This window comes from Heterocephalus glaber, unplaced genomic scaffold (assembly GCF_053883595.1).
Source record: "Heterocephalus glaber isolate CG9 unplaced genomic scaffold, H.glaber_assembly_v1.0 deba00001773, whole genome shotgun sequence".
Classification (NCBI taxonomy): Eukaryota; Metazoa; Chordata; class Mammalia; order Rodentia; family Bathyergidae; genus Heterocephalus; species Heterocephalus glaber.
Window position 1 is genome coordinate 9,482,383 of NW_028258463.1, and position 60,401 is coordinate 9,542,783.

At 60.4% G+C, this 60,401-nt stretch overlaps 5 protein-coding genes and 1 non-coding gene across 10 annotated transcripts; 4 read left to right on the forward strand and 2 right to left on the reverse strand.

Annotated features, from left to right (window-relative positions):
• The first annotated feature begins 872 nt into the window (after positions 1-872).
• Pnmt (phenylethanolamine N-methyltransferase) lies at positions 873-2,965 on the forward strand. Its single transcript, XM_004859489.4, has 3 exons — positions 873-1,499; positions 2,138-2,345; positions 2,456-2,965. The coding sequence occupies exons 1-3, from the start codon at positions 1,334-1,336 to the stop codon at positions 2,895-2,897; spliced, it is 816 nt and encodes a 271-aa protein (XP_004859546.1). The 5' UTR covers positions 873-1,333; the 3' UTR covers positions 2,898-2,965.
• A 282-nt stretch (positions 2,966-3,247) lies between these two features.
• Pgap3 (post-GPI attachment to proteins phospholipase 3) lies at positions 3,248-11,864 on the reverse strand. 4 transcript variants are annotated; one of them, XM_004859488.3, is made up of 8 exons: positions 11,633-11,861; positions 10,236-10,333; positions 9,774-9,926; positions 5,805-5,867; positions 5,476-5,537; positions 5,181-5,317; positions 4,876-5,080; positions 3,248-4,771 (listed from the first exon to the last, which is right to left on the reverse strand). In XM_004859488.3, exons 1-8 carry the CDS (start codon positions 11,811-11,813, stop codon positions 4,708-4,710), a joined length of 963 nt encoding a protein of 320 aa, XP_004859545.1. In that variant the 5' UTR covers positions 11,814-11,861; the 3' UTR covers positions 3,248-4,707. The 4 variants fall into 4 exon arrangements, with proteins under 4 accessions (XP_004859545.1, XP_087058668.1, XP_087058669.1 ...); XM_087202542.1 differs by lacking the exon at positions 4,876-5,080 and having other exon boundaries at positions 3,248-4,875; positions 11,633-11,864; XM_087202543.1 differs by lacking the exon at positions 4,876-5,080 and having other exon boundaries at positions 11,633-11,862.
• Positions 11,865-19,975: 8,111 nt separating this feature from the next.
• On the forward strand, positions 19,976-38,220 carry Erbb2 (erb-b2 receptor tyrosine kinase 2). The gene is made up of 27 exons (XM_004859487.4): positions 19,976-20,192; positions 25,407-25,558; positions 26,453-26,666; positions 27,249-27,383; positions 27,703-27,771; positions 27,881-27,996; positions 28,081-28,222; positions 29,133-29,252; positions 29,346-29,472; positions 30,280-30,353; positions 30,440-30,530; positions 30,663-30,862; positions 31,098-31,230; positions 31,306-31,396; positions 32,010-32,170; positions 33,477-33,524; positions 34,827-34,965; positions 35,051-35,173; positions 35,269-35,367; positions 35,496-35,681; positions 35,774-35,929; positions 36,041-36,116; positions 36,256-36,402; positions 36,487-36,584; positions 36,690-36,878; positions 37,109-37,361; positions 37,443-38,220. The coding sequence occupies exons 1-27, from the start codon at positions 20,120-20,122 to the stop codon at positions 37,790-37,792; spliced, it is 3,762 nt and encodes a 1,253-aa protein (XP_004859544.2). The 5' UTR covers positions 19,976-20,119; the 3' UTR covers positions 37,793-38,220.
• Positions 38,221-38,707: 487 nt separating this feature from the next.
• On the reverse strand, positions 38,708-40,152 carry Mien1 (migration and invasion enhancer 1). Its single transcript, XM_004859485.3, has 4 exons — positions 39,995-40,152; positions 39,796-39,893; positions 39,217-39,293; positions 38,708-39,119 (listed from the first exon to the last, which is right to left on the reverse strand). The coding sequence occupies exons 1-4, from the start codon at positions 40,090-40,092 to the stop codon at positions 39,036-39,038; spliced, it is 357 nt and encodes a 118-aa protein (XP_004859542.1). The 5' UTR covers positions 40,093-40,152; the 3' UTR covers positions 38,708-39,035.
• A 4,571-nt stretch (positions 40,153-44,723) lies between these two features.
• Positions 44,724-52,403, forward strand: Grb7 (growth factor receptor bound protein 7). 2 transcript variants are annotated; one of them, XM_087202577.1, is made up of 16 exons: positions 44,766-44,904; positions 46,385-46,515; positions 47,915-48,071; positions 48,155-48,302; positions 48,406-48,562; positions 48,648-48,769; positions 48,850-48,927; positions 49,318-49,455; positions 49,683-49,793; positions 49,997-50,095; positions 50,291-50,371; positions 50,458-50,574; positions 50,684-50,744; positions 50,854-50,941; positions 51,693-51,786; positions 51,941-52,403. In XM_087202577.1, exons 3-16 carry the CDS (start codon positions 47,920-47,922, stop codon positions 52,085-52,087), a joined length of 1,593 nt encoding a protein of 530 aa, XP_087058703.1. In that variant the 5' UTR covers positions 44,766-44,904; positions 46,385-46,515; positions 47,915-47,919; the 3' UTR covers positions 52,088-52,403. The 2 variants fall into 2 exon arrangements, with proteins under 2 accessions (XP_004859540.2, XP_087058703.1); XM_004859483.3 differs by lacking the exon at positions 46,385-46,515 and having other exon boundaries at positions 44,724-44,904.
• Positions 52,404-52,538: 135 nt separating this feature from the next.
• Positions 52,539-52,635, forward strand: LOC147821046 (small nucleolar RNA U13). The gene has a single exon (XR_015447843.1). It is a non-coding gene; the product is annotated as a small nucleolar RNA U13 (small nucleolar RNA).
• The last annotated feature ends 7,766 nt before the right edge of the window (positions 52,636-60,401 follow it).

Sequence of the window (60,401 nt, forward strand, 5' to 3'; positions counted from 1 at the left end):
AAACGCGGACCTGGATGGCATCAGGACCTGGCTGGGCCCTGGCCCGCCCTCTGCCTGGTGGGCTGTGTGTGTGTGTGGGGAGTGAGGTCGGGTTCCTGTCTGGGACCTGCAGCTGCTGTGGTGACTCAGGTCCCAGCAGGGACACCTTCTCCTCGGGCCCAGCTAGCGGGCCGGGCCGAGGGCTGATCTCGGAGGCCAGGCGCCTATTCAGCAGGGAGTCACTGCTGGTAAAATCAGCCCCCAGGCCCGTCAAGGATCGCTGTCAGTTCAAGGCAGCCTGGCCTGTCTCAGAAACAGAAAACAAAAACAGAATCGGGCTGGGGATGTAGCTCAGTGGCACTGCACCTGCCTTGCAAGCTCAAGGTCCTGAGTTCGATCCCCAGTACCAAAAAGAAAAAACCAGAATCAACCTCCCATTTGGGGAGTGCAGGGGCTCTAGGAGCTGAAGATGGGGAAACTGGGGCGCAGACAGGACCTGCAGGCCTGGCCTGATCTCGCCTGGTGGGCAGGAGAGGAGTGGGGAGCCAGGCAGAGGCCCCCCAAGCCTGGGCCGACCCACCTCAGCGGGCAGGATGTCCCAGCCTCTGTCCTTGGCCCCAGATAAGCAGCGGCCCAGCCACCCCCTCTCCCCCCCTCTCCCCCGCTCTTCCCCCAGCATCAGCGCTGCTCCCCTCCCTCTGCTATCGCTGCTGCCATCGCCTCGGCCGAGCGCCCAGACCAGGCCTGGACGCTCTGTCCCTGAGGTCGGGCGGGGCGGGGGGGGAGGAAGGCAGCGGGGGGCTGCTGGGGGGGGTCCGGGAGGAGGGAGCAGGATGGGGGTCTGAGCCCCGTGGGAAGGGCTGGGGGTGGGGATCAGGGACAGGGGCTCATTCAGACCTCGAGGGAGGAAGGGATGAGACGCTGGACACAAGGGGCTGATGGGCAGGCCGTGGTGGGACTCGGCTGTCACCCCAGCCCTCTGGAGGCTGAAGCAGAAGGATCGAGCGAGCTGGGGGCTGCAAAGTTCAGCCCAGCCAACGTAGCGAGACCCGGTCTCAAAAATCAAATAACAGGGCCAGGGATTTAGCTCAGCGGCAAGGTCCTGGGTTTGATCCTCGGTACAAAAATAAAAGGGGGAGCGGACAGTGGGCGGGGCAGGACCCGCCAGGGCACACGGGGCGGCTCCTGGACTGTGGGACCCGATGTCCCGGCGCCCCTCCTCCCCGGAGAGGGAGACGGATGGTGGCGAAGCGCGTGGCCCCGGGCGCTCATCGCTCAGCCGCCCCCGCACGGAAGGTCTGGGGGCGGTGGACATAAAGGGGCCGAGGTAGCGCCAGGCTCGGCGGGCGGCAGGATGAGCCAGGAGGACCCGAGCCCCGAGAGCGTGGCCGCCGCCTACCAGCGCTTCGAGCCCGCCGCCTACCTGCGCAACAACTACACGCCCCCGCGCGGCGACCTCAGCCACCCCGGCGGCGTGGGGCCCTGGAAGCTGCGATGCCTGGCGGAGACCTTTGCCACGGGTGAGCAGGGGAAACTGAGGCCCGGAGAGGAGCAGTCGGCAGGCAGCCACAGGGGCGCACGAGGGGGCGCCAGTGCCCGGGGCTGAGGACCAGGCAGGGATAGGACCAGAGCCAGCAGGTGCAAGCGGGAGGAACCATGGGCGCGGCACTACTGGGGAGACTGAGGCAGGATTCCCAGGCGTTAACGGCCAGCCTGGGCCACATAGCCAGACCCTGCCTGCCTGTGTGTCTGTCTCTGTCCCTGGGTCCAGCGCCTGGCTATGTAGTTCAGGCTGGCTTTGAACTTGCTATGCAGCACAGGCTGCTCTCAAGCAGCAACCCTCCTGCCTCAGCCTTCCCAATGCAGGGATCACAGGTGTGCAAAGACCATCTCAGCAGAAGAGCGAGGAGAGCAGAGAGGTGGAGAGAGGGAGGTTGGAGGGGGGATCTCAGGACTGGAGTCAAGTGGGATGCAGGAGACAGACGGGCACAGACCCTCGCGGTGCTGGGACCTCCCCACTAACCCAGGTGAGGAGCAGGGTCGGAGGAGCTAAGGGTAGTGCTTATTTGGACAAGAGGGCTTGGGCAGGGGGCTAGGCGCGGGCTCAGCGAGGCCCAGGTGGCCGGCCAGCTGCACAGAGCCCTGCTGTGCCCGCCAGGGGAGGTGACCGGCCGCACCCTCATTGACATCGGCTCGGGCCCCACCGTGTACCAGCTGCTCAGCGCCTGCGCCCACTTTGAGGACATCACCATGACCGACTTCCTGGAGGCCAACCGCCGCGAGTTGGCGCGTTGGCTGCGCCAGGAGCCGGGTGCCTTCGACTGGAGCGCGTACAGCCGGCACGCGTGCCTGCTGGAGGGCCGCGGGTAAGGAGGGCGGGGCGGGGCGGGGAGCGGCGGGGCGGGGCGGGGAGCGGCGGGGCGGGGGCGGGGGCGGGGGCGGGGGCGGGCAGCTTGAGCCGCCTCGTGGCCTGCAGCGAGTCCTGGCGGGAGAAGGAGCGCCAGCTGCGGGACCGCGTGAAGCGCGTGCTGCCGGTCGACGTGCACCAGCCCCAGCCCCTGGGCGCCGCCAGCCTGGCGCCGCTGCCCGCCGATGCCCTGCTCTCCGCCTTCTGCCTGGAGGCCGTGAGCCCCGACCTCGCCAGCTTCCGCCGGGCCCTGGGCCACATCACCACGCTGCTGAGGCCCGGGGGGCACCTGCTCCTCATCGGGGCCCTGGAGGAGTCGTGGTACCAGGCTGGGGGCGTCAGGCTGGGGGTGGTGCCCGTGAGCGCAGGGGCGGTGCGCGAGGCTCTGGTGCGGGGCGGCTACGAGGTCCGGGACCTCCGCACCTTCGCCATGCCCGCGCCGCTGCAGACCGGCGTGGACGACGCCAAGGGCGTCTTCTTCGCCTGGGCCCAGAAGCGGGCAGGAGTGTGAGGGCCCAGGGACCCCAGACGCCCTGTCCCCCAGGTGGCACCTAATAAAGTAACCGTTCCTGCTCTGAGTGCCAGCCGAGTCTGACACGGGCGAGCGCCGCCCCCCGCCCCCCCGCAGGGAGCGACTCTGCCCATCGCTCCCCCAGCCACGCAGGCCAGCTCCTCCCCACACCCACACCGAGCACCTCAGAGCGGGTGCAGGGCCAAGGCTGTGAAGTCAGAAGGCCAGGCCGAGAGGAACGGGCGGGGTGGGGGGCGTCCTGTGGACCAGGCCCAGGAAGCAAGGGCAAGGCCCAGCCCAGCCCCGGGCCTCCAGTTCCCCTCGGACACAAGCGAGCCTGACGAGGCGAGGCGGGGAGAGGAGCGGGTTTATTAGCGCTTCCCGTGCCGCGCCCCACCCACCGTGCGGTGGGGGGGGGCGGGTGTCTCAGAGCCCTGGGGTCCTACTTGTAGCGCAGCCCCTGCCCCATGGGGGAACCGCGGCTCCGGGCGCCCCAGCTGCCCCGGGATGGAGTGTCCTGGCGGCCAGGGCAGCCGGCAAAGCCCGAGTCACCTGTGCCAGGACGCGGGCAATGTGGCCCTGCCTGCTCTTGAGCTGCTGTGGCACAAAGAGCCCGTCTGGGAGGCAGAGCCAGTCCCAGCCACAGCTTTCTCCTCTCCTTCCCCAAAATGCCTGCTGCCCCCCAAGTCCAGGCTGGCAAAGGGGAGGGGGGCCTTGCCAAGCGACAGGGAGGCCGGAGAGGGTGGCCCCATGTTCTTCCCCTGCCCTGCCCTGAAGGCATTGGTTCTGGGGGGCTCTCCGGTTGTGTGGGGAGCTGGGCACGGTGGGGCTCGCCTGTAGGCCTAGCACTTGGGAGGCTGAGGCAGGAGGATCGCCATGAGTTCAGGACCAGCTTGGGGTCCACAGTGAGTTCAAGGCCAGCCTGACTACGTAGCAAGACCCTGTCTAAAAGAAAAGTTATGTGGGGTCCTGTGAGGTTTGAGGGGGCAGCAAAGGGCACTGCCCAGGAGCACACACGTGCAGACCCGGTGCACACCCGGCCTCTGCCTGGCTGTGGCCAGGGGCACGGCTGGGCTCTGCCGATGACCCTGACCGGGCCGCCCCGCGCCCAAGCCCCGCCCCGTGGCACACGCACTTGCTGTCACACTCAGCCCTCACTCGCACCCAGTCTGCGCAGCCCCCTCCCACCCCTGCACCCGCCCACTCCTGTCTACACTGCCCCCACGCCGAGCGAGCTCTCCATCGCCTCTGCACTCACTGGACCCGGCCCCTCGGGGTCCTTCCCTGAAGGGGGTGAGGTGAGGCCTCAGAATCGGGGTGCAACACCTCCCCAGGCCCCGCCCCAGGCCCAACTGCGCGTTCCCTGCGACCCCATGGGGGAGAAACTGGCCCTCAAAATGGGTGCAGCGCAGGCATCTAGCGCCACCTGGTGGCGCCTTGCGGGAGGGCGGGGCAGCAGAAGGAGGCCCCACCTTCGGGACCTGGGTGCCAGGTCACCAGGAGAGGGCCTGGCTGGGGGAGCAGAGACAGCGCTTCCTGCTCTCCTGTCCTGCACAGCGCAGCTGCCCTGGCCCATGACAGGGAGGCCATCGTCCGTGCGAACAGTGAGAGGTGGGCGGCTGCGTGAGTGGGCCCACACCCCTCAAGTCCGAGTTCAGGAAGCTAAAAGGGCTCAGGAGGCTGAGGCAGGAGGTTTGCTGTAAGTTCAAGGCCAGCCTGGACGACATAGCAAGACCCTGTCTCAAAAAATAAAAAAGCTAAACGGCTAAAATCCATCATCCCGGGGAGTGGGCGGCAGCCACCAGGGTCCTCAGTGCAGCTTGGATTTGGCCTCGGTCTCCCTCAGCAGGTACAGGCTGTCGTCCTCCAGGAAGCTGTAGAGCAGGAGGGTGCGCGCTGAAGCTCAGCTCGCTCTGAAAGCTGCGCGGTGCGGGGTGCCGGGGGTGCAGGCAAGGGGGGGGGCAAGCGTGGCACCCACCTGAAAAAGAGGACGTGCAGGGGGATGGTGCTGATATGCCAGATGGCGTGGGCATCCAGGACCCAGAAGAGGGGCGGGAAGTCGAGCAGCTCGAGCAGCGACAGCCCCTGCAGCAGCAGGACCACGGCCGCGCACTTGCGTGCGTGCGGCAGCCGCCGGCCATTCCGCAGGCACCAGCCCAGCCACCACGCCACGTTCGCCAGGCCTGGGGCGCAGGGGCTGTGTCACCGCCATGCTCGGGACCCTCCCCCGGCCTCACACTGCCCCCTGGCGCCCCACCCTGCGCATGCCCGGCCCAGGCTCACCAAGGGCCACGTTCGCCACCATGTTGTAGCCGTAGTCGAAGCGGACCAGGCTCAGGTAGGACACGTGCGCCGCGAGCAGGAGCAGCAGGAGGCTCCGGAAGGCGCTGGCCACGGCCGGGCGCTGCAGCCCCACGGTCCTGCACCGGAGAGCGGCTCAGGGGCGGCCCGGCCCGCGCCCCCCCCCCCCCTGGAAGACAGGTGGCCGCCCCCCCGAGTCCCATCCAGGAGCGGAGTGTGGGGGACCCGAGAGGACGCTGGGGACCGCCTGAGACCCCGCGGCCACCAGCACGCCCACCTGACACAGCACAGGTAGATGGAGTGCAGGATGACGGCCGAGGCGCAGAAGTAATCCATTTTCTGAGGACGACAGCGCCGTCAGGGAGGTGGGGGGCCGTGGGGGTGGGAGGGGACAGGGCCTGGACTGGCAGCGCCCGCGCCTGCCCCTCTGCTGTTTCGAGGGCCAGGCTACGAAACCCGGGCACTGCCTGGTCCCAGTTGCACCCGAGTCTTAGCTGGGTGTCCCTGAGCAGCACCCGATTCCCTCCTCCGAGGCCCTGAAGGGTCAGGAAGGCTGGGCGCCCCTCCGCCGGCCGGCCTCTGAGTGCGGCAGGCAGTGCCACTCACCTCTGTGAGCTCCGTGTCCCTGGTGTGGAAGACGGTGGACCAGAACCAAGCATTGAGGGACACCTGGGGGACGGGACAGGACAGTGGCTGTGCCACCCCCTCCCTGGGCAGGGCTTCTGTGGGGTGAGAGGCGGACTCTCCTGTGCCCCCTGCACCCCCAGCCACATCTCTCTGGGCCACGCCCACCACCCCAAAGCCCCAAACCCTGGGGGCTGTGGGCGCCACAGGTCCCGCCTGGCCTGGGAACCAGTTCTGGCAGAGCCAGGTCCCCAGTTACCTAACTGCTAAGACAACAGCCCCCAGGGGCTGCGCCTCCACCCCCAACGCCAGCCCCACCTGGCCCAGTGCAGTGCGGTGACCTCAGCCTCCGGGGGCGGGTGGGGAGCTGGGGCAGATGAAGCTGGGGCGCGGCTCATCCCACCCCGGCCCAGGCACTGTGGCCCACCTGGCCGGCCCAACCCGCCAGACCAGAGACTGCTGGGGCCTGGGAGGGGCCAGGCATCGGAGGGGCCCCGGTGGGCCAGGGCTCAGGGCCAGGCTGGAGGCCATCCTCCCGGAAACTAGATGCCTGCCCAGCACAACTCAGCTGGCAGGGGAGCCTGAGGTCTCATGGGAGTTGGCACTGGCAGCGTCCTCAGGGAAGGGTGGGCTGGGCTGGAGACCCCGTGGAAAGCTGGGGACAGTGACAGTGAAAGGCAGGGACAGCAGGGCCAGGCCAGGTGTGCCCGAGGGGGTGAGGGACGCCTAGGAGGGCGGGCCCGCCCAAGCCAGAGAGGCTGGGGCTGCTCACTTAAGCATCAGCTCCAGGAGCCAGGCAGTGGCCGTGGGCAGGAAGCTGCTCCACTGGGAAGAGGAGGAGACAGCAGGGTGGAGGCTTCTTGCCCACCTGCCAGGGCGGGAAGCCCCAGGGCCTCTGCCGCCCCCTCTGCCCAGGCTTCCAGGACGGATGGGGTGGTCCCAGTGGTCCACGTGCCTTCCTGGCCTGCTGACCCCTCTAGACGGGGTCACTGCCCCCTTCCAGGGTGGCCACGCTGTCCCTGCCCCAGACAGGCATGGGGGCACAGGCCTAGGCCAGAAGTGGGACTGACAGGGGCTCCTTACGGCCCGTGCTGTGCAGGGCCAGAGGGAGGGAGGGGGCCATGGGCACGGGACTTAGGGAGCACTGTGGGAGGGGCTGGCAGCCAGCCAGGCCTCCTGGGCACCCACAGACGCTGGGGGAGGTGACAGGACGCTGGAGCAGGGCTGGAGCACAGAAGGCAGGGCAGCAGGTGCCGGGCCAGGCCTCAGCTCCACGGGGACGGCATGCGCACAGGTAGGGGCCTCCAGGTCCCCTGTGCACCGCCCCCGGCGCCTTCCACTAGAGACCTGCCCTTAGCCAGACTCCGACCCCGAGAAGGCCGTGTGCCCCGGGGACTCCCCATCACCGGGTGGCTTCCTCTCAGCCTGGGAGGCAGGGGGATCAACAGTGCAGGCCCTGAGCCCGGCCCTGCGCTTCCTGTGTGAGTTAGCTTTGCTGGCCTCGGTTTTCTGGTCTGTAAAATGGGAATAGTCAGTGCCGATCAGACTGGAGAGCCGACACACACAGGCGGGGGCCATTGCCAGGGACGGGGGAACCTGACGTGTTATTCTCTCCCCCAGGCCAGCACAGTGCCCCCAGCCCTCACAGCCCGGGCGGAGGAGACCATGTCTGTGGGGCATGGTGGCGCGCACCTGCAAACCCCGCACTTGGGAGGCTGAGGCAGGAGGATGGCAGCAGGTTTGAGGCCAAGCTGAACTACACGGCAAGACCCTGCCTCAAAACTAACACACAAGCCAAACAACAGAAACCAAGTCGTCCTGCTAGTCTCCCTCCAGGCCAAGGGGGTCCGGGCTAAGAGGCTCCGCCCCACAGGCTGGGCACAGAAAAGCCCAATCTGCGCAGTGAGACACTCTGCATCTGAGTCCTGCACCGGCAGTGTGTGCATGCGTGTGTGTGCACGCATGAGACCAGGGTCACCCTTGGTCGCTCAAGCTGGCCTTTAGCACCTGGGCTCAAGCGCTCCTCCTGCCTCACCCTCCTGCCTAGCTACAGGCCTGCGCGGCCACGCCTGGCTCAGCTGTGTTCGTGAACACGTAACTGAGCATCTGTGACTCAGTGGCCTCCATCAGGTCAAACCGGGTCGGACACAGCACCCGCATCACGGGAGGCTTCGAGGACGACTTGGATGGTGGCTGTTGCTGCTGCCAGGCGCATGGCAGGTGTCTCGTACGTCCCAGTTTCCTGCCTCCATCCCCGCTTGGGTCACAGAGTTCCGTGTTAGACCATGGTCCCCACCCCAGAGTGCAGACCTCAAGGCTACAGGCAGAGCCCCCAGGCCTCCTGGTGGTGCCTACGCACACTGCTTCTCCCCGAGTTGATCACCGAGGAGAGGGCACGCGGGGACTGGAGAACAGGGGACCGGGCCAGGCGCCCCTTGGGTGGGGACGCAGGGACGGCGAGGCTGGCAAGAAACTCTTTCAGTCTGCCGGCAAATATAAGAAAATTGAGCCCAAAATATCCCAGCCGTGAAACTGGATGTCAAGTGAGCCAGCTCTGTCAGGAATTCGACCCCCGTGCTAAGCCCAGGGCTCGGCTGTCCCTGACACCCCGGCGGTGGGGACAAGTGGGTCTTTAAATAGCTCGGTGTCTCAGAAGTGGGGGAGGCAGAATGTTAAATATGACGCCCGCTGCCACCTGCCCCTCCCGACACCCAGGCTCTGTGCCCGCTGCGGCCTCAGGCAGGGGTCTGCCCTTCCAGATCACGCCCGGGGGAGGGGGCTTCTTTGTCATCAGGTTCTGTGCCCACGGAAGTCCTCCCTGGGCTCCACCCGCCCCCTGCTGCACGTGCCCTGCCTCTCCCAGTGCTCCCAGCTCCACAAATCATGGCCCAGAGCAGTTTGGGCTTCCCTGCCACTTCCTCCTCACACCTTGGCCCAGGACCTTCCCCCTCCCTCTCTCCTGAAGGAGTGCGGACTACTTCAGCCTCCGGGCCTGGCAGAGGGGGAAGTTGAAGGGCGCAGTGTCAGAGCTTTGGGGCACCAGGTCCTGTGGGCTGCTGCCTCCCAAGCCCACCCTCTGCCCCAAGACTGAGGGTCTCTGTGTTTCCAGGAGAAGGAGGAGGACCCGCCCTGCAGAGCCCAGAGCCAGGGCTAGGCACAGAAATCAGGGCGGCCTGCTCCAGAATACCCAGCCAGCCAAGGACAAAGTCCTGGCCACACCCTCTCAGAGCCAGGGCTCCCTCCGGAGAGGACACATGGCTCAGGCTCAGGCTCAGGCGTAAAAGCCAAACAGGGTCATCCAGGGCTGATGGGGGCCTGCAGGCCTCTGAGATGAAGGGTCTAAGAGGCAGGGAGATCTAGGGGAGTCCAGTGTGGACTCGGCAGGCTGAGGCAGGAGGATCGAGAGTTCAAGACTAGCGTGCTGCTGTGACCACTGGCCTTTGCGTGGTCATGCAGCCAAAGGCTGGGCCTCTCCAAGGGCCCCTCAGACCTGTAGTGCGACCATACTGTTCCTGATAAGAGGGGTGGGGAGAGGGACAGTGCAGGGGGCTCTACCAGGAAGGCTCTGATCTAGAAACATCCAACACACCCTGATGTCCCCTCGCCCAGGTCACCACAGTCGCTTCTGCACTGTGTCTTCTCCGATTCCAGGCCCTGGACCCCAATCCACAAGGCTAGGAGCGGATGGTGCTGGGGCCACGCCCTACAGCCTGAGCTGGACCTGAGGTGGCCCCAAGCCCTCCCAGGGGCCCAGGGAAGCCCCGTGCTCCCACGCGCATCCTCCCAGCCACCTCCCATCTGCAGGTGCAAACTGCCCGGTCGCTCTAGCCCCTCTTTCCCAAACAGCTGGGCCCAGGACGCCGCTGCAGTGAGCCCTGCACAGCCCAAGCCCTGCGGTGCCCACGGGAGATCAGAGGTCCCCCTTCCTGGACCAGGTGCCAGGCAACCTACCCAGGCGAAGGCCACGCATGTGTGGTACATGGGTGACGAGGCTGGCACGGAGGTGCGGTAGTGGCAGAGCATCACCAGGCCGGCCAGGCCATTGAGGAAAGAGGCCACAGCAGAGGCTGGCTCTTGGAAGAACAGGAACCGGAAGAAGGGCCACTGGAAGGGAGAGACGGAGCGGCCCTAAGCACAGCGACCCCAGGCGGCCCAGGGGACTGAGCTTCGGCCCCAGCCCCTCTCACTTTTCCACTTGGGGACATTTTGAGGATCGCCATGACTTCAAAGCCAGCCTGGGCTACACAGTGAGTTCAAGGCCAGCCTGAGCTAGACGGCGAGACCCTGTCTCAGAAAAGCAAAGCAAAGCAGCGGACCCTAAGAGCTGGTATGCGCCCCAAACCCCCGGCAGCCCACACCCCAACTGCTTGGGTGGACTGCGGGCTCCTCACTCCCACCGACCCTGCCACTCACCTTGCCGTGGAACTGGGGCACCCTGTGGCCCTCCTGGAGGTAGAGGCCGACGGTGAACCACATGCAGTTGTATGTGCAGTCGTCGCGGCAAGTCCAGCCTGCAGAGACAGATGTGGCCGTGGGCCCCGAGGCACAGGGCGGGCAAGGTGGAGGGGAGGTGGAGGAGCCGGGAGCAAGCTGGCCACTGCGGGAGAGGCGGGCACCGGGGAGCCCCGTGTGTGTCTAGGTGCACTTCCATTTGGGCACAGGGATCAACGGAGGTGTTCCAGAGACGAGCCTGGCATCCAACAGCCTGAGCTACAGACCCGAGGGTGACACTCACCAACCCACCAGAAGGAGCTCCGGCTGTCTTATTCCCCTCCCATGAAAAGGAAGCGGAAATCCTTCATTTTGACTCTTCTTTTTGGTTTTGTTTTTTTTTGGTACCAAGGATCGAACTCGGGTCCTTGCGCTTGCGCAGCAGGCTGCGAAACCACTGAGCTAAATCCCCGGCCCTCTTTTTGGTTTTTTGAGGCAGTGTCTCGCTGTGTAGTTCAGACTGCCCTCACGCTCACGGTTCTCCCGCCTCAGCCTCCTGAGTGTGGGGACTACAGCCATGTGCCACCACCCTGGGCTTCCCCCTGACTTCTGAGGTTCCAAACTGCCTTTCCACCTTTCTGGCCACTGCTCATTTCAGAGCCCGTCTGGAGCGGAAATGGGTAGGAGGAGGACAGCGTGTGGCCGAACAGGACGGAACTGGAAGCTGAGGCCTTAGGGACGGGACCTAACCTGCGAGTCTCCAGCCGGGAAACTGGGTTGGAGAGGCTACTTCAAAGGGCGGTGAAAGTTAACTGAGCCGCGGTGGCACCTGTCACATGGCAGGTGCTCGGTACATCAGCTCCTCGCCCACTATGGTCGTGAGTCCAAATGTAATCCACCCATCTGGGAGCACCACCTTCAAAAAATGCCCCTACCCCCACCCCGCAAAGCCTGAATCCATTTCTTCCTCTTCCCAATCCATCCAGTCCTTAACCTAGGGTGCTTTAGGATTCAAATCATTCTGGACTTGTTTTCTTTTGAGGCAGGGTCTCACTATATACTTCAGGCTGGCCTTGAACTCACTACGTAGCCTAGGCAGGGCTCACACTCCTGGGGATCCTCCTGCCTCAGCCTCCCCAAGCACTGGGATGACAGGCTTGAGCCACCACGCCCAGGTGGCATGAAGTATTTAATAAATACTGGTTTGACTGAATAAAAAGTAAAAATGTCTGGGGTGATGAGACACCATTAACCTGGAGGAGTCACTCACACTCATAACAAACCCAGGTGGGGAAACCAAAGTTCAGAGATTGCAAAGTACGGGGGCGATGGGCGGGGCCACGATCAATGGGCGGGGCTCGCCAAGAGGTGGGGCCTACCTGCTAGACTCATGTAGATTGGCTGGTGGGAGCGGAAGTGCTTCAGTGCGCCCCCCGAGCAGTTCCGCTCCTCGCACCGCAGCACGCAGTCGCGGTACACCGGCTCGCGGTCGCCTTGGGAGGCGGTCGCCAGCACGGCTGCCCCGGCCAGCAGCACCAGCAGCGTCGCGCGCCCCGCCATCCTGTCACTCTCGCTGGCCGCGGGGGGCGGAGCTTAGGGGCGTAGGAAGCCTCCACTTCCGGGGTAACCGGAAGTACCTGTGCTCATCCTTACACCCTCCGCTGACGTCCACCCACTTTTAAATAAAAGTTCCCGGATTTTTGTGGGCGCTTGCGCCTTCCCTCGCCCCACTGCAGTTTCCCTAAAATGCGGCAACAAGCTTAAGGGAAGGGGGATGCCTGGTGAGATCAGGAACAGAAAAGTGATTTTTTTCTTTTAATTCTCCGAGGTTTATGTATATACATATTTATTTATTTATTTATTTATTTTAAACCAAAGAATAACCTTTAATATTTAGTGAAAAGAAGCTTACGATCTCCAAAAGTTTAGCAGACCTTTTGGGTCATATCATTCAGAAATCCGTCAATTGCACTCCAGCACCACCAAAAAAATACGTCATACAATTTAAAATCGCTTTGTGTAAAAAAAAAACAAAAAAAGAAATCTGCCAATTGCAGATTCAGAGTGCAATTTAATGGATTTATCTCCATTAAAATTGGCCTAATTTACAAGAGACTAAGCTATTTCTGGCACCCGCCAGGTTGGGTCCCAGTACCCTGGTGTCCCCGGCACTGCCTTCCCCTCCGGCTCTACCGGGCCGAGGACCTCCTCTGTTCCAGCCTCCTCGCCTGCACTTTGCTCCCTCAACCCCTGCTCCAGTCTGTAAAATTCCTCGCTAGCTCTCAGTTACTCAGGATACGACGCAGACCCCCCAGGCCCGCGCGATCCGCCCTGGCCACCGGGCTACCCCTCAAGTCGGAGTCCCTCGGCCTCCTGTCTCTGTCCCCGTGCTGTCTTTCTTCTTGGCTGTTCTGTCACCAGTGTAGATGCTGCTCCTGAGCGTGCTCCTCAGCCTCTGCAGGGAGACGGCCTCAGGGGTGAGGACCTATGGGTGGCCCCGTGCCCATTGGGTTTTGTTTTTTGTTGTTGTTTAGAGACAGATTCTCACTTTGTAATTCAGGCCTAGAATTTGCTATGAAGCCGAGACTTGCCTGGAACTCACAATCCCCCTGCCACAGCTTCCCAAGTACTGGGGTTACAGGTGTGCACCACCATGCTTGACTTGTTTTTAATAAATGAACGGTTATGTGCCTGTCTGGGGCTGTCAAACCACAGCATGGCTCCTGGCAGAGAAGAGAGGTACCAGTAGTATTTCAAGGAAAAATTGAGAAGGACCCTTGGGACTGGGATGCTTGCTTTAGGGTCCCCCGTACCTCCCTGGGTAACCACCAGCACCCTCCCACCCACACCTCCTGGAAGCCTCAGAGTCAAATGGATAATGATGCCTCCCCTCCTCCCACATTCTGTCCCCCGGGTCAGACTTTCCTTTTTATGCTAGAGGAGAGGGGTGGGGTGGAGGGAGAAGTAGCCTTGGGTCCCCTTCATTCACTGACCTTGCAGACTTTTCCTGAGCCTGAGGCTCCAGCACCACGCTCAGCAAGCCCCAGCTCCAGGACACACAACTTGTGTGCATTTTCTGTGAACGGTGCTTCTGCAGTTAAATGTGACATGAAGCATGTGTCGGGAGTTGAGCACCCAGCTGACTGGGGAGTTGAAATGAATAAAGCAAACAGCCCTCCAGGCGCGGATCCCAAACGATGGAGTGCTAGTACTACTTTGTATCTGCAGATCGGGTCCTTTTGTAATACTTTATTTTTCATTTTGTCCTTACTAATTTTGGAATTATTTTATTTTTTGAGACAGGATCTCACTATGTATCCTAGGCTGGCTTCGAACTCACAGGGATCTTCCTGCCTCAGCCTCCTGAGTGCTGGGGTTGCAGGCATGTGCCACCATGCCCAGCTGTGCTGTTTCCTTGTCTCCACTTCAGAGCCCACTGCTCTGTTTTATTGAATGGAGGCGGCCCTAGTTAGGGGTCGTGAATGCAAGCCAATAGGATCCATAACTAAACTCACTGTAATTTGGTCTTTTGAGAGAATGGCGTCTTTCTGGGACAGATCTTGAAATTTTCCTTTATACAGTTACCGGGCCTCTCCCTTTTGCAACTTGTTAGCCTGGAGTCCCGGTTTCCCCATCGAGTCCCTTTGGTTTAATCTGTGTCCTAAGTTGTCTTTAGTATCCTGTGGGAGATACAGGCTGCAGAGTCATCCTTTAGTCTTCCAACTTGGGCAGAAGTAATCCCAGCACATCGGAGGCTGAGGTAAGAGGATCCTAGAGTTTGAGGTCAGCCTGGCCTACCGGTTCCCAGTACAGGGACAAGAAAGACAAAGCAACTTGTGCAGAGGTAAGATCTTCATGACAAGCAGACCGTATTCTTAGAGCAAAAATTGGGGGGACAGTCTACAGTGAGGGTCCCGTATTCACCAAATATTTATTAAAGTTCACAATGCCCTGGGGACAGGGTGCCTTTTTCATAGCCAGAGGAAGGATATACGATAAGTTGCAAACAAACAACTTATATAATTTTGCTGCTGCGGTAAGAACACATTGTCCAGCCACTGTGAAGGATAACTTGGTGCTCTCAGAATGGAAAATGTACCGAACCCTCTTTCCAGCAGTTTCCCTCTTAGGTTTGTCTACACAAGTGGAAAATTTGGAGATATACAGTTATTCACGACAGCGTTAGTTATTATTTTCAATAGACAAAAGGCAGCCTGCGATGGTGTTACACACCTGCAGTCCCAGCACTTGGGAGCTGAGGCAGGAGGATAGGAGTTCAAGGCCAGCCTGGGCTACCTAGGGAGACTGTGTCCCAAAACAAACAAACAAACAAACAAAAAAGGAAAAGACTTAAATGGTCAGCAATAGGCAATGAGTTACATTAATTGAATGAGAGCCACAAAATGGAACGCCAAAGAGAAATTAATAGGGATGCAGTGGATTGGTAATGTACCAACATGGAAAAATCTTCACAATATCTTTGTTAAGTATAAAAAGCAAGGTGTAAACTGAGCATGGTGGTGCACACCTGTAGTACCAGTTTCAAGGGAGGCTGAGGCAGGAGTGTTGCAAGTTCAAAGACAGCCTGGGCAATTTAGGAAGACTTGGTCTCAAAATAAAATTTAAAACGGCCTGGAAATGTAGCTCAGTGGAGGAGTGATTTCCTAGTGTCCATGAGATCCTAGGTTTGATCCCTGGGACCAAGGAAGGAAGGGAGGAAGGGAGGGAGGGAGGGAGAGAGAGAGAGAGAGAGAGAGAGAGAGAGAGAGAGAGAGAGAGAGAGGGAGAGAGACCTGTACTATGTGCATATATCTTCAATTTTAAAATCAAAGCAAAATGTAAAAAGAACTGTGTGGACGAAAGTTAAGGGAAACAGGATTGGACGCTGCCCTCGCCCCAGCAGGGACAGTAGGGGTGGGGAAGCCTACTTTGCTCCAGGTGATGCCTCATCCACCAAACCTGTAGGACCAGAGATATCAACCCTGCAAAACCCAGGGGGCAGAGTCCTAGGCCTGAGGACCTGTGCAAAGGCCCAGGGGTGGGAACACCATGGTCATCTTTGGAAATCAGAGAAGAATGCGGAGAGACAGAGCAGCCTCAGGGTGTGGGGTGTGGGTCTGGTAGACGCTGTAGGCAATGAGGGTTTCAGCTCATGCTCACAAGTTTTCATTTGGGTGCTGTGGAAAAGGGAAGGGATTGTAGGAGTCAAGAGCCAGTCCACGAGGAGAATTGACAGAGGCCGAGATGAGCTGGTGCAGAATAAAAAAAACAACAGGGCAATGGAAGAGGAGTTGCTGGGTCCCAAAGGAGGAGCCCATGAGAAGGAAGCGAGGAACCAAGAAAGGGGGTTCAGCCAGGGTAACTGTCCCAAACTGGCCTTGTCCCCCCCCAGGCCATGACTGCTATCCCTGTGTGCTTCTGGAAGCTTCCCAGGCTTCTCTAAAACCAAAAGCCAAGTCAGTTGTAGTGGTGCCCTCTATAATCCCAGCACTTGGATCGCCACAGGTTCGAGGCCAGCCTGGGCTACACAGTGCATTCAAGCCCAGCCTGAACTGGATAGCGAGAACCTGTCTTTAAAAAAACCAAAACTTGGGCTGGGGATTTAGCTCAGTGGTTTCTCCGCCTGCTGCGCAAGCGCAAGGACCCGAGTTCGATCCCCGGTACAAAAAAAAAAAAAGTAAAATAAAAAAACCAAAACTAAATAAATAAAATAAAAAGAAGAAACAAGGAATCATTGTGTCCGGTTCTCTCAGATGGCAGACAGCAGAGTGAAGCCTTGCTTGAGGCCACGAGCGCAGCTATGGTCTGAGAAGGACCTCGGACAGCCGAGGGGCACATGAGGAGTGGCCAGCACAGCCTGTGGGCTGCTGGAGACCCAGGCCACCGGGCATGCCACGCGTCTGTCCCAGCGCAAGCAAGGAAGCAAGGTGAGGACAGATGAGTCCCTTGGGGAGAAAGGCCAACTCGTGGCCTCAGGTGCATTTCTGAGTGTGGGTGAGAAGGGGCTGTGGGAGGTGTCACAGGCCCAGGGGCAGTGCCTTCAGCCAGGACATTGAGCTCTGTCCCTTTTTGTTCTCAAGAGTGTGGCTAATCCTGGCCTTCTGCTGGTCAATCTACCTGTGTTCATACCAGGCCACCTTTAGGAAGGGCTACTTTTTTTGTGGTGCTGCAATTGATCCCAGGGCCTTGAACACACGAGGCAAGCCCTCTACCACTGAAGTCCACCCGCAGCCCTTTGTATTTTCAGGTAGGGTCTTGCTAAGCTACCCAGACTACCCTCTAACTTGCCATCCTCCTGCCTCAGCCTCCCGAGTGGCTGGGATCACAGGTGTGTGGCACCCCACCAGTGCAGGAGGGACCACTTTGCTTATCAGAAGCTTCTGAATGAACTCCCTGGGCTTGGACAGGCCATGTGCCCACACTGGGGCTCCTTCCGAGTGGCCAGTCCACACACGGCGGCCCTGTCCCCGGCATGTCTTGCCCAGCCTCGAGGCCTGCCCAGGAGGCCCCTGCTGGTGTCCGGACCTGATTGGCCCAGGCTGTCTCTCTCTCCTCCCTTTTTCTGCCCCCCCCCATCCCGGGGATTGAACTCAGGACCTTGCAGGACCGAGGCCTGTGTAGTGCCACTGAACTAAACCCCCGGCCTCCTCCCTTTTTCTGTTTCTGCCCTCTGACCCTAGGCTGGCTGGTGAGGCAGACAAAGGGGAGGAGACTCTGGTGCCAACCCAGCCACACACCGTTGCGCCTTCCGCCTGTCAATGATTGACTGGCATTTCACAGCCTGCTGCTTCCAGACCCCGGCCTGCTGACCCTCGGAGGTCACCTCTGCAAGCCAGGGAGTCCGAAGCCCTCCTCTGCCTGCGGGCCGGGTGCCTGTCGCCCAAGTCGCTGCCCTCTGACCCCGGGCGGGGGGTCCCCTGTAGCCTTTCACCTCCCTGCACCCCTCTGGGTCTTTCGCCTCCCCCTTGCCCGCCCCCAGAGTCCCTGAGGTCTTTGCCCCTCACGCCTCTTTCCCTGGCTCCCCACCAGGCCTGGCCGGAGGGGCTGTGGTAGAGAAGAATCCCAGCCCCGGCCCAGTGCCCCTCTCCTCGACTCTTGTCAAACAGCAGACGAAGAAGCTTTTTCTTTCCTCTTCCTTCCCAGCTCTGAATGCTCTCATTCTCTCCGGGAGCCTCCCCCGGGCCGCCCCAGCTCCTCCCTGGCCTCACTGGGCCCTGGCCATGCGTGGCTCTGTCCTCCCCTCGGCCCACTGCGACCCACAGCAACCACCCCTGCAGTTTCCTCCCAGGATCCGGGCTGCGACAGGGTGACGGCCTTGGAGGGAGGGCTGACCCAGAAGGCTTCTTGGCACGGCCACCTTGGCATGGGGCCTGGGATGGTACCCTTCCTCGTGCTCCAGGAAAGTCCCTTCACCTCCTGGAACCTCGGGCTTCTCTTTGGCAAAATGGGGACAGATAACGTCCGGCTCTCTGAAACCTTCAGGACTCGCGGGCGCAAGGAATGTGGCTTTGGACAGAGTGGCACACAGTAGGGGTCCACTGAGAATGGCACCTCAGCAGCTTCCCAGCTCCTAACAAAGGGGCACAGAAGCAGGGCGGGAACAAGGGGCGCTTCTGACTGACCCTCATGTGCAGATGGTCTCTGCCCTGCATTCACACTGAGTTCCATCCCCAGCCCTTCGAAATAAGATTTCACTTAAAAAGTTGCCCAGGCAGGACTTGAACTTGTGATTCTCTCACCTTGGCCTCCCAGTGAGCTGGGATTACAGGACAGCACCACCATGCCCAGGGGGCCGGGGGGTCTCTAAGGCTCCATCCACCCTGGCCCAGATGATAGCGAAGGCAGGAAGTTGAAGTTCTGACATGTGGGCCCCAGGCTGGAAAGGGGTGAGCATGGGGGACTGGTGTTGCTGGGTGCTGAACTCTTCCCATTGGCCCCGAGATGCCCTGGGCCAGACGCTTAGCCCTTTGGAGCCTCAGTTTCCCTAATCTTCACCCTAGGCCTAACATGAACCTGTGGGGGCCATGCTGAGGGGCTGATGTGTCCCAGTGTCCATCAGTGACAATGACACAGGCAATAAATCCACTCGACACCCACTACACGGGCCACACACACACACACACACACACACACACGAGGACACTGGGCCCTTGCTGCATGCCATGTGTCTGGGTCTTTTCTTTGCCCTTCAAGTTCTAGTTTTTTGTTTTTTGGTATTTTTTGAGGCAGGGTCTCCTTTTGTAGTCCAGGCTGGCCCTAAACTTACTATGTAGCCTAGACTGGCCTCAAACTCTCAGCAGTTCTCCTGCCACAGCCTCCCAAGTGCTGGGATCAGAGGCGTGCGCCACCACACCCAGCTTCCATTCTGTTTCTTAGAAAAAAGAAAAGAAAGAAAGATTGGTTTGGTTTGATCGTCTAAATTAAGCAAGAATAAGCCTCGGGCCCCTCATTTTCATGCATGTTTCTTATTTTGTATTTATAACTTTTGTGTTCTTTTCTTAACCAGAGTCCCTCAAATTCTGTAAGCTGCAGGCCCACCAGACCTCGATCTGTGAATAACTGTGTTTGCTGAGCAGATATTATGTCCCAAGTACTGAGCCCAGTACTCCAGGGGCGGTACCCCCCCTTAGGCCCCTGCACGGTGGGTCAGAAACCATTCTATGATGAGCAGCTGAGCAGCCGAGGCCCAGGGGTACCCAGTCCCTGCCCAAGGTCACTCCGAGCACAGGCCAGCATCAAAGCCAGGACTCCATCTTTGGCCCTCAGTTTTCAGCCAGCCTGCAGGATCCTTCACTTCCTGTCCCCAGCTGGTGCCTCAGACCCGTTGGACCAGCACAGGTGTATGCCAGGCTAAAGCAGTCCAATTAGCAATGCCAGATTTGGCAAATAAAAAATAAAGATGCCGTGTTACATTTGAATTTCAGATAAACAGCCAGGAATTCATTAGTATAAATACATCCCCTGCAGTGTGTCCTCGAATTCGCAACAAAGGTGTTTTATTCCCACTCCCCCACCCCCTGCATAGGGTGGGGGGGGATTCCAGGTGGGAGGGGAGTCAAGCAGGGGAATAAAACGTAACAAAAGGAATGAATGGGGCGCTGAGAGCCCCCTTAAAGGCACAGGAAGCGGGTCCTTCCAAGGCTCTTCCACTTGGCTCTCTCCTCCCAGATTTGTGGACCCATTTATGATCATTCTTTTCAGGCTGGAGGGACCCCAAAGACTCGAGATGGGAGTCCGGGGAGACACAAGTCGGACACAACACATCCCCCAGCCCTTGATGTCGTGGATGTCCGTGACTAGTTGGGGATGCCACGGGGAATAATATATATATTTTTTGAGATAGGATCTCCCTATGCGGTTTAGGCTGGCCTTGAACTCACTGGGATCCTCCTCCTGCCTCAGCCTCAGGAGTGCTGGGATTATAGGCAGGCACCACTACGCTCGGCTATTAGATATTAAAAAAAATAGGCACGGGATAGAGTAGAATGCAAACTGCCCAGGAATGTTTAAACTACAACCTGAGGCTGCGGGACAGTCTGGCCCTCGCTCCCAGCGGAGAGCGGGCCGAGGACCACCGTCCTCGGCGTTCAGGGCTCCTCCCCGCGCTCGGGCGGGACTCGCGGGCGGGCGGGGCGGGGGCGGGAGCGGGAGCGGGGCGGCCCCTCCCTGGGCGCTGGAATGCGCGGGGGGCGGGGCGGAGGCTCCAATCCCGGCGGCGGCGGCGCAGGCGGAGGGGGAGGGGAGCTGGCGAGTGCGTCCGGCCGGAGTCGGAGCTGAGATTCCGCGCGGGACGCGCACCCCAACTCCGATCCCCGCGCCCCGCCCGGCCCCGCGCGCGCCATGGGGCCCGGGCCGCGCTGAGCGCCATGGAGCTGGCGGCCTGGTGCCGCTGCGGGCTCCTCCTCGCCCTGCTGCCCGCCGCTGCCGCGGGCACCCAAGGTGGGTTTCGGGCGCGCCCCGGGTCCCCCAGATCGCCGGCGCGGGGGGGGGGGGGCGTCGCTGTGTGCGCGCCCGCCCGGGCGGAGACGGAGAGGGACCAAGTTCCCGGAGCCGGCGGAAAGTTCTGCGAGCGCTCGAAAGTTTCTCTGAGCGTTGCGCTGCGCTGCGGGTGCGCGCGTCGCCTCGGATCCTTCTCGCTGGCCCGGAGCTTTGGGGTCCTCGGCAGCCTCCTCCTGCGGAGCGGGCTGCGCCGGATTCCCGGGGTCCTTGACCTCACCGTCCGCCCGGGTTGTTTCCCCGGCTCCAGGCCCGGCTGGAGGAGGGGGCGCTGGGGAGGCGACCTGTCCCGCGGATCCGGGAGCAGGGGTGGCCGGGGCCGGGGTGCACACGGTGGCCTCCAGCCGGGGGCCTGGGGGGGGGGTTGGCATTTGTTTGGAACGCATTTCTTAGGGATTTGGGTGCTGTGGGAGCCCCCCCACCCCCCAGCGTTGAGGATGGAACCCAGAGCTTCGCACCGTGCCCCTGAGCTGCACCCCCGGGCCTGTTAGGAACAAATTTCTTTAGGGCCAACCTAAGGACAGTGCGCTTCGGGACCATGGGGCATAGCTTTGCTGTTCCAAGCTTTGTCCCGAAAAGCAGTGAGGGCAGATGGGGTACCCAGCGGCCGGCCTGGGGCACCGCCTCCTCCTGGCGCTGTGGGGGCAGGGTGGCCAGGGCGGGCAGTGTGTACCCTGACGCGTCTGTCGCTCTGTCCCAGGCATGCACTCTGCTGGGCCACCCTGCCCGGCGCCTGTGTAGGGTTTTGCCTGCAGATCTTCGGGGCACCCTAGCGAAAGTACTATTCACACCCCCATTTTCCGGGTGCAGACCTGGGGTTGATGAGGTTAAGTGACAGCCAGGAAGCTGTGGGGCACAGTTGGGACCCCAGGCGGTGACTGCAGACCACACGTTAGAAATCACGACATCAGTTTCCCCGGCACAATGGGGACGCTGTGCCCGCGATCCATGAGTTTCAGGGGAGACCAAGTGAGTGTGTGTGGGAGCAGTGGGTGGTCCCCATGGGTCAGGAGCCGGGGGAGGAGCTGGGTGTCACGGTGTCTGTGTCACCCGGGCCCCTGGGTGGTGTCCCTGTGTGTCGGAGGCTGCCGGTCCGGGCCGAGGTGTGAGGTCTGTGTGTTTGTGTCTGAGCTTTGTGTTGCCAAACAGCAGCCCCTCCCTGCTGACTTGGGGACCCAGGCTGAACTCTGCCCTCCCTGGGAACTCCCTCAAGGTGCTGGGCAGAGCTGCAGTAAACAGTGGGAGGAGGCGGCCCTTCACCTCGTAGGGAGCCCATCCTGCCCCTCCCTGTTTCCCAGGCCTGGGCGGCTTCACCTCTGACCCTCTGAGGAGCTGGGCGAGGCTGGGCCGGCTTCACCCGCTTCACCTTGGCCCAGGGCTGCAGAGCTGAGGTGGGGATCCTGCAGGGCACTGCGGTGCAGAGAGGGACCGTTGTCCTGCCCACCCAGCCACCTGCAGTGCCCCTGGCTGGGGCAGGAGGGGAAGGCAGAGGGGCAGAATTTCCACAGGCCCTTAGAGGTCAAGGTTTTCGGAATTGCAGCCAACGCATCCTTTCACGTCGCAGAGCTGGATTCTCCCAACAGCCGCCTTCCCTCTTTCCTACGCAGGGAAAGTGCTCACCTTAATATTTGAGAAAAAAGGATTGTAAAGAGAGAAATTATAGAAAAATGCATTGGTACCGAAGTGAAGTGAAAAGCACTTCGAGTTTTCTCCTGGCTCAGGAGCACCCCTGTGCATCCTGATTTTGACCCCATTTTGCCTGACCTTTTTTTAAATTTTGATGGTACCGCCGATTGAACTTGGGACCTTGCACGCCGGCCCTGCCTTAGCTTCTAAAGAAACTTGCATAGTGTACTTCCTATGCGCCCGCTCCCCTCTGCCCTTCCTGTCATGGAGGTGGCAGACTAGAAAAAGGGGTGCAGAGAAAGAAAGAGGTGCATGGGATCACCCCCGCTTTCCAGTGCTGCCCTGGGAGTCGGGGACTACTTAGGAGGAGGAAGGGCTGGGCAGTGGCTTGGGGACAGCCAGGTGGCCACCTGGAGAAGCACTGTGGTCAGAGCAAGGCTTCCATCCGCTTGTCCCCGCTGCAGAAGGTGGGTCTGGTCCCGGGTCCTCTCCCTTCCTGTCTGGCCCATGCCTGGCTGGCGTGGCTGTGGATGGAGGACAGGGGTCAGACGGAGGCCTGCGGGTGAATGGCGCTGCTGGGGAGCGCCCCTGGGTGGTGGGCGAACTATCGGAAGAGAGCAGGGCTTGGTGGGGGGAGCAGGACTTGGTAGGGCTGACGTCTGTGTAGCCACGGCTCTGTTTACAAAGCCTAGTGGTGTTTACAGACTGCTTCTCATTTAACGCTTGCTCTTGGTCCTCCACGGGGGGACAGGAGCGCTGGTGGCCCAGTTGAGGTCAGTAAACAGAGCGTGCCTGCGGGTCTGAGGGAGGAAACTGAGTCAGATTCCTCTCCCAGACCCGCAGGCACGCTCTGACTGACAGGGTCCCCGGGTGAATGGCTCAGCCAGGGTTTGGTCCAATGCCCGGAGCGCAGGCCCTGGTGAGACCCGGCTCCATAGGCCAGGGGTCTGTGGCAGGGGGGTCTTGGTGTCCCTCGTGCGGCTCTGGGCCCCAGCTCAGGAAGAGGGGACGCTGGAGTTGCAGGGGCTTCCCTGGGGTGTGCGTGAGACCAGAGGAAGTATTGGCTTTCATGCACTAGCAAGCGGGGTGCTGGGGCCGAGGCCGGAGGGGAGGGGAGGCGCCACCCAGGGGCCCTGAGCAATGGCCACCGAAGCCCAGCGGGGGCACCATACAGTGTGTGACCCACCCAGGCACAGTGATGGATACCGTGATCTCGATGGATCCTCTAGGTTTGCACACTCTTAAGATTTTTTGTTTGTTTTTTGGTACCGGGGATCGAACTCCGGTCCTTGTGCTTGCGCAGCAGGGGGCGAAACCACTGAGCTAAATCCCCGGCCCGATTTTTTGTTTTTGAGACAGGGTCTTGCTAGGTAGTCCAGGTTGGCGTAGAACTCGCAGCAATCCTCCTGCCTCAGCCTGCTGAGTGCTTGGATTACAGACGTGTGTCACCAAGCCTGGCTGCCTTGGATATTCTTGTCTGGACCTCATTCATTCATTTGTTCATTCATTCAGGAGACACGTACACGGCTCTCGCTGTCTTTGCCCCGGAGTTGGAGGGTGGGGGTCCGTAGGGACAGGTGTCCCCTGTGTGGAGTTAGGACCTTCTGCCCCTCACCGATAGGTGACGGGAGATTGGTAAGGAGGTGGGGAGCAGGCCGGGGTGTCAAGAAAACCTGCTGGGGTGGTGGCAGGTCTTGGGGGACCGAGTTTACCACTGCCGGCAAACACTAAGTCTGACTTCAAGGCATCCACCACTCAGGTAAACAAACTCGTGCACCGGGGCAGGGCCACCGCCCTCTGACCTCTGGCCCAGCCTGGAGCCCACGTGTTTGTTGCTGGCTTTGGGAGAGTCGGTGAGTGAGTGTGGGTTTGTGCGGGGTGAGGCTGTTTGTCTGTGTGTGTAGTTAGGCCTCCTGGAAAGAACGAGTGCCCGAAGTCAGCCGGACCTGAGTTCAAGTCCTGCCTCCGTGGCTCCCAAGCTTTCCAGGTTGGGCTGGTCACCTGACCCTGCCGGCTGCAGTTTCTCTCTTTGAGAAATAGAGGTGTCAGCCCCTGGCCCTGGAGCAGGGGGCTGGCTCAGGAGCCCTGGTCCCTGCCGCTGTTGTTTTCCGATCTCCTGGCTGCTACAGCGGAGTCAGTTGGAGGTGCTGGCCGCAGAGGTTGGGCTCCCTGTCCCCAGCCTGGCCAGGGCCTGGGTCTGGGCTGGAGACAGCTGTGCCTATAAAGCAGCTGAAGCTGGAGGCTGGGGGAGGTCCTGGCAGCGGATTTATTTTGGGCCTGGCTGCCACCCGGGCTCCTGTTTCTCTTGGGAGCCTGCGGGGGAGGGGCGGGGAGGGCAGGGGGTGCTGGGCAGGCAGCCTGGCGGGGGCCCGGGTGCTGGCCCCTCCATCCCAGAGATGGACCTGCATTTACCCTGGGCTTTCCGCTCCTTCCGTCTGCTCAGGGTGGGGACAGAAACCACTGTGGTGATGCTGGGAGGCCACTGGCATGTGGCCCTCGGCAGAGACAGCAGCCCGGGACTGCCCTCCAGCCTGCCCCCGCTCCCCGGAGGCAGGGGTGTCTGTGTGCCCCTAGGATTTGACCGCAGACTCCAGGCCGCCTGACTTCAGGTCTCCAAGCCAGTTACTGTGTCCCTCATCTGCAGAGTCCTGGGAGGTGGGGCGGTGCCCGGCTGGAAATCTGGGGCCGGGCATCTGTGGGCCTGTGAATCCCAGGTGCACCCCCAGCCTCCTGGGCAAGACGTGTCGGATGATTCATCTTCTCACCAGGGCAGAAAAACAAGTTCAGCTGGGTGCTTTATAATCTCCCCGGATGGCAGGCCCGGTGCTAGCTGGCACCCAGAGACCCTCGCAGGGGCGTCTGTCCCTGAAGCGGGTTTGGGCTTGGTGGGGCGCTCGTGGTCAGGGGCTGAGCTGCAGGTGTGGCGCTTCCTGTTGAAGCCCCGTGGCTGCTGGCTGGTGCCAGGCAGGCACCCAGGGGGAGGTTGTGGTGTGGGTTCTGCCAGCTGGTTCTGGAGCCTTGCCCTGTGGAGGTGGCCAGGGTGAGGCGCTAGGCCAGGAAGCTCCCCGCCCTCACCCTGGCCCGGAGCTGCAGTGCCAGGGCGTGTCCCTCCAGGGGGGGACCAGGTCCCTTGTGCCCCAGCTGTACCTCTGCTGACCCCCTCCTGCCCGCTCTGGGTGGCATCGTGGGATGGGCGCCCGTGTGGGAGGTGGGCGTGCGGGTGTTGGAATGGCGTGGGGAGAAGGCTCAGGAGACCCAGAGGACTCGTGACTCATCCTTGCCTCTCTTGGGGGATTTTTACCCTTGGCTCTGTCAGGCCTCTAGGACAAAGCCATGCTTTCTCTGCCCCTGTCCCTGCCCCTGCGCTGGTGGACACCCCAAGAGCCTCACTTGCTGGGCTCCTCTGGGTGGGCAGCCGGGTGCCTCCGGTGACCCCAAAGCTTCTTCCTGCCATGGGCAGAGGGTGCAGAGAGGCCGCCAGGTGGGTACAGGCTCCCGGCAGCGTCCCGACCCCTCTGTCCCTCCCACCAGTGTGCACAGGCACCGACATGAAGCTGCAGCTGCCCACCAGCCCCGAGACCCACCTGGAGATGCTCCGCTACCTCTACCAGGGCTGCCAGGTGGTGCAGGGGAACCTGGAGCTCACCTACCTGCCTGCCGATGCCAGCCTGTCCTTCCTGCAGGTGAGGCCCGGCCGAGCCCTCCTGGTTCCCCAACCAGGAAGTCCTTGCTGATGCCTAGCCTCGAGGCTGGCTGTGGGCATCTTTGGGTGGGATGCCTCTGTGTTTCTGCTACGTTTTTTGTGGTGGTCGTGTGCTTTTTGTTTCTGTTTTGTTTTTGAGACAGTGTCGTGATGTATCTCAGATTGGCCTCGAACTCATGGCGATCCTCCTGCCTCAGCCTCCTGAGGGCTGGGATGATAGGCGTGTGCCACCACGCCCGGGTCTCTGCTCAGTTTTGTGCTCCCTACCAGCACAGTCACCTCCCCCTGCCCATCTGTCACGGTCCCTCACTGTCCCTTAACTCACTGAGCCTTAGTTTCTCTCTATATGGGGACCAACCAGCCTCCTGGGACCCATGGGGAAGGTGAGAAGTGTCTGTGGGAGTATGGAGGAGATGGGCTGGCTGGATTGTGTCCCTGGGCTGCAGACCCTGCCGCAGTGCATTGCTCCATTTGTCACCTGTGGACCCCGTGCGGGCCTGGCCTTTTACAGACAGGAAACTGAGATGCAGGGGGTGGGGGGCTTGCTATTGCTCCCTGCCACTGTATTTCGCGATCACAATAGAATCTGGTGCAGCCTGCTGGGGAGCAGCCTCCATCTTGTTTTTATTGTTGTTGAGACAAGGCCTGGCTATGTAGCACAGGCTGGTCTTGAACTCACTATGTAGCCCAGACTGGCTGTGGTCAACTCATGGAGATCCTCCTGCCCCAGCCTCCTGAATGCCTGGATTATGGGTGTGCACCACCACTTGGGGGCTGGGGCCTTGCCCAAGGTCCCCAGCACGCAACTCTGGAGGCCTTGGGGCCATGGCCATCTGGGCCCAGCTGCGCCTCATCACTGCCCCTGTAACCCTAGGACATTCAGGAGGTGCAGGGCTACCTGCTTATCGCACACAACCAAGTGAGGCAGATCCCACTGCAGAGGCTGCGGATTGTGCGGGGCACCCAGCTCTTCGAGGACAGCTACGCCTTGGCTGTGCTGGACAACAGGGACCCTGTGGACAGCACCACCCTGGCCCCGGGGGCTGCCCCAGGAGGACTTCGGGAGCTGCAGCTCCGGAGTCTCACAGGTGGCCTGGGCGTCACTGAAACCTTCTTTGCTCCTGGGAGCTGCAGGAGCCAACATGTTCCAGGCCCTGGGCTCCAGCCTCGGTGTGGGTTCCTAGCAAAAACAAGAACAAAAACAAAAAGAAAGAAAAAAGAAAAAAATTGCCTTCCTTTGGGGAAGTCACCACGCGCACCAGCGTAATTAAGCCTTACAGTGTGGGCTGGGGTTTTGGGGATCGTCCTGCCTCAGCCTCCCAAGGGCTGGAGTGACAGGTGTGTGCCACCATGTGCAGGTCTAGGGCCTCTTTGATGTTATTTTAAAATTAAATTTTACTTTTTTTGGGCTGGGGATTTAGCTCAGTGGTTCCACTGCCTGCCTTGAAAGCTAAGGACCCGAGTTCGATCTCCGGTACCAAAAAAAAAAAAAAAATTTTTACTTTTTTTGTTGTGCTGGGGACGGAGCCCAGGGCCTATGCATGCTGGCAGGTGCTTTAACCTAGGGGCCCAGGGCGAGGGGAGGAAGGGGGCACCCTGTCCCATGAACGTGCACCCAGATGTCCCCTTGCTCTGGGTGCTGTGGGCCCTGACCAGTGCCTGCTCCACAGAGATCCTGAAGGGAGGCGTCCTGATCCAGCGGAACCCCCAGCTCTGCCACCAGGACACCGTTCTGTGGAGGGACATCTTCCATAAGAACAGCCGTCTGGCCCCCGTGCAGGTGGACACCAACCGCTCGCGGGCCTGTAAGCCACTCCGCACACCCGCCTCACCACCACCCTGTCCCTTGTCCCTTTTCAGGCCGTCCTGCTGCTTTGTCTCGCTTTGTCTCTTCCATTTCTTTTCTCCCTCTGCCCCTCCCCCCCGCCCCCTGCTGCTGCCTCTGGGCTTAGAGAGCCCTTCTTCAGGGTTGTTGTGTAGCGGCGCAGGCTGGCCTCAAGCTTGTGGTGATCCTCCTGCCTCAGCCTCCCGAGTGCTGGGATGACAGACATGCACCACGACGCCTGGTGCGCACCGCTGCCCTGTGCCCCAGCGCCCACTGCCTCTCTCTGCCTCTGTCCCCAGGCCCACCCTGCTCCCCAGCCTGCAGAGCCCCCTACTGCTGGGGGGGAAGCACCCAGGACTGTCAGAGCCGTGAGTCCGGGGCTGGCCGGGGTGCAGGGCGACTGGGGGCCAGGTAGCTGCCCGGGGCAGGATGTCCCCGGGCATCCTGCCTGTCCTTACCCTGCCCTTTGGCCAACAGTGACGCGCACGGTGTGTGCTAGTGGCTGTGCTCGCTGCAAGGGCCCGCAGCCCACCGACTGCTGTCACGAGCAGTGTGCCGCAGGCTGCACGGGCCCCAAGCACTCCGACTGCCTGGTACGCGCCCTGCGAGGGGTGGGCACCCTGCCTGGCACTGCCCTTTGCCCTGGGACTCAGGGTGAACAACTGCCTGTCCCCCAGGCCTGCCTGCACTTCAACCACAGTGGCATTTGTGAGCTGCACTGCCCGGCCCTGGTCACCTACAACACGGACACCTTTGAGTCCGTGCCCAACCCCGAGGGCCGCTACACCTTCGGCGCCAGCTGTGTGACCACCTGTCCCTGTGAGTGCCTCAGTGGGTGGACAGGAGCACATGGGCACTGTGTCCCTTATCTTGGAGGCTGGGCCTGAGCTGCCTGGTTTGGAGCAGGTGGCACTTACGTGGCGTGCCACCTTGTTGTTGTGCCTCAGTTTCCTTATCTGTAAAATCGGAGCCAGGTGTGGTGGCGCATACTTGTCATCCCAGCACTGGGGAGGCTGAGGCAGGAGGATCACTGCGAGTTCAAGGCCAGCCTGGGCTACACAGCGAGACTTTGTCTCCAAAACAAAACAAATAATAATTTATTATAGCATTACCTAGGTTGGCGTTACTTTACCGTGAGTTTTTTTTCCCCTCTCAACAATTATGAATGGGCTGGGGATTTAGCTCAGTGGTTCTGCCGCCTGCCTCAAAAGTGCTAGGTCCTGAGTTCAATCCCTGGTACCAAAAAACAAAAACAAAAACAATTATCAATCTAAGAAGATTAGGGTAAATGGTTTTCTAGATTAAATCTCACTTTCGAGTTTGTATTTGCTTAAAGGGACACAATAACATTACAGTTGTGTTTACCCTGTTCGGAGACATACTAAGTGGTTGTTACTGTTTTCTATACAGCATACGACAAAAAGCTATTCCCCCCAAAAGTGCTGACCGATATTACAATTTAATGGTTCTATTATTGATGGTTTAAATTTCACTTTACTGAGAAATATAAAAATGCAATTAATATTTAATGCGCCTCACCCCATTCTTATTATTCACTTTGAGATAGGGCCTCCCTAAGTCAATGATGAAAACCCAACAGTGCTCATCACACGAGCTCGGTGTGAGGAACAAAGGAGCGTCCAGTAGGAGCACCGACTACCCAGGCCTGACGGTGCAGGTCTCGGGTGTGCAAGGCAGGGCGCATGGACACACATCCCTGTCCCCGCAGACAACTACCTCTCCACGGACGTGGGCTCCTGCACCCTGGTCTGTCCGCTGAACAACCAGGAGGTGACAGCAGAGGATGGAACCCAGCGCTGTGAGAAGTGCAGCAAGCCGTGCGCCCGAGGTGCCCGCCCTGTGCCGCCCCCGTCCCCCGCGTCGCCCCGTCCCCTGCAGCCGCCGCGCAGGTCAGGCTGAGCCCCTGCCTCCCACCCCGCAGTGTGCTACGGGCTGGGCATGGAGCACCTTCGGGCTAGCAGGGCCGTCACCAGCGCCAACATCCAGGAGTTCGCCGGCTGCAAGAAGATCTTCGGGAGCCTGGCGTTCTTGCCCGAGAGCTTTGAGGGGTGAGAGTGGGCGGGGCCGCTGGGGGACAGAGGTGGAGGCCAGGAGGGCAAGGAGGCAGGGGGAGGCTGGGAGCCAGGCCGGGCCGGGCTCTGCGAGTGAACGGGCTCGGGTGGTGGTCAGAGCGTGAAGACAGTCAGATTGTCCTGAGGTCACCCCAGGCCGCTTCTCTCCTAAGAGCTTCCTATGGAAAGGACCCAAATAGACGCCAGTAGGTGAATGGGTTTAGAAATGGTGATTTATCCGTAAGTGGAATCCCCAGCAACAGCAAGAAATGAATTTCTGGTAGGGCTGGGCGTGGTCCTAGCACTCAGGAAGCTGAGGCAGGAGGATCACCGAGAGTTCCAGGCCAGCCTGGCTTACATAGTGAGTTCAGAGCCAGCCTGAACTACCAGCCAGACCCTGTCTCAAAAGGTACACAAACAAAAACTGGTAACGCCGAGGACATCGCCTGGCAGGTACTGAGTGCTCCTGATGTTAGCTTTTATCCCGCCTACTCCACCTAGTCCACCTATTCCGGGTAGGTGAGCCCCGTCTGCTGTCAGTCACTTGTGCCAATTTCAGTTTTTGCTCCGAAGAGCAGTCCTGCCTTGTGCCTGCCCCTGGCGACTGCCGCTGTCTCTTTGGGCCACATTCCTAGAAGTAAGATTTCAAGATCAAAGACACAAGTGCTGTTTTCACAGATGCTGCCAAACCAGGGCTGGGCACCGCTGGGCCCAGTGGGCAGAAGGTCAAAGTGAAGGAGCCATGGGGTGTGGCTAGGGGTGGCGTGGCCCTGCTGACCCTCCTGACCCTCCTGATCCTTCCAGGGACCCCGCCTCCAACACAGCGCCCCTGCAGCCCACGCAGCTCAGCGTGTTCGAGACCCTGGAGGAGATCACAGGTGGGTGCTGCCCCCGCGTCCTGCTTACAGTGGCTGGGCTGTCCCTGCCTGGCCCCGGAACCCCTAGCCACTCCTTCTGCCCACAGGTTACCTGTACATCTCCGCATGGCCGGAAACCATGCAGGACCTAGGTGTCTTCCAGAATCTGCGAGTCATCCGGGGGCGCATTCTGCACAAGTAAGAACCTAAGAACCTAAGAACCGGGAGACCGAAAGGGGGGACCCGCATCCTCAGGGACAGCCCAGAGAGGGGGCAGGAGGTTGGGGCCAGGGTTGCGCCCCCCGAAGCTGAGACCCCCCTCCTCCACAGCGGTGCCTACTCGCTCACCCTACAAGGGCTGGGCATCCGCTGGCTGGGGCTGCGCTCGCTGAGGGAGCTGGGCAGCGGGCTGGCCCTGGTCCACCACAATCCCCGCCTGTGTTTCGTGCACACGGTGCCCTGGGACCAGCTCTTCCGGAACCCGCACCAGGGCCTGCTCCACAGTGGCAACCGGCCAGAAGTTGAGTGCGGTAAGGTGGAGGCCGGGCGCTGCAGGCAGCGGCAAAGCACCTGGCTCTGGCCCGCGAGGGCTTGGGCACGGCTTCCACCTGGGTCCTCCACACCGCCTTGGCATCCCGGCTCCCTTCCCTCTGCTCGGAATCTCAGCACTCCTCCCCTCCCCGCATGGCCTGGCACCTGTCCCCTGGTTCTCCGGGGGCCTAGGGTCTCCTCTGAGAGTCCCCTGTGACCCCCTCTTTGCTGCAGCTGCGGAGGACCTGGCCTGCAACTCGCTGTGTGCCCACGGGCACTGCTGGGGGCCGGGCCCCACCCAGTGTGTCAACTGCAGCCACTTCCTCCGGGGCCAGGAGTGTGTGGAGCAGTGCCACATCCTGCAGGGGTATGTGGGGCCACGTGGGGGTGTCGGAGGGGACACGGGCATCCCCCAGGCTCCTCACTGCCACCCCTTCCCCAGGCTGCCCCGGGAGTATGTGAGCGACAGGCATTGCCTGCGGTGCCACCCTGAGTGCCAGCCCCAGAATGCCTCCGTGACCTGCTTTGGATTGGTGAGGTGCTGGGGGGCTCAGCACTGGGGGTGGGGTGCACAGATGGGGACCCCTCAGGGCTCGGTGGGTTAGCGAGAAGCTCAGACCCAGATGTCGGGAGGGGAACAGGGAGTCCAGGTGTGGGGACTGCCTGGCACGGGTGCTGGGCCTGGGCCTGGGCCTGGGGTGGTGACATGGACCCAGGGAGGCCTGCATTCGGCCTTTGTGTGGCCGTCCACACCCGTGACGCAGGGTCTCGGCTACTTGGGTTCAAATCCAACCTCAGTTTCTTGTTGCGTGGAGAATGTTGCAATCATACCTGCCTGGTCAGGGTGTGGTGGGAAGGGAATTAAATAGGGTTTGGCACGGCGCCTGGGCACCAAAAAGCCTTCCGTGTAATAGCTGTCATCCCTCTCTGTCACACCCTAGATGGTGCACGTCCCCTCTAGGCAGCCTTCTGGTTCCCAGGTCAAAGCTGCCACTCAGGATCCTGACTGGAAGGGGGGGGGCTGGGGGGCAAGGTGTCTGTTCCGGGAGCGGGTAGACTGCTGAGGAGCGGCTCGGGGAGGAGAAGGGCACTGAGCCTGCTTCCCGGGCTGTTGGTGCCAACCCCACGCCTGACCATCCCCCCCAGGAGGCCGACCAGTGCGTAGCCTGTGCCCACTACAAGGACCCTCCTCTGTGTGTGGCCCGCTGCCCCAGTGGCGTGAAGCCCGACCTCTCCTACATGCCCATCTGGAAGTTCCCGGATGAGGAGGGCACGTGCCAGCTGTGCCCAATCAACTGCACGCACTCGTGAGTGAGGGGGAAGGCTTTCCTGGAAGAATCCTGTCTCAGGTTCTAACTGTCAGAGGGGAAAACTACTTTCACTTTCTTTTCCCTGGAACTTAATTGTTCTTTTTTCCAATCACAAAAAGTAACATGTTAAACATTCAAATTGCTGGGCGTGGTGGTGCACTCCTGTGATCCCAGCACTTAGGAGGCTGAGGCAGGAGGGTCACTGCGAGTTCGAGGCCAGCCTGAATTACTAGCGAGACCCTGTCTCAAAAAACTGAACAAACAAAAAATTAAATTGACACACAATTTCATATTAATTTATTCATATTAATTCATTCATATTACTTCTGTCTTTGTATTAATACTTTGGAGGCCGGGGATTTAGCTCAGTGGTCTCGCCACCTGCTGCGCAAGCGCAAGAACCCCAGTTCGATTCCCCAGTACCAAAAAAAACACAAACTTTGGGATATTTTCCCTTCTTTTTATTTATTTATTTATTTATTTATTTATTGGTACTGGGGTTGAACTTGGGTCCTTGTGCTTGTAAGGCAGGAGGCGGCTATTTTTAATTTTTTTGAGGATACTTACCAAGGATTGAACTCCAGACCTTTGCACTGAGCTATATCCCTAGTCCTCCTTTAATTTATTTTTTTTAATTAATTAATTTATTTTTTGGTACCGGGGATCAAACTCGGGACCTTGCGGTTTCGAGGCAGGCACCAGAACCACTGAGCTAAATCCCCAGCCCTTTTAATTTTTATTCTGAGGCAGGGTCTGGCTGAGTTGCCCAGGTTGGGCTCTAATTTGCCACCTCCCTGCCTCAGCTTTCCAGAGTGCTGGGATTACAGCTGTGCACCACCAAGCCCGGCGGCTTCTGTTTTTTCCCAGTTTGCAGTTCTACTCCCTGAACAAGCACATCCTGTGCATGCTCCCTAGGGTACTGGTGTTGGTGATTAGGGCACACACTAAGAGATGAACTACGAGGTCTGGGATGTTCTGCTGCTGACCAATCGGTTGTTGCTGGGGATCGAACCCAGGGCCTCACATGCAGAGCACCCTCCACCCCTGAGTGCACCCCAGCCTGCATTGTGTAACAGGTGTCACCAGACCATTCAGAGGGGAAATGGAGCTGTTTTATCCCAGACTCCTATGGAAGGAACAGCTGGTGCTCCCACCCGCCAGCCACCCGGGCTCTTGGTTGGAGAGGGCGGGATTGGCCAGTGTGACCTCAGCGAGGCTCTGCCTTTGTGCGTGAAGATAATCCCCGGCCACACCCACAGGGAGGGTGTGGCCGGAGCTGCTGATGCTGCTCTCTCTCCTGCAGCTGCGTGGACCTGGATGACAGGGGCTGCCCGGCGGAGCAGAGAGCCAGGTGGGGTCCCAGGAGGCACCGCAGTGGCCCCCATGCCCCACCCCCATCCCCTGTGGTCACTGCAGACCTGACACTTGCCCCTTCCCAGCCTTTCTTCCACCGGCCTCCCCAGGCAGCTGGGGACAGGAGGGGCAGGCTAAGAGCAGGAGCCGTGGACCCTCACCCAGGAGGAACTTGGTGGCTCTTAGGGACGCAGGCCAAGTTCAGCTCCCTGAAACCAGCTCGATGAAGCAAGAGTGTAGCCACAGCCCTGAAGGATGGGGAATTCCTTTTCTGATACTGGGGGCTGACCCCAGGACCTCTGTACTGACCTACACCCCAGCCTCCCCCCTTTATTCTTTTGAGACAAAGTCTCAATGAGTTCCTAAATTGCCCAGGCTTGGCTCCAGTTTGCAATCCTCGTGCCTCAGCCTCCCAGAGTGCTGGGATGACAGGTGTGCACCACCACACCGGGCTGGATCGGTGATTTCTTACCAGGATGGCAGAGGCTTGTGGAGTCGGTGGCTGTTGAGCCAGGCCTTGAAAGGGGCGCAGATATCTTCCTTGTATTCTTCCCGGGGAGGAACTGCCCGGGGGGCGGGGGGGGGGGCGTTCAGGATCTAGGTTTTGTTAACGGTCTGGTGGGGGCGCTGCTGAGCACGGAGAGATTAAGCCAGAGGAAGCCAGGAAGCTGGAGTCTGGGCAGGGCTGGATTTGGGGGACAGAGGCGTTGACCACCAGGACTCTTGACCACAGGACACGGCTGTCTGGACAGTGGGGAGCTTTGGACAAGGGAGGACAGGCCGGAGCCTGGGCTAGCCGACCTCTGTCCCTGTAGCCAGCAGCCAGGAGAGGTTTGCTGTGTGCCAGTCTGGGCTGGGCAAGGGGCCAGGGGGACAGAGGTGACGAGAATGTCCGCTGAACGCCCAGGAGCTCCCTCTGTCCAGGATGAGCTGGGTCGGGACAGGTGACCCCCCTAGGTGAGCCCGCATGTGTGAGGTGGGACCGGAGGGGGCTCTTGACCTGGTACCCAGCCCTAGCCTCACCCCCAGAGGCCCCAAGATTTTGTGTATGAATAAGCTCCCTGGAAGCCTGAGCTGGGGCCAGGGCCAGAAGACTTGGAGACGGGGCTGCCTGGACTTCACCGAGGAGGCAGTAGGGAGCCATGGCAGGTGTTAGAGTGTGGAAGAAATGGTTCGAGCCAGCGCGTCACCCTTCCCACTTCCCCTTCCAAATGCCAGGGACCTTCAGTCCCTTCACGGGATCTCTGGGAACTCCTGCCCTGGCCCGGCCCCCACCCCTCACCCCGGCTTCTGCCCCCAGCCCTGTGACGTCCATCATCGCGGCCGTGGTGGGCGTCCTGCTCTTCGTGGTCATGTGTGTGGTCATCGGCATCGTCCTCAAGCGGAGGCGGCAGAAGATCCGGAAGTACACCATGCGGAGGCTGCTGCAGGAGACCGAGGTGAGGCGGCCCCCGCTACCCCGGCGCCTGGTCTGGTCCGCAGCCCGCGCGCGCCCGCCTCGCTGACCGCCACGCCCTCCCGCAGCTGGTGGAGCCGCTCACGCCCAGCGGGGCCATGCCCAACCAGGCACAGATGAGGATCCTGAAGGAGACGGAGCTGAGGAAGGTGAAGGTGCTTGGATCCGGAGCTTTCGGCACCGTCTACAAGGTGAGGGGCGGGGCAGGGCCCGGGCTGGCGGAGCGGGGTGGGGGGGTGCGCGGGCCCAAGGGGTGGCCCCGCTCACACAGCCTCCTTCTCCTCAGGGCATCTGGATCCCCGATGGGGAGAACGTGAAGATCCCTGTGGCTATCAAAGTGTTGCGGGAAAACACATCCCCCAAGGCCAACAAGGAAATCTTGGACGTAAGCCCCTCCGCCCCGCGGAGGCGTTCGGGATCCCCCAGCTGCGGTCTTGGCCTTGGCCGGTCTCTAGGATGGGGCGGGGTGTGGGTCTGGGTGTGGCCCCGCCCCTCACGCAGCCCCGCCCCCAGGAAGCCTACGTGATGGCTGGCGTGGGCTCCCCGTACGTGTCCCGCCTCCTTGGCATCTGCCTGACGTCCACCGTGCAGCTGGTGACGCAGCTCATGCCCTACGGCTGCCTCCTGGACCACGTCCGCGAGCACCGCGGGCGCCTGGGCTCCCAGGACCTGCTCAACTGGTGCGTGCAGATCGCCAAGGTAGGCGCTGCGGGGAGCAGGCTTTGCCTGCACCGGGCAGGCGGCCAGTGGCCAGGCGAGTCCCTGCGGTCCACACGGTGCCTCCCGCCCAGGGCATGAGCTACCTGGAGGACGTGCGCTTGGTGCACAGGGACCTGGCTGCCCGCAATGTGTTGGTCAAGAGCCCCAATCACGTGAAGATCACAGACTTCGGGCTGGCGCGGCTGCTGGACATCGATGAGACGGAGTACCACGCGGACGGGGGCAAGGTCGGGGACAGAGGGGGACAGGGAAGGCAGGGCACGGGGTGCACCCCCCAGAGGCCTCTGGGGAGTGCCTCTCCCCACACCCAGTCGGAGGGCTCCCCCTCTGCTCCCCAGGTCCCTATCAAGTGGATGGCGCTGGAGTCCATCCTGCGCCGTCGGTTCACCCACCAGAGCGACGTGTGGAGCTACGGTGCGTGGGCCGGGAGTGGGGAAGACGAGGCGGATCCTGTCCCTCTCCCCCACCACACTGCCAGGCTCCAGGCAGAACCCCAGGCCCATGCACCAGAGCACCCCCTGGTCGCCCATTCTGACGCCAGTCTCCGCCCTAGGGGTGACCGTGTGGGAGCTGATGACTTTTGGGGCCAAACCCTATGACGGGATACCAGCCCGAGAGATCCCCGACCTGCTGGAGAAGGGGGAGCGGCTGCCCCAGCCCCCGATCTGCACCATCGACGTCTACATGATCATGGTCAAATGTGCGTGTGGGAGGGGAGGGTGCGGAGGACAGCAGCACGTGGCCTGGCAGCAGTGCACACTGAGTTCCTTTCCTTCCCACCCAGGTTGGATGATCGACTCCGAGTGTCGGCCGCGATTCCGGGAGCTGGTGGCCGAATTCTCCCGGATGGCCCGGGACCCCCAGCGTTTTGTGGTCATCCAGGTACTGGGCCTTTTCACCCCATAGAGGGTGACAGGCAGGACCCCAAGTGCCCCCCACCTGGTCCCCCTCTGGTCGGGCTGCCTCTTCAGTCTCCTGCCTCCCTAGAATGAGGACCTGGGCTCTGCCAGCCCGCTGGACAGCACCTTCTACCGCTCGCTGCTGGAGGATGATGACATGGGGGACCTGGTGGACGCTGAGGAGTACCTGGTGCCCCAGCAGGGCTTCTTCTGCCCGGACCCCGCCCCGGGGACCACAGGCACAGCCCACCGCAGGCACCGCAGCTCCTCCACCCGGGTCAGTGCCCCGGACACCCAGGCTGGTTGTTTGTCCCTGCCCCATGCACTAGGGTCCCTCTCCCCGATGCCCCCTAACGTCACCCCTCATGGAGACCTTGTGACCCCATCCTCTCCCCCATGACCATGATAGTCACCCCCAAAAGTGACCCTGCCTCTCTCCGGGGGAGTCCCTGTCCGGATCCACAAGTGCCCGTTATGACCCTGTGACAACATTCTCTCTGCTCCCAGAGTGGTGGTGGGGAGCTGACGCTGCGGCTGGAGCCCCCCGAAGAGGAGCCCCCCCGGTCCCCGCTGGCCTCCTCAGAAGGGGCCGGTTCCGATGTGTTTGAGGGCGACCCCGGAATGGGGACAGCCAGGGGGCTCCAGAGCCTCCCCTCACACGACCCCAGCCCCCTGCAGCGGTACAGCGAGGACCCCACGGTCCCCCTGGCCCCAGAGACTGACGGCTACGTCACCCCACTGACCTGCAGCCCCCAGCCTGGTATGAGATGGGGCGGTGGGGACCTTACGGAGGCCAGGGAACACCCTGCTTCCTTTGCCTAACAGTCTTCTGTCCTTTCAGAATATGTCAACCAGCCAGAGCTCCAGCTGAAACCCCCCTTGCCCTTAGAGGGTCCTCTGTCCCCTGTACCACCTGCTGGTGCCACTCTGGAAAGGCCCAAAACTCTCTCCTCTGGGAAGAATGGGGTTGTCAAGGACGTTTTTGCCTTTGGGGGTGCTGTGGAGAACCCTGAGTACTTGGCACCCCGAGGAAGTGCCCAGCCCCACCCTCCGCCCACCTTTAGCCCGGCCTTTGACAACCTCTATTACTGGGACCAGGACCCACCAGAGCAGGGGTCTCCCCCTGGCACCTTTGAAGGGACTCCTACGGCAGAGAACCCTGAGTACCTGGGTCTAGACGTGCCCGTGTGAGCCAGCCAGGAGGCTTGCGTGCCAGGAAACACACTAAGGAACTTCGCTTCTGCTTGGATTCCCAGGCAGCTGAGCAGGGTGCCCCAGCCTGGCCGTGGGAGGGACGGCACCAGACATCTCTGGATTTGGAGCCCTACCCACTGGACCCAGGGGGCTGGTGGCCACCACAGCTGGAGCGTCCTCACCTGAGGCTGCAGCCCTACCCAGCCCTCTTCAGATCCATGGTACTGAACTGAGAAGCTGAGCCAAGGAAAGAAGAGGCCCCATGGGAGTGGCTGAGAACAAGGGTGGCCGCTGGGAGCCTGTCCCTGAGACCCGGCGCCACCCGGAGGAACGGCACCACACCCACGCCCAGACCAATCCCTGTACAGAGTGCTTTTTTGTTTTGTTTTTACTTGGTTTTTTAAAAGATGACATAAGGACTCCGAGGAAGAGTGGCTGTTGTGTGAACGGGGGTGCCCTGGAGATGGGGGGGGTGCCCCTCACACCCACTTTCTCGGTTTGCAGATAGAGTGTGAAAAGCAGCTGGGCCCGGCCTCCCTGTAGGGTACCACGGAGCCAGGCCCCACTGCCCACCTTAGCCATAGCTCTTCCAGAGCAGGTAGCTGGGATCTTCCAGGGCCTGAGCCAGAAACCCAGCCTACTACTCCCCAGCTCTGGGATGTGGGGACCGGGATTTAGGACTCTGATCCCAGAGCCACAGCCTGCTCATCACTCCTGCTTGGTCAGACTCACTCCGAAGCCCCCCCCCCCAATGGGGTCACTTCCTCACGCAGGGGCCAGGGGGGAAGTGGGGAGGCAGCTGTATGCGACTCACTGTCCTGGCCTTGCTAAGAGGAGCTGCCTACCCGCCAGGCAGTGTGCAGACCAGGCTGACCTTGGAGCCTCCCCAAGCTGCAGAAACACACACCCCTCTGCCGAGTGTCTGGGTGCCTCTTTATTGCCAACAGCTGACATGGCCCAAGGCTCAGGGGAAGTGAATTAGATCCACTGTGGCCTCTGACAGGGCTTGGACTTCCATGGACGCCGTGCCCAGGAAGCGGGTACGAGGTGGTTGTGGAAAGTCCACAGAAGAGCGCTGTTCCTACCCCTACGATCACCAAAGCTCCTCTTCCCTCTTGTGCCCACAGGGCAAAGTGGAGGCCAGGGTCCCTTAGCTGCCTGGAGCTAAGTGAAGGGAGAGGTGGGGAGCTCCTAGCAGGACCAGGGGAAACCAAGGCGTGGACCCTGGAACTTGGAGCAGTCACAGGATGATGCAGGGAGGGCGGCTGTTGGTGATCTTTTCTAGGGGTTCTCCGTTACTGGCTCTGCGGATGGCCTCGATGAGCTAGACGGAAGGCAGAGATGCAGAACAGAATGACACACTGCTGGGGTCGGGGTCGGGGTCGGGGTCCCCCCACCCACCCCGAGCTGCAAACACTCACATCTTTCTCATAAGGGAAGCCCCCGTTCTCCAGCTTGGAGAACACCAGCTGTCCATTGATCTCAATCTCAAAGGCCCCTGGTAGGAAATTTTAAACGTGTGAGTGGATGGCACTGCAGAGACCAGGCACAAGTCAGGGAGGCCCTCCAAAGGGGACCCCCATGAGTCCCAACAGAGACTCCAGAAGTCAGAGGTCACCGACGCAGGACAACTCCAAAGTACATGCAGACCAGTTTTCCCTCTCAATGAAGGGCTCCCTCCCCTCCAAACCTGCACTAGGGCCAACAGCTTTTTTTATTTTTGCAGACAGCCTGGCTATGTAGTCCAGGCTGGCCTCTGACTCGGCGATCCTCCCGCCTCAGCCTCCCAAGTGCTGGGATCCAATCCCGCTACTGCCAACAGCTTTCTCCCCCTGGGTCTGGTCTGTGGCCCCCTCACCCAGGGAAGGGGACTCGTGGTACATTTTTACTATGTGCCAAACGCTGCTGGGCACTTGACTGAAGCAGCCAGCGTCCGAGCCAGAGCGGCAGCGCCGGGGTTTTGAACACAGACCGACTCCGCCGGCGACCGTGGGCCTCACCTGTGCCCCCGAGGCGCGACTCGATCTCGATGCCTGGGTACTGCTCCTTCACGGCGCTTGCCAGCTCCAGGTAGGTGGCCTCGAAGCCGCAGGGCTCGCTAGGGAAGAGAAGCGGGTGGGCTGGGGTCTCGGGAAGGGGTCCCGTACCGTGTCCGTCCCTCCCTGGACCCACGGGCATCCGCCCGCCGCAGCCGCTCACCAGTACTCCACCACGATGCGGACCCCACTGCCCGGTTCCACCTCCCCGGGAGGGGGCGCCACGGACAGCTTCCCGGGCTCCCCCGGCTCCCCGCTCATGGCTCCGGCTGCGCTCGGTCGCCACTTCCGGGTGTGACGCCACGGCGCGGGCACGTGACGGGGGGGGGCGGCCAAGCCTTGTGCCCGCGCGCCCCCTGCAGGCCGCAGCTAGAGCTGCGCTCGGGCGCTGTCCTCAGCAGGGAGCTCGAGTCCGCGCCCGCGTTCCGGCCCGGGTTCCCAGTCCGCAGGGCCTCAGGACCTGGACTGAGCTCTCGAGCCTCTCTCCGACTGCAAAGCGCCTTCCAGTCTATGAGGGGAAGAAAAAATGATGGGGCGAGCAGCCTGGGGATGGGCCAGCTGCCATCTAACATATGGATGAAACTTTATTTAAAATTTACTTTACAATTTATTTATTTTGGTGCTGGAGATTAAATCCAGGGGCGCTCTATCACCGATCTAAGTCTCTAGTCGTACTTATTTTTTAATTTAGAGACAAATTTTTGCTAACCTGCCTGGGTGGGCCTGGAACTTGCGACCTTCCTGCCTCAGCCTCCCAGAATGGTTGGAATCACAGGTGTGCACCGCAGTTTAAACTACTCCATAGTTACGCACTCAAATTCTTCTAACTCCCAAGTGCTAAAGTGTGCCTTTCCCAATCTTTTTCGACTGCTTCTTCCCCGAACTGGGGAACTTCAGACTTTGGAGCGCAAGGTGGGGGGCAGCTTCCTGGGCTTCCAGCGCCACCTCTTGCACCGACTCCCTGCACACCCGGCTTTCTCCCAGCCACTCACTGGAGGGCGGCATCGCGAGCCTCATTTTGCAACTCTGGAGAGGATACTGTGAAAGTCCTGGCTGCCTGTCCCCGTCAGGTGCCACTATACTATCCCGACAGCCCACTGCTGTGTCTCTTTAAACTGTCTTTCCTTTTAAACAATCCAGGGACTTGTCGTTGTGCAATCAGCAGCACAATCCAGTTAGGAAACATTCCTACCACCTAATAAGGCCCCTCTGGCCTGGTTGCAGCTGGTCTGACCCCAGTTCCAGCCCTGGGGTGCTTCCCGACCCCACAAACCGCCTCTTCCAGACAGGTCCGTTGAGTGGAATCCTGCGACACGAGGCCTTCTGCTTCCTGCTTCCCTCCCTCAGTGTAATGATTTTCTAAGGAGCCTCATCCTACAGGCAGTACTTCCTTTTTATTGCTGAGTAGTATTCCATCGCAGGAATTAGCATGCTTTGTTTATCTGTTTACTGGGTGGTGGAGGCTGGAGTTTGAATACTGCTCGGTGCCTGTTGTGTGGGTGTTGGGTGTGGATGAGGGGGTCCTTCCTCCAGGACAGACTCCCAGCAGTAGCTCTGTCTATGGGAAGTTTATGCTGAACTTTTTTTCTTTTTCTTTTTTGGTACTGGGGGATCAAATTTGGGACCTTTTGCTTGCAAGGCAGGTGGCAGAACCACTGAGCTAAATCCCCGGCCTATGCTGAACTTTTAAAGAAATTAACAGACTGTTTTGCAAAGTGGCTGTACCATTTTACACTCCCAGCAGGAACACAGTATATCAGCATTTTGTTTCTCCATATCCTCACCAATATTTGCCTGTCTCTCTCTCTGGAGAGATCAAACTCAGGGTCTTCATAGTGGGGTTAGATCCTTAGCCCTGTTTTGTTTTGTTTTGTTTTTGGTACCGGGGATCAAACTCGGGTCCTTGCGCTTGCGAGGCAGGTGGCGGAACCACTGAGCTAAATCTCCAGCCCTCTTTTTCATTTTTGATACAAGGTCTTGCTAAATTGGCCAGGCTGGGCTTGAGTTTGGGATCTTGCTGCCTCTGCCTCCGAGTGCTGGGATCATAGGTGTGTGCCTCTAGGCTTGGCTCACAGCATCATTTATCTATTTATGTATTTATTTATTTATTTTTGGTACCGGGGATCAAACTCACTCGGGACCTTGCACTTTCAAGGCAGGCACCGGAACCACTGAGCTAAATCCCTAGCCCCTTCATTCATTGAAAAGACTCTGATAGATATGGTGGCATCCAGCGATATCCCAGCTGGATGTCAAGAGTCACCCAGGTTAGAGATTGCCCAGGAATTTAGAAAGACTCCATCTCAAAAATGATCTAAGACAGGGCTGGGGATGTAGCTCAGGGGTACAGTATTTGCCTAGAATGTATAAATTCCATCCCTAGTACTACAAAACAAACAGAACAACAACAAATAGGACAATCTATTGCTTCCCCATCAAATTGTCTTGGAACCTTTGTCAAAAATGTATTGACCAGAAACGTAAGGGTTTATATTTGAACTCTCAATTCTGTTTCATTCATCTACATAGATGGTTCCTGACTTATAATGGTTCAATGTATGAGTTTTCAACTTTGAAGTCTACCACTGAGCTACATCCCCAGCCTTTTTCTTTTTTTTTTTTTTTTTTTTTAAATCTTGAGACCAGGTCTTGTTACGTTGCCCAGACTGGCCTCGAACTTTGGACCCTCAGCCTCCCGAGCAGCTGAGAACACAGGTGTGTGCACTATACCTGGCCAAGTTAGGTGTATTCAATGCAGTTTCAACTGACAATGGATTATTGAGACCTAACCTCATGATGAGCCAAGAAGCATCTGTGAATCTTTTTTTTTTTTTTTGGTACAGGGGATGGAACTCAGGACCTTGTGCTTGCAAGGCAGGCAGCAGCAGCACTGAGCTAAATCCCCAGCCCTTGTAAATCTATTCTTTTTAGTTTAATTAAAAAATTCAGATACAGTTTGTATAGTTAAAGTTCATGGTGCATGGCTGTAACCCCCAGCACTCTGGAGGCTGAAGCAGGTGGATTGTGAGTTCAAGGCCAGCCTGGGCTACATACTGAGTGGAAGGCTGGCCTGGAGTTCATAACGCGGCCCTATCTCAAAACAAAAGCGTTCTTTGAGTCGACCTTTTTTTGAGTCCTAACACCACACCCAGTCGCTGTGCAGCCACAACCTCAGAGAAGACAGAGCAGCCCTGGGACCTCCCACAAGTCCTTGTGGCCCTCCTGCCAGCCCATCTCTCCTGCCAGCCTCATATCTGCTTTTATTTTTCTTTTCCTTTGTTTTTTTGAGACAGGGTCTCCCTATGTAGCCCAGGCTGGCCTTGAACTCCAAGTGATTCTCCTGCCTCAGCCTCCCCAGTGCTGGGATCACAGGTGTATGGGCCCACACTGGCATCTAGACCTGCTTCCTGTCCTTCCAGACCCTCCCCTCCAGAAAGCTACAGAAACGGGAACCTCCAGCGCTCTGGGTGGGCTTCCCTCTGCACCCCACCCTCCAGCAGCCACCCAATCTTTCCAAAGTACAGAGGACGCCCCCCAGCGTCCAGCCTCTGCCCCCCACTCCTGCCGTTCTGGATGAACAGGACCGGTGGCTCTCCAGCCCAGCTTGCAGAGCAGCCCCCCGAGGGCTTGTCAACAGCTCCAATTCCTGGGGCTCTGGCCCGAGGCCGGGATTCAGCGGCCAGGAAGAGCCCAGGGAACTGTTTTTCACACAAGCCCTGGGGACTTGGGGGCTCGAGGCCCGGGCCACCTTTTCAGAAGCGCAGCTGCTTTCTGCAGGCCTGCCACACCTGCCCAGGTCACCTTTTCGGCCTCAGTCCCTCCGTCCCCGCCTGCCGCGCCTGGGCACTTGTCCCCGGCAGGGAAGCTGAGCTCCTTAGCTCCCCATCTGCAAGCCCAGCCCCTCCCCGGGCGGCCAGCGCCTCCCACGCGCCATTGTCATTTCCACGGAGAGCTCCTCCCCAGTCCCTGCGGAGTCACTCTCCTGGCAGGGCTGCCGCCGCCCCTCCTTGCTCGTGTGACTGGTTGGCACAGGAGGCTAAGGGTGAGGCGGATGCAGTCGCTGATCTCTGTGTGGCTGGCGCGGAGCACAGGGCTGCCCGCCCCCCGGCAGGAGCGGAACCAACAGGTGCTTCCGTGAATGCGGGCATTGTCCGTCTGTCCCTGCCCAAGCTGGCGTGGCCCAGGCGACGCCCCCTGCCCTCTCGTCCTGGGTTTCCAGGGAGATCTCAGCTCGGAGAAAGTTTCCCCAGGGGCCGCCCCCTCGCCCTCCCCCACCTCGTCGGCCCTGTGCCGTTTGTTTTCTCGACTGTGTGCACCTCAGGCGGGGAGGTGGCTGCTGTCTTTGATCTCAGCCTCGGTCCCCCTCCTTGCCCCCGTGTTTGCCGAGGGCGGAAGGACAAAGCCAGAGCCCTGCTCTCTGGGTCCCCTACAGTTCTGTGCCCCGAGCCTTGTCCACCCCTGCCCAGCCCCTCGATTTGAGAGGGACAGGTGCGACCTGCTCAGGACTCTGCTCAGGAGGGCATCCCTAGCTGTCTCTGGGGACCCGCGGGACGGCCTGGCTGGCCAGACTGTGGCGGGAGGTGAAGGGGCAGAACAGGTGGCTGGACACTTTCTGGCTGGACATTTGTCTGGTTTTGCAGAGGGCCCTTTGCCCTGGAGGTGGCACTCGGAGCTGCAGACGGGCCCCCTAGCTGGGCCAATGAACTTGGCAGTGCTGGGCGGGGCTAGGGGTAGTGGGCGTGGCCGCACCCTGGTCTTCCAGTTTTAGCCCCGCCCTTCCCCAGGCACCTGCAGCCGGGCGGGGAGACTGGTGGGCGTGGCCGCAGCCACCCCGCCCATCCACGAGCTCCTCCCCCGCGCTGCCGGGCCCGGCCCCCACCTGCCCAGGATAATTTTAGTTTCCCTGGGCCTGGAATCTGGTCTCGCAGGGCGCCCGCCTCCTCCCGGCCTGCGGGTCCTGAGTGGGGACGCCCTCCTCCACCTGTAGAGAAGAGGGATCAGGAATCCAAGCCAGGTCCCTGCGGTCCCGGTCAGAACCAGACGTGGTCCTGCTGCTCCTGTGGGCTCCTCCAGGTAAGGATGGAGATCTTCTCCACCGCCGCTGTCCCCACGCCACCGCCCGCCGAGCCGTCGCAGGCCAGGCTGGGGGGGTCGACGACAAGTGATCGTCAGGTCCCCCCTTCCCGCTCGGTGATGCGGGGGGCGGGAGGGAGCAGAGGCCCTGCCTCTTCCTCCAGCCAGGTGTGCGGCCGCCAGGTGCAGATGAGGTCCAGGGCTCGCGCTCCACCCTGGGGGTGCGGGACAGGTGGGGGTCGCTGTGGAAGAACTCGGACTCCCGTGTGTCCCCGACGGCCTCTATCTCCCCCCTTCATCCCATCCCTCAGCCCCAGGGTCCCCAGTGTGGTTTCCTGCCTCTCTGTCCGCTTCCCCCCATCCGCAACTCTACGGGGTTAACCGGTGGGGAAAGGCGAGGGCTCCTCCGAGCTGGGAAGAGCTGCTCAGCCTAGCTCACCCCAACTTCGGCGTCCCAGTGGAGGATCCCACGTTGCTGAGGCCCAGATCCCCTACTGGATGGGAAGCTGGGACGGGTGCCCCTGGTAACCCTGCCCAGGGAGGTGGGAGGGTGGGTGCTGCGGGGACCTTCGGTGCAGGGGGCTCGTCTTGCTGCGGCGGGGGAGGGGCTGCAGGCTGCACCTGGGTCCCCAGGGTGGAGAATGCACCTGTTGGGCTTGGCGGAGTGCCTCACCCTCTGCCCCCCCAGGAGCTCCCTTGGGGGTGCCTGGGCTGGACTCTGCTCTTCCGTCTCCCCCTGACGCCCTGCTAAGTGGGGGGCACCCTCCCCGACGCAAAATAATGATTAACCCCACGGGGAGACTGTAGCATTCTTCCCACATTAAACTTTAAAAGAGCTGCCCCCCTCCTCCCATTGGGTGTCTTTTCCAGTCGGAGGGAGTGGGCGGGACCTCAGTGGCCTGGGCCCTTCCCCTACTCTGGGTCACCTTGGAGCTCCACACCTCCTCACCTGGGCCCCGCACCCCAAAGGTCAAGCCCCTCCCCCACCCTAAATCCCGCTTAGGACAAATCCGAGTCCCGGAGTCCAGGCCCCCACCCTGGAAGCTGGGAAGAGGGCCTTGTTTTCTGTTGGCCCCAAACACAGGGCCTGCCACCCGCCCTCGGGGCCAGCCAGGTGGGGCGAGATTCAGGAAGTAAACAAGGCTGGGAGGGTAGGAAGGAGGGTGGGGCTGGGTGGCTAGGGCCGGAGAGGCAGAGCCCGCGAATCCAGGTTGGAGTGGCGCTGCTGGGGGGCAGGTTGCTGGGTGGCCGCTGACTTCAGCCTGCAGCCACTTCCTTCCCTCTTCCCGGGCTCCCCACTGGTGGTCTCTGGCCGGCCCTGCCCCCATCCCTCCCTGAAAGGAGAGGAGCGGGAGATCAATGTGGGTGTGTCCCCCCTTTCCGTAAGGACCTGAGCCCCCACCAGTCCCAGCTGTGGGTGGGGCCCTTTTGCCCCTTTGTCTGTCTGTCTGTCTGCTTCTTTGGGTGTTTGACTTTCCAGTCCTGCTCTGCTGGTCCCTCTGGCCAGAACACCCGGAGAGGAACTTCATCCCTGGGGAGACAGACCTGAACAAGTCCTGGGCAGCCAGCACTGGCAGCAGCAGAAACAGCCCGCTGGGGCCCTGACCCGGGGTAGGGGGCGGACAGGGTGGTTGGCTCCGCTCTGGAGGGCTTCGACCCGACCCGGGCCAGGCCGGTGGTGGTAGCGTGGGGTGGAGGGGCTGCGGGTGGCAGGTCCCACCTGGACTGGAGCTGGGCCAGGGGTGGGGAGGGGGAGGTGACGTCAGAGACGCCTGGGCCCCCCATCCCCCAGGCTGCAGTGGGTCGGGTGGGGGCGAGAGGCTGTTTGTGTTTCTGCTAACCAGGAAGCCCGGATGAGTCAAGGTTGAATGGAGAGCCAGGGGCAGTGCTTCCCGCCCTGCCCTGACTCACCTGTCCCCTTCACCCCCTGTGCAGGGTCAGGGGCGAGGCCTGGCCCGTCCCCGCGGGATCCCAGATGCCCCCCTGGCCTGGAGGTCCTGCTCGTGTGAGAGCAAGCGGGTGCTGGGGTGGGCACCACCTCGGGATCCTCCCAGGATCCACTAAGCCCGAGCTGCTTGGTCCCTGGTGGGGAGGAGCCCCTGGTGCCCCCAGCCCCGAGCATCCTGGTCCGTACTGGTCCCGGGTGTCTGGGTGCTAAGACACGGGTAAGACTCCGGCCCTGAGGCAGTGGTTGGGTGAGACGGGGCCTGTGGTAGTGGCTGCAGACGGAGCTGTCGGTTTGAATGGTTTGAATCCGGGAAGGCTTCTCGGGGGAGGTGGCTGGCTCTGGTCCAGTCCTTCAGGAAAGGATTGCCGCAGGACAATGGGACCAAGGAGGGCACCCGAGGATAGGCCTTCACCTCCTGCCCTCCTGCTTACTGTCCTCTCCCCTCTGCACTCTGGGCACCACTTGTGCGTGGATGGTACCACAACAGGCTTGGCAGCTGGGCCTGGCAGCAGAGTGCTGGGAAATCCCGGGCCAGCGGCCGGTGCAGTGCATGCCCCACACTTGGAGGCAAGGGAGGCCTTGGCCTGACCCGAGAGCCAAGCCCAGGGTGTGCCGGGCCTGTCCCTGCTTCTCCCGAGCAGCCCTGGCTCAGGATGAGCACTGCATTCGGAGTCCAAACTCCAGACTCACCTGTCACCGTGGCAGGAGGGCTCCCCAGGGCCTCAGAGCCCCCTTTTGTAAGAAGGGCCTCATTCTGTCCTCCAGGGAGAGGGGGAGCCAGAGCTTGTCATGATGTGGCAGATACTTGTAAGCCCAGCGCTCTGGGAGCCAGAGGCAGGAGGATTACAAATTCTAGCCCAGCCTGGCAATTTACCGACTTAGTGAGACCCTGTCTCAAAAATTTTAAAAAATGGACTGAGGATGTGGCCCAGTGCAAAGGCCCTGGGTTCAATCCCCATTATCATGAAGAAGAAAAGGGGGGCCCAGGACAGCTCTGGGGACACCATGGCAGCTGTGTGGGCCTGTGGGCCCCAGGACAAGGTGCCTCTTCTTCCTCCCCAGATATCATGGAGCCGGACCTGTCTCCCCCGAGTCCCAGCAGCCCCCTAGAAGACCTGTGCCCAGCCCCCAGGACCCTGCCTGGGACCCCCCCGCCCCCTGAAGCCCCTGTGCTCGGGGAGGTGATGCGGTCCCAGCCTGTGCCCATCCCAGCCAGCAGGTGCCGCGGGGTGACGGGGTGAGGAGGCGGGAGTGCCCAGGGTCCGAGCCCTGCCAACAACGAGCCCCCTCCTTCTTGCCCAGGAAGCTTCCCGAGGAGGAGCGCCAGGCCACCTCGCTGCCCTCCATCCCTAACCCTTTCCCTGAGCTCTGCAGCCCCACCTCGCACAGCCCCATCGGGGGGCCCTCCACTGCCAGGGGGCTGCTACCCCGAGACACCAGCCGCCCCCACGTGAGTTGCCCCAGGGGAGGGAAGCCGGGTGGGGTCCATGGCGGACCCGGCGTGAAGCGGGGGTTGGTGGGAGACCTCCCCTCCGTCCTCCTCCCCCGTGCAGGTGGTGAAGGTGTACAGCGAGGACGGGACCTGCCGCTCCGTGGAGGTGGCCGCTGGTGCCACAGCGCACCATGTGTGCGAGATGCTGGTCCAGCGCACCCAGGCCCTGAGTGATGAGAACTGGGGGCTGGTGGAGTGCCACCCCCTCCTGGCCCTGGGTGAGGGGGAACCCGGGGGCCTCGGGAGGTGGTCCAGGTGGAGGCCAGTTCGTCAGCACTCACCCCAGCCCTGTGCCTGACCCAGAGCGCGGCCTGGAGGACCATGAGTTGCTGGTGGACGTGCAGGCCACCTGGCCAGTGGGCGGGGACAGCCGCTTCGTCTTCCGGAAGAACTTTGCCAAGTACGAGCTGTTCAAGAGCTCCCCGGTGAGTGTTCGGGGCCGGGCCGGGACAGCCTGGCCGATTCCCGACCCCTTGAGCCCTGACCCCAGCCCCTGTCTCCCCAGCACACCCTGTTCCCAGAAAAGATGGTCTCCAGCTGCCTCGACGCGCACGCCGGCGTGTCCCATGAAGACCTCATACAGGTGAGGGAGCCCCCGAATGTTGCCAACTGCCCCAAGCCAGGGCCTCCCCCTGATTGTGGACAAGTCAGGTCCAGGCCAGAGCGTCAGTTTCTTGCCTGTTAAATGGGGATAAGGAGGGGGCTGTGGTCCCAGCACTGTGGGAGGCTGAGGCAGGAGGATTGGAAGTTCCAGCCCAGCCTGGGCAACTTAGTGACTTAGTCAGGCTCTGTGTCAAAATAGAAGATTAAAACAAAGGGTTGGGGAGTGTAGCTCAGTGTGAAGGCTGTCGGTTCAATCCCCAGTATGGAGGAAAACATGGGGACCATCAGAGCTGGTGGGGCAGTTCCTGCCAATGGCCTGGCCTGTGGATGGAGCGGGGTGGCCTCACCCTCCTGCTCTGGCCTGCCTCAGAACTTCCTGAACGCGGGCAGCTTCCCTGAGATCCAGGGTTTCCTGCATCTGCGAGGCTCAGGCCGCAAGCTTTGGAAACGCTGCTTCTGCTTCCTGCGAAGGTCTGGCCTCTACTTCTCCACCAAGGGCACCTCGAAGGTGAGGTCCCCAGGTGCCACCTGGCCCTGGCCTGCTCCGTCCCCATTGGAACTCTGAACCACAACCCCGGGAGGTGGTCTTGGTCCAGTTTGAGTCCGTTCCTTGTTTGCTGTGTGACTTTGTGCACTTCCCTTCCCTCTGTGGTCCTGAGGTCTCACCTGGCTTGGGAGCAGTGGGAGGAGGATAGAGTCTCCCTATGCCAAGCCCTGCACACTTGTGCCGCTCAGGACCCGAGGCACCTGCAGTACGTGGCAGATGTGAACGAGTCCAATGTGTACATGGTGACGCGGGGCCGCAAGCTGTACGGGCTGCCCACGGACTTCGGCTTCTGTGTCAAGGTGAGGGCCTGAGGCCACCCCGCCTGTGGGGAGCAGGGAGCGAGAGCCGACCAGGACGCCAGGCTGCCCCGGGGACCAGGCACTTGTCCCGTGCCCTGTGCCGCTGGAGAATCCCGTTTTGCTCCACCCCATGGAGTTGGGGACTGGGACAGACGTCTATCCTCACGGTAGACATGGGACTTGCCCACTTCCTGTCCCACCAGCCCAACAAGCTCCGGAGCGGCCACAAGGGCCTCCGCATCTTCTGCAGCGACGATGAGCAGAGCCGCACCTGCTGGCTGGCCGCCTTCCGCCTCTTCAAGGTGAGGCCCAGGGGCTGGCATCGCCCAGGGGCTCTAGCAGCTGTCTCCGCATGGGGGGGGCATCACAGCCAGGCCCTGAGAATCCCTGGCCCTGGCTTCAGGAAGCTCAGGCAGAGGGGCCTTGCTCCCGGGGCGTCCTGGCTCCAGGGGTGTCGCAGCCTGGCTCTCAGGCCCCCTTTCTTCCCCTGCCCCTAGTACGGGGTGCAGCTGTACAAGAATTACCAGCAGGCCCAGTCTCGCCACCTACGCCCATCCTACTTGGGGTCCCAGCCCTTGGTGAGTACCAGGGGCACACGGTGGGTGGCAGCCGGGCCCGGCACAGGAGCTCTGTCCTCACCCCTCTCCCGCCTCGCCCCCTCCAGAGGAGCGTCTCTGACAACACCCTGGTGGCCATGGACTTCTCAGGCCAAGCCGGCCGCGTCATCGAGAACCCCCGGGAGGCTCTGAGTGCTGCCCTGGAGGAGGCCCAGGCCTGGAGGGTGAGGGTGCAGTGTCCCGAATGGGTTTCTGTTCGGTGAGAGGGAAATGGGGGTGCTGGGGAGCTCTCCCACGCACGCCCTGACTCCCCATTTCCCCACCGCTCTGCAGAGAAAGACAAACCATCGCCTCAGCCTGCCCACCCTGTGCTCGGGTGCCAGCCTCAGTGTAGGTGGGTGGCACCCCGGGTCCCAGGGTGCGGCTGCCTCGGTTTCCCTGAGCATTCCTGACGAGCTTGGGGTCCCCTCCGCTGAGTGAGTCTGTCTGCTTCCTCACCCCAGCCATCCACCGCACCCAGCCCTGGTTCCACGGACGCATTTCCAGAGAGGAGAGCCAGCGGCTCATCGGGCAGCAGGGCCTGGTGGACGGGTAAGGGGCAGCTGCGCGGGCACAGAGCCACGATGGAGATGCCCGGGGCCAGGCAGCGGCCCTGGCTAGGGTGGGTTCCGTTAGATGGAAGCCAGACATGGGCTGGTTCTTGAGCCCAAGGACGACGTCACCGTGGTCTGCTGTCCTCTTCAGGGCCCAGCTAAAGGGCAGGATTCCCTACCGGATGTTACCAGTGGGCTGTGGGTGCTTTGGCCCAGTTTCTGCAGGAGTCACGAGGTGGCGATGTGTAGCCCTTCTGCTGTCAGCGCTCTGGCCTTTGAATGCCACAGCTCCCAGCTGTGTGTGTCAGCCGCCTCTGGCCTCCGGCCATGGTGACTCCTGCACCTCCATCTCTCTCTCTGCTGCGGCCCCTCGAGGACCCCAGTAAGAAGGGCTGCAGAGGGTGGTGTCACCCAGAGAGGCTGCAGGCCAGGGTCGTCTAGGACAGGTCCGTGAACAGAGCTCTCTGCGGCCAAAGCAAATATGGCTGAGCACCTGATGTCACCGGGCCGGCTGTGAGATGTTAGGGGCAGATGCGGAAAAAAAGAAGTGCCTCTGGAGGCAGGTGTGGTGGTGCACTCTCCAGGCTGAGGCAGGAGAATCAGCACGAGTTCGGCCAGCCTGGGCTACATAGCGAGACCCTGTCTCAAAACACCAAATAAATAAGAAGTACCTTGTGGGAGCACAGGCTCCTCTCTCCTGTTCCAGCAGCAGCCTCAAGTCCTCTGTAATACCCTCCCTTTCCTGGCAGCCTGTTCCTGGTCCGGGAGAGTCAGCGGAACCCACAAGGCTTTGTCCTGTCCTTGTGCCACCTGCAGAAGGTCAAGCACTACCTCATCCTGCCGGTGAGTGACCTCCCTTCTCAAGCGGCCCCGATTCTTGGAGCAGGGATGCAGTGTTCCTAGCAGCCTGTCCTCCTCAGCCCCCACAAGAAGTCCCCCGGCTCCCTGTGTGTCCCCTCCATGTCCCCTGACCTCTGCCCCTGGGGCCGCTCTGCAGAGTGAGGCCGAGGGCTGTCTGTACTTCAGCATGGACGATGGCCAGACGCGCTTCACGGACCTGCTGCAGCTCGTGGAGTTTCACCAGCTGAACCGCGGCATCCTGCCCTGCCTGCTGCGCCACTGCTGCACCCGAGTGGCCCTCTGATGACCACACGAGCCGTCCTGGCCAGTGCCAGGATCCCCAGCACCGCCCCGGAATGGACTGGGGTGCAGAAGGCGGGGTGGGTGAGGAATGACGGCGGGCCCCCCTCCAGTTTCCTCCTGTGCCACTTCACCTGCCTGCCTGCAGAAAGCACCCCCTTCAAGGAAGGCCTGAGCATCCCTGTCCCCTCTGAGGCATCCCAGGGCAGTGGCTTGCGCTGGGGCAGGCCTGGTGTTCCAGGCCCCCTACCCTGTACAGACTGAGAGGCCAGTGGTCTGCTGTTTTATACTTGTGACAATAAAGATTATTTTTTGATATACCCATGGGTTCTGGGGCAAGATCTGGCTGGTGACAGGAAGAGGACCAGGGCTAGGCATGGTGGCTCACCCCAGTGATCCTAGCACTCGGGAAGCTGAGGCAAGAGGATCGCTGTGAGTTCAAGGCCAGCCTGGAGATCCTTCATGAGCGTGATGATTGGGTGTTCATGCCATATGCAGGAGATGTGCCTCCCTCAAATCTTGTTACAACGTCAGCACATTACCCATCTGATGTAAAAAACAAGAACACCAGCCTGGAATACCTAGCGAGACCGTGTCTCAAAATGGAACCAAGTGGCAAAGGTGTCAGGTGGGTCAAGGCCACGTCCTGACTGTCAAGACCACTTCCTGACTGTCCTGGGTGTTTCATTTTTGTGTGTGTGGAGCTGGGGTTGGAACCTAGGACCTCCTGTGTGCTAGGGAAGTGCTTACCCTGGCTGGATGCTTCTGCAGAGCAGTGGTTCTTGGCCAACGAGTCCCTGGTGCCTAGTGTGGAGCCTGGCATAAGCCAGGTGCCCAGAAATTGCTCATTAAGTGAATAAATGGGCAAGGGACTGTCATCCCGGTGAGATTTCAGACAGCTGGGACCCACAGAGGTGACTGATGGGGCCTGGGAACTAGTGACGTTCACTGCACCTTGCCCCCAGCTGTGCTGGGTGGTGGGATGGAGTCCTGACAGTTCTATCTTCACAGCCACGACAGAGCAGCCCCTGATGTCCCATGAGTCCCTTGTGTCCTTTGGCCAAGGCTTCTCCTCCGCAGCCCCAGAACCTTTCTGTCCTCCCAGACCTCCCAGCACCGGGCCCTGTCCACCCTCCCAGCTGTCCAGAAAGCAAAGGAGCCCTGGCCCCGACATCCTGGGCAACTTAGCAAGATACCGTCTCCAGGGGATTTAGCTCAGTGTTTTCATCACCTGCTGCTCAAGTGAAGACCTGAGTTCGATCCCCTGTACCAAAAAAAAGATACTGTCTCCAAACAAGAAGGTAAAAAGGAGTTGGCAACGTAGCTGAGAGCTTCCAGGGTTCAATCCTCAGTACTGATAATAAATAAACAGCCTGAATCCAGTTCCTCAGAACCAACTACTAGTTATGTGACATACAAGGAACAGAACATGTGAAATGCCACGTGGGGACACAATGACCAGAATCTGGACCGGGAAACTACACAGCAGATGAACCAGTCTCTTCAACAACATTACAAGAAAAGCATAACAGGAATGTCTAGATTCCAAGAAATTTAGGCAGATGTCAGCTGTATGATGTGTGACCTGACTGATTCAAATCCAAACTCACTGTAAAATAGTCATAACTGGGGAAAATTCAAACTCATGAGCTGTTTGATGATATTAAGGAATATGGTTAGCTTTGTGAGATGTGAGAATGATATTGTGGTTATGGGTTTTTTTCTTTAAGCTTTTATGTGTAAGAGACTCATTGTGGTCGGGCATGGTGGCACATGCCTCCAATCCCAGCACTCTTAAGAGGCTGAGGCAGGAGGGTGGCAAGTTTGAGCCCCCCTGGATGATTTAGTTAGCACCTGTCTCAAAGTAAAGAAATGCAAAAAAAAAAAAAAAAAGAAATGCAAGAGTCTGGAGACGTAGCTCAGTGCAAAGGCCCTGGGTTCAATCCCCAGTACTGCAAAAACCAAAAACGACTCACTCTAAAGTATACTGGGTGAAATGACACCATGTGTCAGGGTGGGGCCAGGGGACAGCAACGACTTCAGCCCGGCTCTGAGTGGCAGTCTGGACACTGCCATCTGGTTGGCTTCCGGGTAGGACTCAGGCCACACCAGGAGCACTAATGGACAGTAGTGGGGTCCTCCCTGCACTCCCTCCCTTATCTGCAGACCTGGCCTCATTGGTCAGGTCGTCCTGGGGTGACCCGGACAGCTCTAGCCACTACCTGCAGCTGTAGACACTTCAGTTGCCTCAGGGCTGGGCTTGGTAGCCCTGGCAACTGCCTGTGTCCAAGGCTCCTGATCCTGAGTCCTGGGCTGGGGAGTCTGGAGCCCGGCAAGGTGGTCAGAGGGCCCCACGCTCCAGCCCAGCAGCTGGGGCCAACCTGAAAGCGCTCCTGCAGCCCAGGTGTAGCCACGTGGTGGATTTCACATCTTTTTTTTTGGTACCGAGGATCGAACTCAGGACCTTGCACTTTTGAGGCAGGCGGTGGTGCCACTGAGCTAAATCCCGGGCCCAATTTCCTATCTTTTTAGCAGACTTGAGGCAGAGGCCGGGCGACCTCCACCTGTCACCATTCCAGGTCCATCCTCACTGCTGGGCCACTTCTGAGGTACAGTGTGGGGTTCTAGGCAGGGGTGAGAGGGAGATGGGTCACCTTTTAAGCGTGTCCAGGGGTTTCGGCTGTACGGAGACCCTAGTCTCTTACTGGTTTAGGCGCCAGACAGGGGACAGATTCCTTGTAGGTCAGTCAGTAAGCGAGGGTGCTGGGGACTGGTAGGCTTCCGTTTCGTAAGTGGGAAACTGAGGCACTGAGAGACACCCCCCCCCCCGCCCAGGGTCACGGGAGAGCTAGGGACAGGAGCTCAGGTGGCGGGAGGCCGGCTGTGTCCCTCCTAGCCCTGCCCTCGGCTCTCTGCCCACCAGGAGGGACTGGGCAGCCCAGGGTCCCTGCAGCAGGTGGAAGCCGGCGTTACCACGGCCACCCGACCGCGGGGGACCTGCCTCTCCGGTCCTGGCCCACCCGGCCCCCTTACGTCCACCAGTCCCTGTGTGGGTTCCCGCCTAACAGTCCTCCAGGCTGAGCCACCCGGACACGCTGCTGGGCACCAGCTGGGTGCGGTGGGGGCCGGGAGCGAGGCTTTGGACCCCTGAGGCTGCAGCAGGAGGAAGGCGCGCCCAGAGGCCCGTCCTGCCGCCTGGGCCAATGTGCAAGGCGATCTATGCCCACTGCCCGCCCTTCTGCCCCAACCACGCGAGTGCTGGCCCTCACAGCCTAGCGCTTCGTTGTACTTCCAGCTGACTGAACTCGCTGGCCTCGAACTTGAGATCTTCCTGCCTCAACTTTCGAGCGCGGGGATTACAGGCGCGCGCTTCTGAACTCTGCACAGCGAGGTCCCATGCAGGCCCGCGGAGGGTCCGCCTTGCTCTTTAAGTCGGTGGGCCGGGACCCGCAGGGAAGGAGCCGTCGGGGCGCCCCCAGCCCCGCCGGCAGCGCGGCAGCCTGGTGCGCGCCCCGCGCCCTCCCACGGCGCCGAGCCTCCGAGCCGCGCTCCCGCGGCGACACCCAGCGGCCGGCGCGGGAAGTGCAGGGGCCGCTCTGCTCCCGAGCTCCGGCCGCGCCTCGCGGGGTCCCAGGGGTGGCGAGGCGTGAGCGCCCCAGGATCCAGGCCCCGAGCCCGCCCCGCTTCCGCTCTCCCCCCGCAGGCCCGAGCGCCCGGAGGCGCTGCCCGGTGCAGTGCGCGGAAGCGGGGCGCTGCGCTGTGACCCCGGGGCAGTTTCACTTCTGGGTCCGCCGCGTGGGGGCCGGAGGGGACCTGGGCGGGGCGGCGGGGGGACCCCTGGGTGTCACGCGACCCCGCCTTTCCGCACCCTGCCCCCCGCGGGTCCCCCGCGGCCCCCCGGCGGGCTGAGACCCCGAGAGGCCCCGACGGCGGCGTGGGCGGCGCGAGTGTGAAGCCGCAGGCCGGGCGCGGGCACCCGGCCGTTTCTCAGAAGCGGGGCCCTCGCACCCCGGGCCTCCCGCTGCAGCCCCCCTCCGGACCCCCGCCCAGCCCTGCGCTCGCGGGCTCAGCCTCAGCGCCCACAGTCACGGGCCCCGGCGTCCCGGGAGAGGGACCCGAGCCTGCGACGTCCGCGCCCCGCTCTGGTGGCCGAGTTGCAACTCCGGGCGACCTCTTGGGACACGGGCCCAGGTCGGCGGCGGAAGCAGGAGTTTCTGGAGTTGGGGGTCTGGAGCCGCCAGGATCCCAGCTGGAAGCACCAGGACGTCCTTGACCCTCAGGCCCAGGGCGGAAAGCGGAGAGCTCGGGGACCCCAGAGGCGGCTGGGCGGGACTGGAGCCTTGCACTCGAGTCTGCGGGGCCCTTTCGGCCTGCTTCACACACGCACGCACGCACACGCACAGACACACGTGCACGTCCCCAGGACAGTGGGGAGAGGCGGAGATGCTGAGAATGTCATCCCAGCGGGGGTGGCTTGGGGACCGAGCCTGTGGCAGGGGAGGAGGTGACACCTGCCCCCCTGGTTCCCATCCAGGGCCAGCCCCAGCGCTGTGGGTTAGGCGATTAGGGCCCGGCGGAGGCCGCAGGGCTGGGAAAGGAGGAGGTGCGTAGATCGCCCACAGCCCTCTGCCCTCCGCTCTTTCCACTGCCATGCTCTCTCCCGGGGTGTGTGCGAGTTATTCTGGGGGACAGGAAGAACTGTAATTTGGGGGGCAGGGAAGCAGCTGCCTCCCTCACAGGGCAGGACAGAGTTAAACACAAAACCGCAGCCAACTCGACACCGTGTCCTGTGTCCTTCGGGGATTTCCATGACACCTTGCTTCCCCGCCCCCAGCCAGGGAGGCTCCCCTGAGACCTCCCGCCCCAGGTGCAGGACTTCTGGCTTTTATGCAAACGACCTCGTCTGACCCAGGAATGCCACAGCCAGGATTTCCGTCCCAGGCCCAGTGCTCGCTGTGTCCCCAGGCCTTTGGTTCCTGGCCCTCCCAGCCCCCACTTCCGCTTTCCCCAGACCCTGGACCCTAAGGGATGGGGACAAGAGAGCTCCGTCTCTCCCACTGCCTGCGGGGGGGTGGCAGGTGTGCGTGAGCTCCCCTGCCAGGCCCACCACCCTTCCCTTGGAGAGGTAAGAAAGGAAGCCTCGTGCCAGGGGTGAAAGACAGGGTCGTTCCCCTGCTCCCAGTCTCTCCCTGTAACAGAGGGGAGACGTACATCATTCCCTCCAGGTTGGCACCAGCCGGGAGAGCAGGCACTTGGGATTATTTCGGGTGGAAATACCAAGGCGGCTGCCAGCCTGCTCTCCCTGCTGGGGTTCTGCAATACTGAGATGGGGAGCAGGTGCCACTTCAGCTGAGGCGGGCAGAGGGCCTGCAGCTCTGAGACTCTTGGAGCCTTGGGAGAGACTGAAGAGTGGCAGATCCCGTGCCCATAGGGTCGCCAGTGTGCACCCCCCACTCTGAGCTAGGAGGGGGTTTGGGAGGTGAGGAGGCACCCACCATGCCTGAGCAGGCTTTGGAGAATCTTTTTTTTTTGGTACCGGGGATCGAACTCGGGACCTTGCGCTTGAAAGGCAGGAGCTGGAACCACGGAGGTAAATCTCTGGCCCTGGAGAATCTTTAAGAGATGGAGGACTCCATGAGGCTCCAGATGCAGCACGGCAGGCTGACCGCAGTGGAGGAAAGGAAGATACTCGGGCAGGGGTGTTTCTGAGAAGTGCAGATGGGAGGAGACTGAGCACAGGCCCCTGGGAACCGCGAGGTCAGGCTCCCTACTGCACTCCTGGTGGCAAGGTCACCCCAAACCCCTTCCGTTCCTCCCTCGTCCCTCTGCAGATGAGGGTCATCCACACACCACAGGAGTGTGGCTTTGGCAAGCAGAAATTAAAAATAAGCTCTGGTTTTTCCAGTAGCCAGAATGATCCTTCCCCAGAGCTTGCAGACGGAGAACCTGAGCCCGTAAAACCACAGTCTGGGTGAAGGCACGTCTGCTTTTTAAATGACCTGCGAATGCTTTGCAACCCACAGTAATTTGGTTTCTGTGAACCCGCAGAAGCAGGCCCACCCAAAGGGCCTTGTCTGTGAGCCTGGAAAAGTCCTGCTATGACTAAGTCTTTTTTTTTTGTTTCCTTTCTTTTCTTTTCTTTTCTTTTTGAGATAGGGTCTTGCTATGCAGTTCCTGCAGGCCTTGAACTCACTATGTAGCCCAGCCTGGTCTCAAACTCGCAGTGATCCTCCTGCCTCAGCCTCTCAAGTGCTACAATTACAGGTGTGTGCCACCACTCTGGGCAACTAAATCTTTTTGTTTTTTGGTACCAGGGATCGAATGCAACTAAATCTTTTTTTTTTTTTGGGGGGTACTAGGGATTGAACTTGGGACCTTGTGCTTCTAAGGCAGGCACTGGAACCACTGAGCTAAATCCCTGTCCCTGCAACTAAATCATTTTTAAGGCTGCCCCATTTCCCTAATACATTAGAGTGTATGTCTTGGTGCTTCCAGGTCACATTCAGAATGGGGGGTGAGCCAGGCATCCCTGTGGGCTGCTCCCCCAGTGATCTAGAGCTGGGTCACCAGTGAGATGGACGTGGAAGCCATTTGAAAAAAATGCTGGGCCAGGGATTTAGCTCAGGTGCCTTCCTCACAAGCACAAGGTCCAGAGTTTGATCCCTGGTACCAAAAAAGAAAAAAACTGGGTTCTTGGGGGCCAGTGGCCAAGGGCTCAGAGCATCAGGGAGCCACTCCCTGGGACACATCTGTGAAGAGTGGGTAGCATGGAGTTAACTCACGCTAGTTCCAAAGTTCAGCACGTTCTCTGCCCCATGCACTGCAACAACGAGAAGGAAACTGTTAGCCATCAGCTGCCTCTGTTTGCAGTGCAATTACTATTAAGGCCCTAGCAGCGTCTTGGAACAGTTTTCATGTCTTTAAATCCAGACACAGTACATACAGCAGAAAATCTGCAATCTTCCAACAGAATCCATCCTGAAGCCTTCCTGCAAAAAAGTAACATCACCTCACAGACAAAATTACATCCAATTTAGCCGGGTGTGGTGGTGCATACCTCTAATCAAGCACTCAGGAGGGTGAGTCAGGAGGATCACTGCAAGTTTGAGGCCAGCCTGGGCTACACAGTGAGTTCCGGTCTAGCCTAGAATATACAGTGAGACCTTGTCTCAAAAAAAAAAAAAAAAAAAAATCACATCAAACCTCTCACCTTGGAAGGTCTATATTCCTACATCTTTAACGAAAACATTAATGCTCCCGCTCCAAAAGACAACTCAATATCAGTGTCTAAGAAGTGCACCATCTAGGTTCTTTGACGTGCAAACGCCTGTTTAGTTACTGGCAGTGTGCAGATGACAGGCGACAGCTCAGGTAAACCAGAAGTACAGTCTCAGGCTCCTGCAAAACCCCAAACAAGTCTGGAGCCCACGCCTCTCCTCTGGGCCCTTCTGAGTCTGTGGTCCTTAGGACCCCCATCCCCAACCCTGGGCCCTCGGGTGGTTCTCAGAACCATTCACCCTACTGCCTTGGAAAACAATGCTTTTCCTACGGTGGCCTGGCCTTGGGTTTCAGGTCAAATTGTCCTCTTTTTAGGCAATGGAATTCCAAGTCATCCTGCCTACAGAGACTTCCTGAACTATGCTTTCTGTGTGAACATAAAAATAGCTTCCCATTCTTTAGGAGATAAGAGACTTTAGGACATACTGCTTGTTTATCTTCTGCTCTTTTGTTTTGCTTTTTTCAGACGGTCTTGCTGTGTTGTTCAGGCTGGCATTGAACTCACTATGTTGCCTGGGGTGGCCTTGAATTTAGGTGATCCTCCTGCCTCAGCCTCCTGAGTGCTGGGATCACAGGCAGTGTGCCGCCACGCCAGGCTCAGTTGGGTGCATTCTATAGTTCGGATTTCAGAGTAACATTGTTCTGATGGTTCTCTGGGGAGTCCTGGGATATGCCCTGGATTACAGCTTTGGTGCTGGGGTGGAACCCAGGGCCTTGGCCGTCCTAGCTGAGTGCTTTGTCTCTGAGCCCGGAGGTCCTGCCTTTCCCTTAGAACATTCTCAGCCTTCCATTCAGCATCAGGAGAGAGAGGCAGGTGAGGATAAAGACTGGTACAGAAGCTTCTTGAACACTTCCTGTCTGTGTGAGGCTTGTTAATACCATGATGTTTCAGCTAAGATTTTGTGTCTTTAAATACTTGTCTTTGAAAAAAAAAAAAAGCTGAGGTCATTTTCACTCTGGGCCTTGCATTTAAAGGGTGAGACAGGGATTTAGCTCAGTGGTTTTGCCGCCTGCTGTGCAAGCGCAAGGACCCGAGTTCA

Excerpts from the sequence above, each read along its gene's own strand:
- Pnmt (XM_004859489.4), top strand. The coding sequence starts at position 1,334 with ATGAGCCAGGAGGACCCGAGCCCCGAGAGCGTGGCCGCCGCCTACCAG. Across the intron at positions 1,500-2,137 it reads GGCGGAGACCTTTGCCACGG|GGGAGGTGACCGGCCGCACC; the intron begins GTGAGCAGGGGA and ends TGTGCCCGCCAG. Across the intron at positions 2,346-2,455 it reads TGCCTGCTGGAGGGCCGCGG|CGAGTCCTGGCGGGAGAAGG; the intron begins GTAAGGAGGGCG and ends CGTGGCCTGCAG.
- Pgap3 (XM_004859488.3), bottom strand. The coding sequence starts at position 11,813 with ATGGCGGGGCGCGCGACGCTGCTGGTGCTGCTGGCCGGGGCAGCCGTG. Across the intron at positions 10,334-11,632 it reads AATCTACATGAGTCTAGCAG|GCTGGACTTGCCGCGACGAC; the intron begins GTAGGCCCCACC and ends CTGTCTCTGCAG. Across the intron at positions 5,318-5,475 it reads ATCTACCTGTGCTGTGTCAG|GACCGTGGGGCTGCAGCGCC; the intron begins GTGGGCGTGCTG and ends TCTCCGGTGCAG.
- Erbb2 (XM_004859487.4), top strand. The coding sequence starts at position 20,120 with ATGGAGCTGGCGGCCTGGTGCCGCTGCGGGCTCCTCCTCGCCCTGCTG. Across the intron at positions 34,966-35,050 it reads GGCTGCTGCAGGAGACCGAG|CTGGTGGAGCCGCTCACGCC; the intron begins GTGAGGCGGCCC and ends GCCCTCCCGCAG. Across the intron at positions 35,368-35,495 it reads CCAACAAGGAAATCTTGGAC|GAAGCCTACGTGATGGCTGG; the intron begins GTAAGCCCCTCC and ends CCCCGCCCCCAG.
- Mien1 (XM_004859485.3), bottom strand. The coding sequence starts at position 40,092 with ATGAGCGGGGAGCCGGGGGAGCCCGGGAAGCTGTCCGTGGCGCCCCCT. Across the intron at positions 39,294-39,795 it reads GTCGCGCCTCGGGGGCACAG|GGGCCTTTGAGATTGAGATC; the intron begins GTGAGGCCCACG and ends ATTTCCTACCAG. Across the intron at positions 39,120-39,216 it reads GCTTCCCTTATGAGAAAGAT|CTCATCGAGGCCATCCGCAG; the intron begins GTGAGTGTTTGC and ends CCTTCCGTCTAG.
- Grb7 (XM_004859483.3), top strand. The coding sequence starts at position 47,920 with ATGGAGCCGGACCTGTCTCCCCCGAGTCCCAGCAGCCCCCTAGAAGAC. Across the intron at positions 49,794-49,996 it reads ACTTCGGCTTCTGTGTCAAG|CCCAACAAGCTCCGGAGCGG; the intron begins GTGAGGGCCTGA and ends CTGTCCCACCAG. Across the intron at positions 50,096-50,290 it reads CCGCCTTCCGCCTCTTCAAG|TACGGGGTGCAGCTGTACAA; the intron begins GTGAGGCCCAGG and ends CCCTGCCCCTAG.